Here is a 55,000-nt window from a genome sequence, read left to right on the forward strand (position 1 = left end):
TATGGTCAAAGTCAAAGGCAAGTCAAAGCGACCTTTGTTGTCAATCAGACTATGCAACAAGAAATTACACAGGACCGAAATTGCGTTTCCCCATACTCCAAATATGCAAGTAATATTTTTAACACACAACATATAACATAATATTGCACAAAGACAACAACAAATAAGCACAACATACAGACAGACAGTGGGCATATACATTATACAGAATAGAATATTCACAGTGTTTTGAGGTATGTTATTGAGGTGCAATAATCAGAGGTGCATATAGTAAAGTGCGAAGTGCAGAATAGCAGCATGGAGATACATATGTATGTTAACGTGTGTGCATATAAGAGCATGATACAGATGTTCATGGAATTTTCTTGAGTGAGTTGAGTAGTCTGATGGCCTATTGGAAAAAGCTGTTGCTGAGTCTGGTAGTCTTGCACCGGATGCTGCGGTAGCCCTTGCCAGATGGTATGAGGGTGTGTTGTGGGCTCTTTGATGGTGGCGGTAGCTCTCTTGCGGCAGCCAGACGGGTACAGGTCCTGGATGGATAGTTGGGCAGATCTGGTGATCTTCTCTGCTGTCCTCAACCACCCTTTGCAGAGACTTCTGGTCAGCAGCAGGGAAGCTTCCGTACCACACTGAGAGGCTGCTGGTGAGGAGGCTCCCAATAGCAACCCTGTGGAAGGTGGTGAGGGCAGAAGGGAGGAGGTCAGCTCTCCTCATCCACCGAAGGAAGTGAAAGCGTTGCTGTGCCTTCTTGACTAGGAAGGTGGTGCTGGTGGACCATGTCAGGCCATCTGTGATATGCACCCCCAGGAAATTGGCGCCTCTCACAGACTCCACTGCATTGCCATTGATGGTGAGGGAGGGTGTGTGGTTTGTGTTTCTTCCTGAAGTCCACAGTTTTTTATTTAGTTTTCTTGATGTTGAGTTGAAGATTATTGATGTCACACCCGTTGATAAGTTTAAGCGCCTCCTCTCTGTAGGCTGAGTTGTCATCGTCGCTGATGAGGCCAGTTGTGTCATCTGTGAATTTGATGATGTGGTTCGAATTTAGTCATGTGTCATCTGTGTGAACAACAGTGGGCTCAACACACATCCCTGGGGACCCCGGTGTTTATGATGGTGGTCTCTGAGAAGTTTTTTTTAACTCTTACTGTCTGTGCTCTGTCGCTAAGGAAATCCAGTAGTCAGTTGCATAACAGGGTGCTTTGGTGTTATAAAAGAAGAATGCCATTCAGGATTGGTGTCGGCAATACAAATCAGTGGTCGGGTAGGGTACTGATGTTTGCTTGAATCACGTGGTCTAAATAAACCATAGAAGAAATTAATCAATGCTAATGACGCCACAATATGGCCAAACATAAAATGTTCCAATGTTACAGCTATTTCTTTTCAATATTTACTGGATCGATTATGACTATATCTGGCTACAATGTAACACAATTTAACAAACAAAAAGGCCTCATCAAGGCTTTTACTGATTATTATGAATGCGTGACAAGGACAGAGAAGGACAACACAGGCTATAGCCAAATTTCTGTTACGTAGATAGATGTTGACCGGGACCTCGGAACAGCATCAAGGCAGTAAACTATTAGCATTTCATGATAAGGCAGGTAGCAAAACGCTTAACACTACAAGGCAAACATCAGTATCGTCGAAATGCTGACATGCTGGTAAAGTCTTTGGTGTCAGCTGACTGAGGCGAACCAGCCACATGTTATGGCATGTATTTGCAGGGGCAGTTCTGGGCACGGGCGAACCGGGCAGCTGCCCGGGGAGCCAACACTCGGGGGGTGCTACGAGCAGTTAAAAAGAAAAAATCATCTGCTCAACGAAGCGGTTTTCTACGATGTATCATAACAATGTGTGGGGAATTGGCATATTGGCGCTCCCCTTGGCTGCAGGCGGACTCGGTAGTTGAGAAGGTGCCGTGCACAGACGGACTGACACCCCCACTGAAGTCCGTAGGGTCGAGAGACATTTGGCTCAATGGAATCATGAATCATTATATTTTGCTTACACAAACATTATATCTAACAAACCATTGACTGAGTTTATTAACTATCAGGAATTTAAGTATAGGAAAAGGTTGCTTGGAGTCTGTTCTTCTTCATATTGTAATTATAATATTTTCTCAATTTAACAAAAATATAAATACAGCAAAATAGGCCGAATCCCAAATTGTAGAAATATGGGAAGAGAAAGCAGGAATTTTTTATTCAGAATTGGAGACCTTCGTTGGAGGGGTAGGGACTGTTTGGATGCTGGCTATTAAGGCCTTTGGGAAAGTTTAGAGCCATATACTGTGCATGCATGCTATGAGTCAGACTACCATAATGAGTATTACCCATTCAAATTGTATTGCTCGGAAGTCTTGTTTATACCATCTCATCATCACCATTTAGCATTTTACAAAAAGCAGTAGAAACCAGTGTGAAATTGGTGAACCTCTTGGGTTCAAGCCTGGTTGGACACTTTCCTCGGGTGTCTGCATCCATCACAGGTTGATGGATGCAGACACCCTTTTAGAAGACCCTGGGTCCCTGAGGGGTCTTTGGTGTCCTTTTCCTTCCAAATGAAATGCATGCTGGTGTACAAGCATGCAGAGAACAGCTGACCCTGGGGACTACTTTGCAGACCAGTGGAGCAGGCTTAACACAGAAATGCAAGTGTGATATACCTGTGTGGTTAAAGGCACTGCAACCCTCGCCTTGATTTCAGTTTTGATAGCCAGATGAATATGTCCTTAGAGGACGTTGGGGGGTTATCTATGGTTTCAGCTGAGCCAGTGGAAAACTGAACATGATTAAACAAATGAATGATATTGTGTGCAGATATGAAGTGGTGCCCAGGTGTATTTAAGACGGACCCTTTTCCTTGGAGAGTTGTACAGAGGCACCATGGGCAAACTACTCGTCTTCGTTGGTGAGTGACAAACTCAGCTAGAAATTCACCAATCAAGACTTTAAAGCATTTCACTTAATCTCTCTCTCTCTCTCTCTCTCTCTCTCTCTCTCTCTCTCTCTCTCTCTCTCTCTCTCTTCTCTCTCTCTCTCTCTCTCTCTCTCTCTCTCTCTCTCTCTCTCTCTCTCTCTCTCTCTCTCTCTCTCTCTCTCTCTCTCTCTCTCTCTCTCTCTCTCTCTCTCTCTCTCTCTCTCTCTCTCTCTCTCTCTCTCTCTCTCGCTGTGTACAGGTCTGGCTCTCCTGCTGCATGTGCAGCTAGGTAAGTTATTCAAACTCTTGGTCCACTCATGAATTGGTGAGGCAAAAAGTACAAGGATTAGTCTTAGAACAGATGAGCTCTGAACTAAAGTTTAACTGTGTGTCTTCTCTTGTAGGATCATCCTACATCCTCTCCTGTTATTTCACTAACTGGGGACAGTACCGTCCCGGAGCGGGTAAGTATTTCCCCACAAACGTGGACCCATGTCTCTGCGACCACCTGATCTACGCTTTCGCCGGCATGGACGGCAACATGATCAAGACCTACGAGTGGGACGATGAGAAGCTCTACGGACAGTTCCAGGCCCTCAAGAACGAGTGAGTAGACACATGTGAACATAGGGCCTTGGGTAAACTAAGCTTCTCACTGTGGCAATTATTTGGGATCATAGGATTGAAGTGTAGATCAGAGGCTGCATTCAGATGTTCTTATGGCCCATTATCAGAAAGGGTCAATGCACATTTCAGGAGAAAAAAAGATTACAATCAAGAAGTAGAATGAAGTGCATGATAATAATTTCAAAAATATTATAATAATATACTAGTTGAACGGCAAAAAGGAACAATGAAGAACATAACGTTGACAAAATAGAGTTTAATATCTGTGTGTGTGCCCAAAGATATGAGACCAGAAAGGCTAGACTAGATTGAAAACCTAGCATACATTAACACATTGTGAGATGCAAGTCAATCAAATGCTTCTTTCTTGTTTTCTTACAGTAACAGCAAACTGAAGACCCTGCTGGCCATTGGAGGATGGAACTTTGGCACTGCCAAGTGAGTATGATGCGTATTTCAGACTTCCTCATGTTCTTTATAAAACAAGTACAAGCTGGCTGATTCTGATGTGCCCTCTCCTCAGATTCACCGCCATGGTGTCCAGTCCTGCCAACCGCCAGACCTTCATCACCAGTGTGATCAAGTTCCTGCGTCAGTATGAGTTTGATGGTCTGGACATCGACTGGGAGTACCCTGGATCTCGTGGCTCCCCAACTGCCGATAAGGCCCGCTACACCGTTCTGTGCCAGGTGAGACATCACACCAACTCAGCTGTATAACACTGTGTATTCTACTGCCAGCTGGACATTTGCTCCATTTCATCAACAGAATCACTGCATGAAACAGCCAATAAGGCGTTTAAAGGAATTTGTTAGAACGGTGAATTTAACTGCAGTGAATGATCCATACAATCTTTGTGTTTCACTTTTAGATATGATTTAAAAATCATATCCATATGTTCCCCTCTGCCTTTCTCCACAGGAGCTGATGAGCGCCTTCGAGGCTGAGGGCAAGAAGACCAACCGTCCTCGTCTGATGCTGACTGCTGCTGTCTCTGCCGGAAAGGGAACCATCGACTCTGGATACCAGATTTCCGCGATCGGAGCGTAAGTATTGAGCTTTAATGTGGGGAGATGGGGGGTGGGGGATTGGGGTCACCTGAGAGATTTTTTTCTCAACTGTGGAAACGGTTCCTGACGTTTAGTTGATAATGTTTCATGCCAGTATCTTGGACTACTTCCACGTGATGACCTATGACTTCCATGGCTCCTGGGAGCACAATGTTGGAGAGAACAGCCCCCTGTACAAGGGCCCATCTGACCAGGGATCCATGGTCTACTTCAATGTGGTAAGTGAAGGATTCTCTCTGAATATTACATATATTACATATGCTAATATGGTTATTACATTACACACATAGCTGAGAACACCTTCGGCCCAATCGCAAGGTAAGAATCAGGATGTGACTTTGGTATGATTCCGTCTTCCGTAGGACTATGCCATGAACTACTGGAAGAGCAACGGTGTCCCCGCCGAGAAGCTGCTGGTTGGATTCCCCACCTATGGCCACACCTTCAAACTGGCCTCCTCCAACTCCGCCGTGGGAGCCCCCGCCAGTGGACCTGGACCTGCCGGACCCTTCACCCGCCAGGCTGGATTCTGGGCCTACTATGAGGTGTTTACTTTTGGTTGGCTTGAATATATGTTGTTTGCTTGAAAAGCGATGGAGCATTTAGATGGCATGACAGAGTAAGGAGGTAGGTAGAACCAGCCTATGAAATGTCATTCACATCACCACTTCCCTTCAGATCTGCACCTTCCTGAAGCAAGGAGCCACTCAGGCCTGGGACGCCGTCCAGGATGTGCCCTATGCCTTCAACAGCCAGAACATCTGGGTTGGATACGACAACGTCAAGAGCTTCCAGATCAAGGTATGCACATGGATGCATCAATGTACCATTGTACCTTTCATATTTGTCATTGTGAGCAAAGGTTTCTAACAATCATCCACCCATCTCTTGCAACATACAGCTCCAGTGGCTGAAGACAAGCGGTTTCGGAGGAGCTATGGTTTGGAGTTTGGACCTGGATGATTTCAGTGGCACTTTCTGTGGCCAGGGAAAATACCCTCTGATCAACACCATCAAGACTGCCCTTGGAACTTCCCCTGGTAACGCATGCGTTCACACACGCACGCACGCACACACACACACACACACACACACACACACACACACACACACACACACACACACACACACACACCACACACACACACACACACACACACACACACACACACACACACACACACACACACACGCTCAGGCAATATTTCGATTCAACAGCAGTTTGCCCTTTTGTGACCCTTTCTAAATAGGCTGCAGCCCTCGCACAGAGCCCCTGGCCCCAGTCACCCCCACCGCCCACGCCCAGCCTCAGCCCAAACCTGATGCCGGAGGCAGCGGAGGCAGCAGCAGTGGAGGTGGCACCAGCGGAGGCTCTGGATTCTGCGCCGGCAAGGGCAATGGACTCTTCCCAGACCCCACCAACAAGAACCACTTCTACGAGTGCAGCCAGGGAAGAACCTACGATCAGCACTGCGCTGCCGGCCTGGTGTTCGACACCAGCTGCAGTTGTTGTAACTGGGCTTAAACTGGGTTCTTGTACCACACAGTCATGAAACAAACAAGTTACACGTTTGTTTTTGGCAAGATATGTTGCATTACAAAATAAATTCAGCATTAAAAAAATTATTGTCCTTGGTGCTTTCTATTTGATATTGAAATAGTTGCTGATGCAAAGAAGAGCAGAAGATAGCGTTCATATTTGAAGTTGAATGTTGAGTAAAACAGTGAGGCAAACGGTAGATTCTAACCTTTCTTTCCCTGATATAAATTTAAGACATAATTGTGAAATACATTCAACAATATAATGGGAACTCTTAAGAACCAAAATATTTGTTTTGGGGTCACATATGGGACTATGCTAATGCTTGCCTTTCAGACCGTTTGATAAAGGTGGGATTAAATGGTATTGTTAAAAAAGGAAATCTGGTTTTGCTCTGGCCACATTACATTTACATTTAGGGCATTTAGCAGACGCTTTTATCCAAAACGACTTACAATAAGTACATTTGTCATAAGAAGTGCAACAATATATCGCTGTCGGTACAGAAAGGATGTTCATAGAACCAAGTGCAAGTGCAACAATCGCTAGGCTAACCAATTCCTCGTGTTACAGCAATGATAGCAGCTACTGCAGTTGCTACACAGTTAATAGAATACAATACAACACAATATAATACAGTGTACAATGGTGGCAAGAAGGGGGAGGGTGGCTATGCAGGGTCGAGGTGGACCCTGAACAGGTGAGTCTTTTTCGGAAGATAGTGAGCGACTCTGAGGTCCTGAGAACGGCAGGGAGCTCGTTCCACCACTGAGGTCCCAAAACCGAGAAAAGTTGTGACTTTGCTGAACGGCCTTTGCTAGCTCTTAGCGATGGCGGTACCAGACGTCCAGCTGAGGTAGTTGAGCTGAGGGATCGAGTTGGGGTGTGTGGCTTTAGCAATGCCTGGAGGTAGGCAGGGGCAGTTCCATCGACTGCCTTGTATGCCAGTACCATCGTCTTAAATTTGATGCGAGTTAACTACAGGGAGCCAGTGGAGGTCCCGGAAGAGGGGGGTCACATGGGAGAACTTCGGTAGGTTGAACACGAGGCGCTGCCGCATTCTGGATGCACTGCAAAGGTTTAATCACAGAGGCAGGAAGTCCAGCCAGGAGTGAGTTGCAGTAGTCGAGGCGGGAGATGACCAATGATTGGACTAGAAGCTGAGCTGCTTCCCTTGTGAGGAAGGGCCAGATTCTGCGGATGTTGTAAAGTGCAAATCTGCAGGATCGGGCCACCGCAGTGATGTTTGCGGTGCAGGATAACTGATTGTCCAATGCCACACCGAGGTTTCTGGCAGTTGGAGAAGGAGATACAGTGATGTTCTCAACGGTGACTGTTAAGTCCATGTGTGGGCCATCTTTCCCTGGGATTAGGAGGAGCTCGGTTGGGGTTAAGCCTCAGGTGATGGGCAGTTGTCCAGGTGCTGACGTCCGCCAGACATTCCGATATGCGTGTTGCAATCAGGGCTTTATCAGAAGAGGGGAAAGAGAGAAATAGCTGAGTGTCGTCAGCATAGCAGTGATAGGAAAAGCTGTGTGATGCAATTACAGAGCCCAGAGATCTGCTATAGAGGGAGAACAGAAGAGGCCCTAGTACAGAGCCTTGAGGGACACCAGTTTCAAGCATGCAAGGTTTGGACAAGGAGCCATTCCATGTCACTTGATAGGTGCAGTTCATCAGGTAGGATGTGAACCAGGAAAGAGCAGATTCAGCGATGCCAAGTTCTGCAAGAGTGGCAAGGAGGATCTGGTGGTTCACTGTGTCAAATGCTGCAGACAGGTCGAGGAGAGTGAGAACCGATGAGAGGGACGAGGCTCTGGCAGCACGGAGGGACTCAGTCACCGCGAGGAGAGCCGTCTCAGTGGAGTGTGCCTTCTTGAAGCCTGACTGGTGAGGGTCAAGCAGGTTGTTGGATGAGAGATAGGAGGACAGTTGGTTAGCAACAGTGTTTTAGAGAGGAATGAAAGAAGAGATACCGGTCTGTAGTTCTGGATGTCGGTGGCATTATTTTGGTTGAGTTGGTTTTTTGAGGAGAGGCTTTATCCTGGCAATCTTGAAAGACGCTGGAACAACGCCTGAAGTGAGGGAGGAGTTGATAAGTGAGGTGAGAAATGGCAGGATGTCGCTTGAGACATCCTGGAGGAGAGATCGGACAGCCAAGGAGGGGGGGGTGAGGATCGCGCTGGTCTGGAGTGGAAGGGACAGAGGGAATCCAAGGAGGAGGAGAGGGAGCATAGCAGAGTGTCTGAAGATTCATCTGTAGATAGTTGGGAGAATCGTTCGATAGAGGGTAGTGAAGACAGAAACGTAGAGGCAAACGTAGAGGGAGAGAGGGATTTGAGGTTACGGCGAGTGGTGACAATGTGGGGACTAGAGAGGAGGGGGGAGAGGATTTCAAGGAGAGAGAAAAATCAACAAAGTAATGGTCATCAGACACGGGGAGCGGGGTAACAGAGATAGCAGAGGTGCCGCAGGACCTAGTGAACATTAGGTCAAGCTGGTTCCCGGCCCTGTCTGTGGGAGGAGAAGGGGATAGTGTTAAGTCAAAGGTGGCGAAAAAGTTGGTTAGTTCAGGTGAGTGCAAATTCTCTGGCAGGATGTTGAAGTCGCCGAGGATAACAAGTGGTGTGCCATCCTCAGGAAAGCAGCTGAGGAGGGCATCCATCTCGTCGTAGAAGTCACGGAGGGGACCTGGAGGATAGATCACCACAATGGAGAGCTTGATAGGAATGGTGACAGTGACAGCGTGGAGTTCAAACGCAGATCTGGCCAAGTGTTCTAGTGGAAGGACCTGGTAGTACCACATGGGCGAGATGAGGAGTCCGGTCCCTCCTCCTCGCCTGGATGGTCTAGGGTTGGCGAGAATGAGTAGACGGTGGAGAGGGCAGCAGGAGTAGCAGAGTTCTCTGGAGTGATCCAGGTCTCTGTCAGGGCCAGGAAGTGAAGGGTCATGAGGGACGCGTAGGCTGGAATCTGATATGTTCATAAAGTTCATAAAGTTTAAGAAGTACCACATGTTCATAAAGTTCATAAAGTTTAAGAAATACATCTAGGATATTAATGAATGATTTTGCTTAGCTATTTTGTTTCAGGGGGATGGCTTTTTTGGGGTAATCTTGTATTACATATTTCCTACAATATATGTTAATATATTTCATTATAATAATATTTTAGATTGTATTTTGGATGAATAAACCATTACAAAAATAACAGTCCCCCACCTTCCACCTTTTGAGTATTAAAGTCCCACAAAGATAGTAACTTCTGAAACCTAGAACAACACAAAAAATTAAGGCTGGTTACTCCAAACCTTTCTTTTTTTGTACTTTTCCCTCAAATTTATCAAATTAAATGGTTTGTTCAGTCATTTGTGTCGTTTTGTTGCTTTTTCATAATAGTATAATACCATACATTTCATCACGTGATTACAAAGGATTTTATAAAACTACACATCAACTGATCTCATTTACAAATATGAAATCATTCTCAAAATGACGCACGCACGCACGCACGCACGCACGCACGCACGCACGCACGCACACACACACGTGGAAATGTCTATATTTATGTAAAGAAGAACAGAACATTCTGGCATCAGATGACAATGCAACATGGAATAAAACGCGGTAAGGCACTCAGGCACTCTATTCTGTATTGCTTTCAAATATTTATTCTATTCTTGATACACTTGTCTCATTCAATATTATCCCTGCTGAGTCAACAGACAGATAAGAAGGTTTAACCCTTATTTCCTCTTTTGTGTCTTTGGTTTCAGGAAATAACCTTTTAAAATGTGCATGTGGCCCCTACTCACATCCATGATTCAATCATTTATTCTAATTAATTCGTAAACCACCTTATTTCATTTGCTCATATACGGTTCAGCAATATTGTTGTTCCTTTTCAGAATTTCATTCACATTCAAAACATAACACACATATCTGTGTTTTGGGATGATTTGAAGGAACCATGCAATTCTCAACCTCAAAGATTGGGCAAAAATATTCTTGGTCAAAAGTAAAGAAAGAAAGAAAACATGCGTCCCCCTTGTCTCTTATTGGACAATTTCTGTCATGTTTTGATAATATCTCTGGTCAGGTTTATTCTATCTCCTCCAAATGTACAGCCAAGCTTTACCCTTGAGTTTAGTCAGGTTACATTTCAGTGAAGATTATAGGTAAGGTTATCGTTGGCCCAAGTAAAAAAATAAATAAGTGTCGGCCTACTCTCTTCCTTTACTCCATTATCGTCATGATTCTCCCATATCCCCTCTCAAGTTTTTTGCAATCTCTTTCAAACTTGCAACCCAGCTATGGACCACTAGAGGTTTGGCATGGGGAGATTTTTCGGAGGAGGGGAGAAGATCTTAAAAATATATATTTATAAATTAGGATGCCGCTTATCTTTTATTTTGTTACCTTTTTATTTGATCTCTGCCATCCTTGCAACCCATCTTTGATGCACGTGAACTCAGAGAAGGTGGATGTTTTGAGAAGACTGTAGGAAACTATATATATTTGTCTGAAAAAAATGAGGACAAATGGCTAAACATTTTGAGAACCCCATTTTGAAAACACACATCGATCATGATATCTTATGATTAACAAGTTTTCATGTCTTTCAGGTCATACTTGAGAAACAATTATCATTGATCATTTTTGTTTATTTTAACACTATGTCTATCTCCATATATTTTCAGCATGACTAGGACTGGTTTCCTGACATACGTCCGGACTTAAATATTGCTATGCTTTGTACTATCAACCGCATTCAGCATGTATCATCTTATGGACAGTTGAGAAAACAAGAACATCTTTGGTTCAAGCCTGGTTGAATACTTTCCTTGTGGAGTTATCAGTCCGTGTTCACCTTGGTCTACTTACACCCCTTGCCCATTGCATCACTCACCTTGACTTCACTTGTAATAACAAGATTAAAGGGTCTTTAGAGGACGTCGGGAGGTTATCTATGATTTTGGCTGAGCCAGTGGAATATGTCGACGTGACCAAACAAATGAACGATATTGTGTACAGATATGAAGTGGTTCCCAGGTGTATATAAGACGGACCCTTTTCCTTAGAAAGTTGTACAGAGGCACCATGGGCAAACTACTCGTCTTCGTTGGTAAGTGAGGAACACGGCTAGAAATGGGCTTCACCGCTCAAGACTTTAAGCATTTCACTTAATCTCCTTCTCTCTCGCTGTGTACAGGTCTGGCTCTCCTGCTGCATGTGCAGCTAGGTAAGTTATTCAAACTCTCGGTCCACTCATGATTTGTTGAGGCAAAAACTACAAGGATTAGTCTTAGAACAGCTGAGCTCTGAACTGAACTTAAACTGTGTGTCTTCTCTTGTAGGATCATCCTACATCCTCTCCTGTTATTTCACCAACTGGGGACAGTACCGTCCCGGAGCGGGTAAGTATTTCCCCACAAACGTGGACCCATGTCTCTGCGACCACCTGATCTACGCTTTCGCCGGCATGGACGGCAACATGATCAAGACCTACGAGTGGGACGATGTGAAGCTCTACGGACAGTTCCAGGCCCTCAAGAACGAGTGAGTAGACACATGTGATCATAGGGCCTTGGGTAAAGCTTCTCACTGTGGCAATTATTTGGGATTCTAGGATTGAAGTGTAGGTCAGAGGCTGGGGTCAGATGTTCTTATGGCCCATTATGAGAAAGGGTCAATGCACATTTCAGGAGAAAAAAGATTACTATCAAGAAGTAGAATCAAGTGCATGATAATAATTTCAAAAATATTATAATAATATACAATTTGAACGGCAAAAAGGAACAATGAAGAACACAATGTGGACAAAAATAGTTTATAGTTTAATATCTGCGTGTGTGCCCAAAGATATGAGACCAGAATAGGCTGGACTAGTGTGAGAACCTAGCAACATATTGTGAGATGCAAGTCAATCAAATGCTTCTTTCTTATTTTCTTACAGTAACAGCAAACTGAAGACCCTGCTGGCCATTGGAGGATGGAACTTTGGCACTGCCAAGTGAGTATAAAACATATTTCAGATTACATCATGTTCTTTATGAAACTAGTTCAAGCCGGCTGACTGTGATGTGACCTCTCCTCAGATTCACCGCCATGGTGTCCAGTCCTGCCAACCGCCAGACCTTCATCACCAGTGTGATCAAGTTCCTGCGTCAGTATCAGTTTGATGGTCTGGACATCGACTGGGAGTACCCTGGATCTCGTGGCTCCCCAGCTGCCGATAAGGCCCGCTACACCGTTCTGTGCCAGGTGAGACATCAAACCAGCTCAGCTGTGTAACACTGTATAACGCTGGACAGTTTGTTCCATTTCATCAACAGAATCACTGCATGAATCAGCCACTAATATGGCTTTCATAGGAATTTGTTGGTGAATTTAACTATAGTGAATGATCCATCGAATCTTTTTGTTTCACTAATAGATATTATTTAAAGATCATATTCATTTGTGACCCCTCTGCCTTTCTCCACAGGAGCTGATGAGCGCCTTCGAGGCTGAGGCCAAACAGACCAGCCGTCCTCGTCTGATGCTGACTGCTGCTGTCTCTGCCGGAAAGGGAACCATCGACTCTGGATACCAGATTTCCGCGATCGGAGCGTAAGTATTGAGTTTTAATGTGGGGAGATGGGGGAGGGATTGGGGTCACCTAAGAGAGCTTTTCCAAACTGTGGAAACGGTTCCTGACGTTTAGTTGATAATTTTTCATGCCAGTATCTTGGACTACTTCCACGTGATGACCTATGACTTCCATGGCTCCTGGGAGCACAATGTTGGAGAGAACAGCCCCCTGTACAAGGGCCCATCTGACCAGGGATCCATGGTCTACTTCAATGTGGTAAGTGAAGGGTTCTCTCTGAATACTAGTAATCACATATGGATTACACCCACACCTGGAAACACCTTTGGCCCAATCGCAAGGTAAGAATCAGGATGTGACTTTGGTATGATTCCGTCTTCCGTAGGACTATGCCATGAACTACTGGAAGAGCAACGGTGTCCCCGCCGAGAAGCTGCTGGTTGGATTCCCCACCTATGGCCACACCTTCAAACTGGCCTCCTCCAACTCCGCCGTGGGAGCCCCCGCCAGTGGACCTGGACCTGCCGGACCCTTCACCCGCCAGGCTGGATTCTGGGCCTACTATGAGGTGTTTACTTTTGGTTGGCTTGAATATATGTTGTTTGCTTGAAAAGCGATGGAGCATTTAGATGGCATGACAGAGTAAGGAGGTAGGTAGAACCAGCCTATGAAATGTCATTCACATCACCACTTCCCTTCAGATCTGCACCTTCCTGAAGCAAGGAGCCACTCAGGCCTGGGACGCCGTCCAGGATGTGCCCTATGCCTTCAACAGCCAGAACATCTGGGTTGGATACGACAACGTCAAGAGCTTCCAGATCAAGGTATGCACATGCATGCATCAATGTACCATTTTTGTTCATTGTGATCAAGGGTTTCTAACAATCATCCACCCATCTCTTACAACGTACAGCTCCAGTGGCTGAAGACAAGCGGTTTCGGAGGAGCTATGGTTTGGAGTTTGGACCTGGATGATTTCAGTGGCACTTTCTGTGGCCAGGGGAGATACCCTCTGATCAACACCATCAAGACCGCCCTTGGAACTGGAGCAGGTAACACACACAAACAGACACACACACTCAAGCAATATATTTATATTAAACTACATATTGCTATTCAATGACCAATCTAACAGTTTGATTCTGGTCTTTCTAAATAGGCTGCACCGCTCGCACGGAGCCTGTGATCCCAATCCACCCTACCGCCACCATTCCAATCCACCCTACCGCCCGCCCCAAACCTGGTGGCGGCGGCAGCAGCGGAGGCTCTGGATTCTGCGCCGGCAAGGCCAACGGACTCTTCCCCGATCCCACAAACAAGAACCACTTCTACGAGTGCAGCCAGGGAAGAACCTACGAGCAGCACTGTGCTGCAGGCCTGGTGTTCGACACCAGCTGCAAATGTTGCAACTGGGCATAAACTGGGTCCTTAAAACCTCGTACCACACACAATCATGATGTGAGAAACCAAGTTTAAACGGTTCTGTTTAGGAATGTAATGAGAAAATAAATACAGCATTTAAAAATATCTCTTGTCTTTGGTGTTTTTTGTCCCATACTGATATGTTGTCCAGAATGGCTCAACCAAATTTTACATTATGCTTTTTTACATTTAGGGCATTTAGCAGAAGCTTTTATCCAAAGCGATTTACAATAAGTACATTTGTCATAAGAAGTGCAACATTATGCTAATCCAAGAAGCTTCAACCACACCATACAAACCGTATCTGAAGCTAACCATGGATTGAAACGTTTGTGGATTTGAATGTTTGTTTCACTAGATATAAATCCAGGTAACATGACGCTAAATAAAAACATAATTGCGGTAGATATTCAACAATTTGGTCTGAACCCGGAAAGAAGGTTCTCTTTGCCTATTTTTGCATTTGCATTTTTACAAATTGCCTTTGCTCGCTTCCTCAATGTTTTCAATCTGATTTGAGGGAAATGTGTGGGTTGCCACTGCACGTTGAAAACATTTATTTATTCATTTCTAGTAAAGAACCATGACTATTTACAGCCATTTTACAAGTCGATGCATTCTAATCCTTACCCCTAAAATGTAAATATAATAAAACGTTTTTGGCCACCAGAGGGATCACTGACCACCAAGGCTGGGGCCCTTTGACCTAGACGGACCTTAATAGGCTGTGGTTCCAAAGAATAAACCACAGCTGAGTCTTGAATTGTATTACGGCTAGGCCCCACCGAACGTCGCCCGTAGCATCGCCCCCCACCGACTCTAGTTGCTGCTTGTGGGAGTTCACCACTTTGTCAATGAAAGTGCTTAAAACCAGTGTCCATATCCACCCCCGCCTCCACGCGAGCCTTCCCACAGTCCCAACATTATAACATGCCCAATACAAAGTGAGCTCACAAAGTCACACGTTTGTTGTGGCCGGCCCGTTTGAGCAATATTTTCCACTACTAAGTGAGGATGCAGGTGATACTTTTATTCTTGAAATAGTCTGATTTAAAATAATATAACTAACCATGTCGACTATTTTTTAGATACACATTATAAATATTGTAAACCAAGTATTATGGTTAATTATTATTTTTTTGCGTGTGTATTTATCCAGAGTAGAGCCTGGCCAATAAAACCAATGCAGTCTGATATAATAGCGCATTGCATGCTAAATAATTTAAATAATTAGCCAATATATATAATTTTCAGGGAAAACATAAGAACATAATTTGGTAGGCCTACAGTTGTATGTAGATAATACTAATATTTGTATATTTAAATTATTTAATATGTAGAAAGTGATACACACAATAACACTTAACAAAGTAGCTAATAAAATTGTGCCCAGGACCAGGTTGTTATCAAACTTGCTATATGAAGAGAATGTTGTGTCTCCCACAAATAAAAAGGCCAAAGGGAAGAAAGTCTGATATGCTGCATTTCTCCATCCATAAAACAGAAAGTGAATACAAATGGAAGGACTTTAAATGCTTAAGGAAACCAAACCCATCAGCAGTTGTAGCAGCTCGTCAAGTAGGGAAGATTAGAGCCCTTACCTCTAGCTTCGCCAATTTGGAGCAAACGTTAAACTCTCTAGTCTCTATGGCTTCTCTGGCGTCCTCTAGTGTCACCACCCTGATCAGCGGGATTGTCCACACAATCTGGCTGTGTAAAAATATCGAAAGATGTATTTTTAGTTAATTTGTACTATCATTACCAAGAACACACGTTTGACCCGATCCGCTTGAAGATTGCCTTAAAATAAGGAGATTTAGCGTGATTTTGACTGGAAAGGATCTCTGCCCAATCGGACGTTTATTCATTCAGGTGGGTGGTTAACCCGCACCAAGATGGCGGCGGCCTTGACGCATACGTTCCACTGAACAGTGCAGCACAGCGATATCTAGTCAGTTATAAATATCTACGCCTAACCGTACCTCAACGCTCGTTGAAAATGCGGCAATAGATACATTTGAATATCAGGGAAGACCGGCTTGAAAAAAAAAAAAAAATTGAACCTCCCCGTCGGGGAATTGAACCCCGGTCTCCCGCGTGACAGGCGGGGATACTGACCACTATACTAACGAGGAGTTCTGTACAATCACCCATTGCCATGAATTATATACTATAGGTTAAATAGGGTGACTTTCGGGCTTCTGAGTACTTTTGAGTGACAAATTAAATGCAATTCCGAATTCAGCATTTCGCTTTTCAATATAGGCCTACTGAAGAGTTTGATGAAACCTGTAAGAAATAAGTTCCGCTTCTATACTTTTTCAACAATAAATCCATAATATACGCTACCATTTAGTCATGCCGTTTGTTCATTTTATTGAGCTTTATTATTGTGCTGGTTTGAAATTATACACACAATGTGATTGGCATTTATCCGAAAAAATTTGTCATCTTTAACTCCCTTAACTTTTCCCATTCATTCTCTATGGTAGTTCTTATCACTACGGATGTAATATTTTTCCGGCCACAAGCGGGATTTTGGTGTCGCTGTTTCCCCCCTCGGCAGAAGTAAGGAGATGATTGCTTCTCTGACAGACAGCAGAGCGTCGACAGGAGACCACTAGTCCTCCTCAACTCCTCTTTTCTGAAATGAAATGATTAGTCCTGGATTAATCATTTCATAATATATGTTTACACTTTTTACTAAATATATTCTGCACATTTTGATTGTTCATTTGCTTCCATATTATCTTTATTTATCTTCAATGTCAGTTTTGATTTTGGGTGTTTAATTATTCAGCTTGTGTTTATGTACAATAAAATATGACACTTTCATTAAAGGGCAGCGACTTTATTTGGATTATTTGTTGTTTTTATTATCATTAAGTTAAATTCAAACTTTTCAAGAAACAGTAAGTAAAAGTAGAATTTTTATCTATCCTTTAATAACAAGGTCTTATTATCATATTATCCTCAAAGATTAATTATTTCGACATTTGTCAAGTTCACATAAAAGTTGAAAATAGTTGAAAAGGAATAGTTTCGGATCATCTACACATGCTGTAGGAAGAATATAAGAGTATTCTAAATCAAATAAGGGTTTGGTTTATTTGGTTAACTTGGGATTCGAACCACTTCCTCTGGGAGACGCTCCTACTCGACAAAGAGTTCTTCACCGATCCGCGGCATTTTCGTTCTCACTTCCGATTGGCTAGTCAGCGTTCTATGGCTATACGCGGCTGGCCATGCCTTGTCAAACTAATTTCAGGTTACTTAAAGTAGAAGAGCACTTTTCCTGATTACTTGATACCTTTGAAGATAGATGCAAAACAAGGATTGAGCAGAGCAGCCGTCTCACGGAAATACGTAACGCTGTCAAGTCATTTAATCGATTCATTCGTGATCTGGGACACGTAATTTATAAACTTCGTGCCAAAAACACAAATTTCCAACAATATGACAGCTTTTGGCCACCCCTTTCTACTTTCACCTTTGATATCTATTAGTGAATTCACAGATATATTTAATGCAGGTGCACTGCAAACCGCGACGGAAAGAAAGGTAGCTGCTTCATGTCTTCTTTTTAGAATGAGTTTGAGATTGCTTTTGGCACGAAAAAATTCAAATTACGTTTCCCAGATCACAAATGAATAGATTAAATGATGTGACACGAAAGTCACGTATTTCCGTGAGACTGGTTTGGAGCAGCAGACAGATGCAGAAGTGAAACTGTAATCATATCCATATGTGTGAAACTGTTAAACTGTATACATCTCAATAATTTAAAAAAGAGTGTTGCTCTGTGTATTTCCACCCTATATTTTCAATTTATGTTTTTTGTTAATCTGTGCGAAATAAACAAACTTGGAGCATTCTCTATCCACTGTTTCCCACGGGCCATAGCCTTCTTGGAGTTAGTTTTTACCGTTTGCAAATGAGGTGGACCTGAGTGATGTGGCTGCAGAAATCTGCTATTCAAAAGGGTACATGAAATAACAGCCAGACAGGAAACATTAAAATGTAATATTTGAAATATATATATATTGATACTGTATCTTTCAAATATGCACTTGTTAACCACAAAAAAAGACACAAACCTTTCCTGTGATCTCCTTACATATACTGTAGTCTCCAACATGGTTGCCTGTGCTGCATGGGGATGCTCCAATTGCCCTGAGAAAGGAATACATGCACGGTTTACCCACCAAAGCAGGGAGGAGAAACAAATACTGGGCTCAAATCAGCATGAGCAATAATCAAAGATGAAGATGACCAAAAATATGTGAGGTGATCATATTCAAACAATGCAATTGTATTTTTTCATGAACAAAAACCACACCAGTTGGGAGCTTAATGTGAGAGGTTTTTAAAAGAACAGGGAAATGTTTGAAAAACAAGAATAGACTGATGTGTATGTGGTAAGTAAACTCAGGACACACTTTTGTGTTCACGCAAGATTGCCTTTAAATACATTCAGCTGTACGAGGTCCAAAAATCCTGTCCCAATTCTGTAGCCAGCATCTGTGAAAATTGTTTCCAACAGAAATCAGCATTTGGTGTACTTAACAGATCAAGACTGAAAAGAATCATACAGCTGAGGTCAAAAATTGAGGCAAAGAAAATGCAAATTAAAGAAAAAACCAACGATTAATATATGCCTATCTTGGAAGCTAGAGCCAATAGATTAAAAGGAAGTAGCCAACCTTTAACATCAAGTAAGCCCCAAACAGATCAGGTGCTCTCTCAGACAGGCATCTAGAACTTGATTGGGATCCCTGAATTCGGCATATTTATATTTGATTTAGTAGTTCATTGTGATATTGATTATAACGAATGTAAATAAGGTTAGATATCATTAAAAATCATGGCTTTATAAGTCCAAGTATCATAATTTGCATTATTAGAAACATCGTGGGGGGCCTGGCTTTTATTTAAGGGGCACTGGCCCAACTCAGAACCGCCAGTGAGCTTTATGAAATAGATCGTTGTGCAAGAGTAATATATGTAGACTGTGCATTAATGGTGATTTTTTTTTTCTCAAAATAGGATACAATCACGGCTGTTTACATTGTCGATTTAATGATTAAAAAGTCAAAAATATAAATAAATCCAAAATATCCTAATTTTCGATTCAAGTCATGCAACTTGCCAATAATAGCTGCCAGGAGTGCAACAAGTGCAACAGAGATGCAAAAAGAAAGTCAAACCTTGTTAATGTAATTATTATTACTAATTATATTATTATTTATGATTATTATTCAATAAGAATGGAATGAAGTTATTGGCTCCGCAGTGCTGCTTGCCCAAGGCTTAGAGGGGATCATGAACTGTAGCGATGCCTGTGTACCGCAACACAATTTCCTGTCTCTTACTTCCTATCAGCTGTAGACGCTAGCTAACAGAGTAAGAACAATGAGAACATGACAAGAAAATCAATAGCAAAGGATACAAAATGTGGACTTTTAAAACAAAGTAATTGACAAAGCAATATCTGAAACATGTAAAGGATCTCTCAGTGACCTATTTTATGGGTCTTAAACGTATAGATGTAACATTTCTGAATTAAAATATCAAAAAACGACTAGACATTTGGTTGAGTTGTGTACCTATATTATGACAAATGTTTCCAGCAATGTCTCTTATTAACTCCTGGCTAGCTTGCCAAATGGAGAAGTTAGAATCGGATTTAGACCTCTTGATATAAGAGGTCTAGATCCTTCAGATCAGGGTGCAGTTCATTGTCCCAAATAGACATTAGAGTCAAGATGAAATATTCAGTATTTCGGCTTCTGCAGGAGCCAATCATTAATTAATAATCTCTCTAATCATTCATTAATAATAATATCTGAGTGTCTGGGCCCCAGGATCTACCCCTTGGCATGCTGCAGGAAAAAGCTACCAGAAAGGCTTGCCTGTCTGGCAGCCTTATTGGATACATTCACACATGTTTATGTATTCACACAAAAGGTTTTCACACATTCACATATGGAGCCCTATCTTGTATCCGGCGCATTTGACTTAATCACTGGCGCATGTGTCGTTGCTAGTTTGCAACTGGCGCAGAGCGTTCTTTTCCCTCCTGCGCCACGCATCGGCAAATTAGGGAATGATCTTGCGCCCCAAGGGGCGGTTCGGCGAAAGGAGGAGGCGTGTTCTGGCGCAAACGTTCCCTGGTGCTATTTTGCAGTTTCAGAAACCACTTGCGCCACAAACCAGGAAATACCTGGTTTAAAGTCAGTGGCGCGTTTGATCAGATGCTATTTTAAGGGTGCATGCATAATGTTGCTTGTGCATCTCGCGCATACACTTTGCTTCTCTCATCTACCTAGCCATACATTCTTGGTAAATTATTTGGGAATGAACAGCTGATACAGCGGTAATAAGTTGTACTTTTAAATCAATGCATCTGCAAACACGTACAGCAAACACATATTTTCTTGACACAGACAACGTGTATAGCAAACACATATTTTCTTGATACAGACATCGTGTACATGCCCATAACTATTAGAGTGATGAGTATTTGATCGTGAGAAAACATTATTTTACCGCGAGTGAGTGTTAAAAAGAACACTCACTCGGGAGGTAGCCCAGTTGTCTTGTAACCGAAAGGTTGCTAGTTTGATCCCCAGCTCCTCCTAGCTGAGTGTTGATGTGTCCCTGAGCAAGACACTTAAGCCTAACTGCTCCTGACGAGCTGGCTGTCGCCTTGCATGGTTGACTCTGCCGTCGGTGTGTCAAGATGTGTATTAACTGATGTAAGTCGCTTTCGATAAAAGCGTCTGCTAAATGCCCTAAATGTAAATGTGCATCTGTCTCATCAGAGACTGCAGACGTGTCAATATATCAATTCGTCAGATTCAAATGCTCTCATGGCCCTCTCAATGGTTTATTGCACGTAAGGCCCAAACCACAACTACAGGTAATTAGGCTACTTCAGACCAACCCTTTTAGATTTGCGCTGGGTGTAAGAGTAATTTTTTCCGCCTGTAATATAGCGACATCGCCGTAGAACCGCCCACAAAGCTACTTGTGCTTGGCGCTTCTCACTTGCGTTTCAGACCGTTGAAATAGGGCCCATGGTGTTACACAGCTACAATGCTTTTGACATAAACCGGTACCAAAAAGAGTCACAATTCCACGTTGCAATTCCTGCAGACATGTTGCTGCTCGCGGACTTCATGCTCGCATAGAACGACCACTGCTGATCATACCCGCAAAAGAGACTTTGCCCCCCTAATATATGTGGTGCCGCCCCTGCCCTCAACCCTGTGATGGTCTCTTCTCCCTCTCCCTCACTGCTTATTCAATATAACTGAACCTCCCTCTCTCGCCAATAACTCATATAATGAGTTATTATGGAGCTTTGACCTATTGGATATGCAGGCCTACGTTAGATAGGCGATACCTAAATCTAAATTAAAAAAGGGTACTTATTCATCACCATTATCCCATATGTTGCTGAGAAGATAAACCCTACAAATCGAAATATGTAGAAGTACAAGTTGATGAGCCAGTTGTGGCTCTATGCTCACAAGTGTAGTCATGCTAGTATGATTGGTTGAATCAAAACTATTACTGATAGGTCGAGAATAGTCAAGTAGGCCTAATAAGGTACTTGAGTAGCCTAATAAATGTACCCCTGTGCCAAAAAAAATAGAAAGCTTTAGATTTATGTAAACAGAACACACAAAAATAACCTGATAGCTGGATACGCTAGTCTAGTGAATTAGGCCAATTCATTACAGCAATACAGCGCAGGTGTTTTGCCTACCTGGTCCGCAACAGCATGATTTCTGAGAACTAAATCCCAAGAATACTAGAGTCCCTTTTCCCCCATTTATTTGAAACTTTTTTATATTTGGTTTGCGTTCATACCGACGGGGGCTATTTAAAGTTTCACACTCGACCAATGGTCACCCAGAATTGAGAGCGACCAATGGCTACGCTGTTCCATATTGGGGCGTAACACGGGAGGACGTCATACCGTTTCTGAAATTAGCATTTGCTTAACCGTCACCATGTTTTAAATTGATTGATATCAGCAACAATGATTGACCTGATTGGGTTAAAAAATATACATGAATTAGAGAAGGGGAGTTACGTTTACAAAAGAGCCTTAAAAAATAAATAATTTGCAAAAACAAAATAACAGAAGTCAGATATTAAAGAGCTCAGAAGCAATCTTATATAGGTTGTATTTAGGCTTGTTTGTCACTACAGCTAACTATTCAGATGATGTTATTAGAGGTAGGGTTGAGTCATCCCAGTAGCAGACTACAAAGGAGGGTAAACGTCTAAGGCCTTCTCTATGCATACAATTCTTGCTGTGTTGAATGAACTGGTTTGGACACAACGTGTGATGTTGACAACTCATGTCAATTTCAGTATATCCTGTTAGGGTAATAGGGTTAGGGATACAGTATATTGGTTAGGGTTAGGGTAATAGCGGTAAACGCAGAAATCGTTGGTATGGGAGGAGATCCAGACCTTATCTGCAGAGAAAATGAAACATGAGGTTGTGAGAATCGTCTTTTATTAGTCTACTAGCCCCACAACAGAACCGCCAGTAATCTTTATTAAATAGAGAATTATGCAAATGTGATATATGATGTAAACGGTTACAGTAAGAAAACGGTTGGTTACATTATCAATTTATTGATTAAAACGTGAAAATATAAACAAATCTTCGCATCTAAAGTGCTCATATTTTTAATGGAGGCAGCAAACCGAGTCATGCAACTTTTCACTAATAGCTGACAGGATATGCACAAACTAGCAAGCATAGACAAACAAATCAACAACAGTCATGAGAGGCAGCATGTGCGGCAGGATGGTTCGTCATCAACCACGTTTCCTGTGTGGAAGCGTTCTTGCGAATATCGTTCACCTCGGTGGACGTCCAGGTAGGGATGCCAATCCTCAGAGGGAGAGCACAACAACCTCAGTCTCTGTGGGCAGAAGCAGGATTCAAAGTGTGGACTGATCGTGCATGCACGCAAGTACACACTACATGTATTCAAGCAAGAACCGATAATTGCAAAAACATTCTGTGCATTCACACTGATACAAACAAATGAATGCCCGCATGCATGCACACACGGACACATACACAGGCAGACTCACAAAAAACAAACAGTGAAGAAGTGATAAACACACACACACCTTCCTGAAACTTCCCTGTGCTCCTGCCAGTTTGTACAGGGCAGTGGCAGGGATCAGGACAATGCAAAAGACAGCCATGCACCAGCCAAGGTCCAAACCCCAGGCAGGGTACTCTACTGTTCCATAGGTGGGAGGTATGGACATAGCCAGAGACAACACCAGGATTATCTAGACACAGAGGCAGCAAAGTCAGGGTCAGTGCATAAGGAATAAAACACGACAGGGTGGTTTATTCCATGTATACCATATTTACCAAAAATAATTAGATATTAGTTAATTTCACCTATAACATTAATGTTCTTTTTATTGACTAAATCAGCTGAATACATTTTAGTTCTGCAGCCCTTTGAGAATATTGTTTTGGAATTGTCAAAGGAAAATGTTAAAAGGTGTCAGGTTATGAAAAACAATGCACACCCTTGGAATGTTATTGGCCAATCAAAGTATTTAACAATGCTCTGGTATAGCTTTACTTTACTAGCCCTTTCACTTACCAACCAAGTATTAACCAGAATTATTCACTGCCTAACAATCATTTAGCTTGAACTGAATATGCTATGAATATACTGTATAATAACTATTGGCCATTTTTTATTCCATAAAGAACAGACATCTTACAAAAAGTATAACATATAAGCTGTCATGTGACACAGTGTAAACTGGAAAGTCTGGTGCTAGTTCATCTGCCTTACGATTGGCGGACAAAATATTCTTTGTTTCCAGGGTTTGGGGTCATTTTCAGAGCGTATTTAGGAGTGCACTTACAAGTGTGACGAAGGGTGTGATGAAGTACCAACATAGTCTCCAATACAGCCAGAACCACACACTCTTAGTCCCGATCATCATCTCAATGTCTTTAATGAAGCGACGGCCACCTGAAACAACATCATTAAAGACATGCAAATACAATCTTGTAAATGTGTGAATATCTCAAAGATTCCGAAAATATTTATATTATATTTCACATATTTACCATAAATGTAGAATATGCCAAAAACTTCTAAAAACCCAATAACTAGCACGACCCAGCCAGCAACAAAGTGGTCTATTAGCGTCACCCAGTATATTCCTGCCTGTAAACACACATAAATACACACACACACACACACACACACACACACACACACACACACACACACACACACACACACACACACACACACACACACACACACACACACACACACACACACACACACACACACACACACACACATTGTGGTTAAGAACCTAAAGCTCAAAATGCAAAACAACAGTAAAAGTGGTGAAATGTTTCAGAAGACGAACCTGTGTAACACATGGAAGTCCCAGCAGAAACATAAAGGCACATGTGACTATTGCGATTAATGCGCGTTTCTTTTCTATGTATTTAGGGAATGCATCATGCAGGCAGGTTGTTATCAGCTCTATAAATGGATATGGAGAGAATAGAGAGACATTGACAAAACAAAAGAGAAAACAAAACGATGTACACATGACGTACAAACCAATAAAATAAGTGCAAATTAATGCGGAAATATTTGGCTTATGATTATGCCTCGTGTAAAAATTTATGCTGGGATTCCAAGATGACAATGTCAATCTTAAACTCACCCATGCCAGCAAACTGACTGTCAAGACCCAAAGTGAAGAGCATTAAAAAGAACAAGATGGACCATAAAGGTGAAATTGGAAGGTTAGCCAGTGCAGCTGGATATACAATGAAGGCCAGACCAAATCCTGGGCAAAGATAGAGAAACCAATGAATGACGAGACTTGCAATGGCCAATGGTGATGACATTGTGTAACTGAGAGTGCATTGAACGGCTCACCTTCCTTGGTCACCTCTTCAATAGGAATCCCATAGATGTGAGCCATGTACCCCAATATAGAAAAGATGGCAAAGCCAGCAAAAATGCTTGTGGCTATATGAAATGAAGATGTTGAATGTAAGTTATGTAAGTTTTCATTCAAAGACACATTATTGCCCAATGGAGATTATCTGCTGACTATGTGCGGGAGTCATTCAGTAATTACCCCTGCTTTACTCCTGATCATGTTTTTTTGCACATTTTCATTCATATTTTTCATATCACTAGTTTGAATATACAACAGAATACTTTTCTCCTACCACAATTAATAATGCATATTAGAAAGGTGTCCACAACCAAGTTGTTCTGAAACTTGTTGTACGAGGACAATGCTGTGACTCCCCCGAATCCAACAGACAGTGAATAGAAGATCTGAGTGGCAGCATCCCTCCACACCTATAACATACACACAGGTAGAATCAGGTGAGCAAAAGTTACACTTCCCGCGATATATATATTGGTGTATTACCCAAGTGGCAGTTAAGAGGAGGAGGACCGGGTCTTACCTCTATCTCTGCTAATTTAGTCAGATTAGATTTCGAGCCAATGTAGAAATCGATTCCATCTTTGGCGCCCTCTAGTGTCAGACCCCTGATCAGCAGGATGGTAAGCACCACATAGGGGAATGTGGCTGTGAAGTACACAACCTAAGGGTAGCATGATATCAGAGCATGCAGAATACGAAACTACGCATTCAATGTAAATATTAAATATGAGTTAGACACCATATGCAAAGCCTACATAACACAAGTAGCAATATCAGAGAGCTTTTCCAATAATGAGGTATTTTGTGGGCTAGACCCTCTGGAAAAGTCTTCAGGCAACCGGTGCGTCTGGTTTGATGGTGAGTGTGGACAATACCTACATGAACATTTCTATACAAAATCAATGTTTCATGCCGAAACAATCAAATGGAAGTTTGCCTAGGGTATAGGTCATTTGAATGTGTCCGAGACTCGTGGTCATTTGAAGGTTATATGGTAATATCCAATATTGCTTTGGGTTCGAAATAATCTAGGATCCAGCATTCCTACTATGTTGCAGCAGTACTTCTGGGCGGAGACGGCACAGAGCTTGGGCCAGAAACCAAAAACCACAGGGGCTGGAGACACACCTTGTTCTTGTTTAAGTCCCTGCTCACAATGCAGATCTTTGCACCTGTGCTGAATTTGCGTTGAATCAAAACATACTCACTTTTCCAGAAGACTTGATTCCTTTCAGCAGGACTGCAGCAATGATGATGGAGCTCAACAGCAGACAGAGGGCCAACTGCCAGACTATCGACCCCGTCTCACCAAGCCCACTGGATCGTTGGAGGACCACCTGACTGAATGGAAGGAGTGAGAGACGTTTTTTCGATTAGATTTAGTTCTATAATGGAAATACGAAATCCGGATTCAGTATTAGTCCTTTGTAGTCGCATATATATGCTACACTCTTACTCCCAGTACTGCTCAGTGAGACTCGTGATGATGTTGGAGGTAGAGCAGGAACAGTTTTCCCTGGTCCAGTTAGACACTGACATGCTGGTTACATTGACAGCCACTAGAGGGGGAAGAGATGCCCGGCAAATGAGTGAGTCAGGCTTTCAGTTACAATTAAAATGCTGTTCACATCTTCAGAGCATACATAATAAGTACATGATTCATACATACAGATATATAAATAAAGGTGTTATTTGAAGAACAATTTAAGGAACACACAATCAATTTGCAGACACATCTTCATAAAAAAGAGCTCTATTTCACTATTTCTGAATGGTATCCGGGTAGAAACAAAGTCTAACATCATGGGTACCATGTTGTGGGCTGGTGCAGTTCACACCATCCAAGACGTTAGTCCATGGGAGGGGATACTGGAAGGATGCAAATAAGTAATATAAAGTGTAGGAGAGGATGACCCCATAGTATATGGAAACCATCACGTTCCCAATCAGCCCCGCCATGCCAACCCCTGGAGAAGAGGAGGGAGAATATGAACATCTGGCATGCTGAGACTTCAACAGACATTACAATGTGGCTTGTGTTGAAGGAGAAAGTCTTTCTAGCAAAGTAATTAACAAGGGGATGCTTTTTCTACATTTTATTCAGATACTGTTGTACCCTCATGAAGATAACAAAAGGTCTATAATGATCGATGTAATGATCTATTAATCTTAATTCTGCAGGTCATTCAGAGAAGGTAAGCATTGGGTTTACCCTGGAGCAGCGGCACTGCGCTCCATGTGTTAATGGGGCCCTGGCTGCAGAACTGCCCCAGAGCGGTCTCCAGAAAGTAGAGGGGAACCCCAAGACAGATCAACATGATAAAGTAGGGAATGAGGAAGGCCCCTACAATGAAAAACACAAAGAAGGGCCAACGATCACAGAGAAGAAAAAAACATACACAAAGCACAACAAAATACAACAAATACAACAAAATACATGTATTAATTTGTGCTATTCAGTTATTAGTCTAAAAGGAATTAGATAAAAAAATACCTCCTCCATTCTTATACGCCAAATATGGAAACCTCCAGATGTTGCCAAGGCCAACAGCCATACCGATCATGGAGAGAAGATACTCCCTCTTATTGGTCCAATTGCCTCGCACAGTATTTTCATCCTCCTCTCTCTCACTGTCATCACTGCCAGAGATATCCTGTGAAGTGCAACAGAGATGCATATGCAAGTCAAACCTTGTTAATGTAATTAGTATTACTTTCATCATTATTCGTAAGAATGAAATACTATCAATGTTATCCTAAGTTCTTGGCTCCGCAGTGCTGCTCGCCCGAGGCTAAGAGAGGATCATGAACTCTAGCAATGTCTGTGTATGTAACTCAATTTCCTGTCTCTTACTTCCTATCACTTCCCCTGTGCATGCAGCTAACAGAGCGAGAAGCATAAGAACATGACAAGAATAAAAATAACAAAGACAAGGAGAATAAATATTTTTTTCAAACAAAGTAATTGTCAAAGCAATATCCGAAAGATGTACATGTCTAGGGAACGGAAATCTCCCAGTGGCGTCTCTGGACCTATTCTAGGGGGCTTAAAGCAGTCTTTCTCAAGTTGTATCAAGTCGTCCGCAAGAGACCCCTAGTGGTTGACGAGTAGATTAAGATCCAGTTTTATACGTTTTTGGAGCTATACAGCTATTCAAATGAATAAAGGTTGAATAGTCCATCTGTCCATTGGGAAACGCCATATATTTGCGTCAAAGCTGATTTCCTTAGGGGTAAAAGTTGCTTAGGGCAGCAATAACATCCTCCTTTGCTGTGGTATTTTCTGCATAATTTCTTCAAGTTTAAGCCTCAACAAATCAGAGCAAACTGTAGCTGGGACATTGACCTTAAAAATGAAATTATTCCACTCTGAGTTTGTCCTGTCATTTTTGGGTTTTGGGAGAATGTGCAGATGGAGCTTCACCGTCCACACAGACACACTTGTTACACTTTATGTGTCCGGAAGGCCTAACCCTCAATCAGACGCGGGCATGAAATAAATCGCTGCTCCGGCGGAGCTGCCCCATGTGCCATAGAGTTATACTATGTGTCAGGGAAGCCTTACCCTCAGACAGGGTATTAAATGAATCACTGCTTAGACAGCGCTTCATTATCCACACACACTCGCGTTATAAGTGTCCGAAAAGCCACTTTCCCTTGCAAGCCTCATTTAACCGCTGCCCAGACGGAGCTCCACATCCTCCAGCAGAATATGTGCAGTGTTTGGACTGGTAGTGGGTGTTCACCTGAGTGGGGTGAATCATGCTCATCTACCTGACAACGACGCCGAGGCCGGGGGCTTTTCAAAACGGACTGTTCCATTAAAACTGTTCGAACAAAACTTCAGAACTAGGCGAAAAAAACAGGGGGACTATCCGATTGCAGATTCTATCCTCTACTAAAGTCGTAGTTAGTGAAAGGGCCAGGAATAAGACATTTTCCATACGTCAGTGACTATCAAACTGTTCACAGGCTTTGTGATTATTATAATTTAGTCATGCAAATCTGTTGCAAAGGAACAGCATAGGTATTAATAACCCCATTTAGCGTAACATACTGTTGAAGTAGGCCTATTTGTTCTTGGATATTTGGGTAGTAAGGTGGTCCGTGAGGTTCTTTTGTCTGAAAAAGTTGTCTTAAAAGTAGCAATTTATTATGTAGCAATTTACACATAAAATTATCTAAAAACGACCAGACTCAACTTTGTTGATTTGTGTACCTACATTATCATAATTGTTTCCAACAATGTTCAAAGCCAGAGAACCACAGAGATTTTGGCAGGCCAAAATCCTGAATATCATCAATCATGAGTTCAACGATCTGTATGAGGGATGTGCGAAATACCAAATGTACTTACCCTACTTGTTTTGAAATGTGAGACACCCCTGGTTTAATGTGTAGTAGTTAGGCTGCTTTTTAGGACAGGGTCCTTTGTAATTTGTGTAATTGTCTAGAGATATTGACCAAACAATTGCTCAATAGAGAGTGAAAGCTGCCAGACAGCTTCGACTGGAAGTACTGCTTCTCGGTTGAATATCCAATATCTTTCCAAAACAAAAAATGTAACATTTTCAACTCCCCCGTCAGCTACCCCCACAAGGAGAATCTAATTCTGGAACCCTGAAATGTGTACGGTAACATTATGAACTTATAACAATGTTTACCATGTTCATGAAGTTATTTTTAGTGTGATTGTCTTGAGCACAGTACTGGGCTACCCCACATTGGTTTATCTAAGGCTCTTTGGGTACTCGACTCATCTAATGGTTAGCAAACAGAGAAGTTATGATCTGGTGTGGTACACTGCTTAATTTGCCCGGTCGATCGCAAAGTCTGTTCTGGTAGTTTGTGTGACATTCCAAAAAAAAAAAAGAAGTTGTTTCAAGACCTTGATTTACTCAAGACATTCGATGCATTTATGTGCTATCCATTTAGGGAAAAGGTTGAGGTTTATTTACTGCAAATTTTCAGCGCTGTTTCACCTGAACCAGCTGCAGTGGAGGATGAGATTCCAGGGCTCAGCGACCATTTTGGAATTTAGGAATAAATTATTTGGCTTTACTTATTTATGCCAGTCAGCCTTTTCCCACATGAAGATTATTAAGTCTAAATACCGTTCCACCATGACTTATGGTAATTTGGAATCCTGCTTGAGACTAGATACCAGCAGCAACTCTCCGGACTATGCAACCTTGGATGACTCCATTCAGTGCAAATCATCAAAATACAGAAAAATAAATATTTGTTTTGCATCTTTTAATGTAGGTATATCTTTTTGACCTGGATATTTTGAAAGTAGCTTGGCACCCCTGTCCCATAGCCTCTCTTTGTTGAACAATTGGCAGTTTGTGATACCTGGGTGAGATAGGCCCTGTGAGGTCTGTTGTTGGACTGTAAGTCAAACAAAGGGCCATTTGGGGCTAGAACAAAACCCTTAGTTACTCCATTGATCAATTAATTTAAGAACAATACGGTACATAAGAGCCAGAGGTCTGGCAGAGAGGAGGATGAGATGAAGGACGGTGAATCCACATAGATGGTTCAATCAACTCCTCAAGAGTAATGGGGGAATAGAGACAGATTTTTGGCCGGAATCAACTAAAAGTGGGGGTCAGAGAGGGGGATCTAGCTGGGACAGGTGTGAGGGCAGGGAGAAGGTATTAAATTAACTGTTTGGCCAGGGAGAAGGTTTCATCAACTTACAGTGGGAGACAGAGGTCAGAGACAGAGGTCAGAGACAGGGGTCAGAGACAGAGGTCAGAGACAGGGGTCAGAGACAGAGGTCAGAGACAGGGGTCAGAGACAGGGGTCAGAGACAGAGGTCAGAGACACAGGTCAGAGACAGGGGTCAGAGACAGGGGTCAGAGACAGACGTCAGAGACAGGGGTCAGAGACAGAGGTCAGAGACAGGGGTCAGAGACAGGGGTCAGAGACAGAGGTCAGAGACAGGGGTCAGAGACAGAGGTCAGAGACACAGGTCAGAGACAGGGGTCAGAGACAGAGGTCAGAGACAGGGGTCAGAGACAGAGGTCAGAGACACAGGTCAGAGACAGGGGTCAGAGACAGGGGTCAGAGACAGAGGTCAGAGACAGGGGTCAGAGACAGGGGTCAGAGACAGAGGTCAGAGACAGGGGTCAGAGACAGAGGTCAGAGACAGGGGTCTGGCAGGGCGGGGGATGATGGGGCAGCCGTAGCTCAGCAGGTAGAGCAGGTAGACTCGGAAGGTTGCTAATTTGATCCCTGCATCCTCCTAGCTGACTGTAAATAAATATATGTATATATTTTTTAAGCAACTCACAAGAGCCATGCAATCCACAAGTGAGTGAAAGTGACTGTGGAATTCATTTTACCAGACAAAGGCGGAGCTATATCCATGGTGATATCATTTTACGAGGCAAAAATACTGAATATTTGTGTATTGCGCTACACAAAACGCAATTCGTCTACTGTGGGTTGCGCATAATAAAGTCCAATAAAAAACCCTATATCCTCCTCATTCATTGGTTGTCTTGCTTCCTATGGAATCAAATTAGGGTCAAAGTATTGTAACTGTGCCTTATTAAAGAGTCCAATATTATGTTCATCTGGCTATTCAGGTGTAAGCGTCCAATGTGGGACAAAAGTTTAGTACATGACCCGTAGGTTTGTACTAGTAGATTTGACCTGTAGCTTTAAACTTAACTTGGGTTAAGTGAGTTCTGTACGAACATGTTTTACAAACAACTTATGCACTTTAGCTGCAAACCTTTTTGTAGGTGCAAACCTTTGATGTGTAAATCTATTTGTTCCAAATATATTTCACACATTCAAACATTTGAATATATTCACATAATGTTTCCACACATTCTCACATACACAGTACTACTAGATCTAAAGTACTTTTTACCCTAATTTGATTACCTTCCTATTTTTGAGCGCCTACTTCATCGTAGGAGGAATTCTGGGCAGAATGAGTTCGGAAAAATCATTCATGAGTATTTTGACGTTTGAATATTGACCTTGTTCATACACCTGGTTCATCATTCGTTCACTTTCCCATCCCTAGTGCGTTGGAGAGGCTGCTTCTGCCCCAATACAACGCAACAGAGTGGAGTGTGGTGCATCCACTAAGACAAGATGGGTCTTCTGCAAAACCGGCTGAATTCAAATGAGCTACAGTTAAAAATGTGTATGGATTTGAGCCCTACTATTCATAAGTATAGCAATAATTGATCAGGAAGTCACACTATACGGTTTGGTGATGAGTTGTTGTAAAGGATCATCAGGTTTTCTTGTAGCCTGCTCCAAAACATGTATTTGCGCTAAAATTCCAGCAGAAGATGTTGCTGCTCGCGGACTTGTGGCTCGTACGGTTGATCCTACCCGCAAATCCCCCAGTAGAGGGTTTGCCCCCCGAACATATGACGACCCTGCCCTCAACCTTCTGATGGTCTCTGTCCTCCCTCTCTCTCGCGGCTAGAATAAATGTGCCAAAGTCGAACAAAGAGTTAGATTTATGGGAACAGAACACACAATAATAACGTAATAGCTGGATACACAGGACTACTGAATTATGCGAGCTATTCACAGCATTAAAGCGCAGGTGTTTTGTGGGCAGGTGTTTTTTTGCTTACCTGGTCCGCAATAGCTTGATTTCTGAGAACTATGTCCCCGGAAGAGTGGATTATTTTTTTCCCCATTTCTTTTAAGATTTGTTATATTTGTTAGTGTTCATACCGACGAGGTCAATGTCAAGTTTCGCACTTCAAAAATACGGACATGGTATTGGTATGTGGTCCCTCAGAATTGAGAGCGACCAATGGCTACGCTGTTCCATATTTGGGCGTAAGGCGGGAAGACGTCCTGTCGTTTCCTGACACGAGTATTTGCAAGCGCGTGCATTAATCTTGCTGCCATCTTTTGAACAGCAACACCGTTGACGTGGTTAATATATGTTATGGATAGTGAAAAAATGAATTAGACAAGTGGAGTTCAGTTTACAAAAGGGCTTAAAAAAATAAGAAAGTAGTATTATGTCAGTCAGATGTATATGCAACTATCTTATAGGCTGTATTTGGGCTTGTCACTACAGCAAACCATTCAGATGGTGTTATTAGAAGTAGGGTTGAGTCATCCCAGTAGCAGACTACAAAGGATGGTAAGGTAGCCCCTTCTCTAATCAACACTGTAGTTCTGTCTATTATGGCGATACATACAATTCTTGCTGCGTTGTCCTGGTGTGGACACAACGCGTGATGTTGGCAACTCATGTCGGATGTGCAATTTCAGTAGGTATCCTGTTAGGGTAGGGTTAAGGATAGTGGTAGGGTTAATGTTAGTATCTGGGTTAGGGTTATAGGGTTAAGGTAATAGGGTAAGTCATAGAATTAGCGTTAGTTATTGTGTTGACAGCCTAAAGGATACATTTAAATCAATCAACAGCAACAACAAGCTAGATTCCCCATCTGTGACGGTGACCAGGTAGTTGGTATTTGGGCGGTTTGGTTTTGGGAAAGTACAAAGTTAAGCAACCTCCTTCCTATTTTTATCTCTCAAACAGCTACTGCTGTTAATGACAATATGCGCTCATGTTATTTAAGTCAATTATGCACATCCCATTTGGTTATCTTTCTTGAATGACATCATTAGCTCATATTCACCGCAACCTCTTTGCAGGCACTTATTCCTGGCTCACCAAAAACCTGACACACAAGTCGGATCGCTCCACCCTCTAACTGCTCTGTCTCACAGAAAGACACACACGCGCCCGCGCACGGACGCAGGCACACACACACACACACACACACACACACACACACACACACACACACACACACACACACACACACACACACACACACACACACACACACACGCACACACACACACACACGTACACACACACACACACACACACACACACACACACACACACACACACACACACACACACACACACACACACACACACACACACACACACACACACACACACACACACACACACACACACACACACACACACACATTTTATGTACTTTATTTGATTCCACATTACAAGTTAATATCATTTTAGGAACCAAATGTGATGAATTATCCAACAACTATTTGACCAACAAACATCTTGTTATGGGAACATTAAGGGTACAGGAAACATTTCCTTTTCCAGATGAACATGCTCCCTATAACAGCTGATATTGAGCAGTACTTAGCTAGCTGTCTGGCCCTTCTTTTACTTAGTCCACTGATGTTAAGTCCACTGACCACCAGCCTATGCACATGGCCTAGACTGCCAAAGACAAGAACAATGAGGACACATTTATAGCCACAGCTTTCAATGGCAGATGTTAGAGGATGGTATTTCAGTTTCACACACACACACACACACACACACACACACACACACACACACACACACACACACACACACACACACACACACACACACACACACACACACACACACACACACACACACACACACACACACACACACACACACACACACAAACACACACAATTTATATTAGAAAGTGGACGTCTTTCTAGCGCACAGGATGATATGACTCTTGCAAAAGATAAAACCATTATTTAAATGATAGATCAATGACAGTCAGCCGCCTCCCTTGTAGGATATTTGTTCGCTGTTGTTTGCACTCCGATCCTTAAGGGTTTGTGTGTGTGTGTGTGTGTGTGTGTGTGTGTGTGTGTGTGTGTGTGTGTGTGTGTGTGTGTGTGTGTGTGTGTGTGTGTGTGTGTGTGTGTGTGTGTGTGCGAGAGAGAGAGAGGGAGACAGAGGGAGACAGAGAGAGAGAGAGAGAGAGAGAGAGAGAGAGAGAGAGAGAGAGAGAGAGAGAGGGGGAGAGAGAGAGGGAGAGAGCGAGAGAGAGCGAGAGAGAGAGAGAGAGAGAGAGAGAGAGATCCTGCGTAAGTGTCACTGGGGGTTAAGCCCCTCAATGACATACGTTCAGCAGTACAGTCACAGGCCACAGCAGCATGACAGGGGCTCCTCCATGGTGCTACTTATCTCCAATGGTCAGCATCCCACAAGAAGAGACAATGACAGCACATGATGACGATGTCAACAAGGCTGCTACTGAATCAGAAAATGTAAATACACACCTGGTGAGACAAGGGTCAATTCTCACTTGCATAAGGCCTTTTTGAAGGGATTTAGTCTTGGTCTCCAAATTAAGATTTATGTTTTGGGACAGATTTCAGATAATTATTGTCATTTTTTTTGTTTTGATTATAATGGCCCACTCTTCAATACAAGTGAAAGGAAATGAAAACCTTCAGAGTTCACCCATCTGGCGAAGGCTATGTAAAACACAGGTCATCGTTGGCGAAGCGAAGTATAGAAGAGGAGGCTTCAGCCTTGGAGAGAGCAAACCACCGTGGAACAAGGCAACTCCACCTCGGTCAACCAGAGCTTGTGGAGGATCTTTAATATCTTCAGTTAATACACTGCACTGTTATTGAATTATGTTTTTTATATTATGCCTAGAACACGTTTGTGTTTGTTCATGAACTGAAGCCAAACGTCTTCCTGGTTGCAGCAGGACAAAGGCCAACAGATGTAAGAATAAAACAACTAATTGGTTTGTAAAAAATGATCTTTATTTTCTCACTAGAAACGGTAATTTCAGTTATTATTTCAACATCATTGACCTTATAAACATCAACATGATTGCATCATAAATGAGGAAGTAAAACAATAAATGCCTCACTGATATCATCTTATAGGCCTGAAATACATTATTACCACTGCTCATTTACCCGTGTCATCTCAAAACAATGCGGTACAATGATTGTGAAATTCTATTTTTTTTTACCAAGATATCATTTTCTGACTCACCTTACATAGAAAACTGTTTTTTGTGCATTGACATAATTGTCAAGTGGGTGTGATGCGGAAAAGTAAGCATCAGCCACACAATTCCAGTACATGCATGGAAATATGTCATCACAGAGCGAAAGAGACACACAGAGAGCCTAATATAGAATACAGACTATCTATATTGAATGATAATGATTAAAGAAGGCATTATAATTACAAAAAAAGATGTGGCCAGAATTTCGATTATTTTAACGATCTGGACAAGTCGTAGCAAAGGAAGAAAAACATCAGTCATGAATAATCACAAAATATGTGTAAGATAAGTGGCAACCAAAGTCGGAATAATAACACGCTCAAATTAGATTAGTGGCCGCCACAGATAATACTGAGTCAACACATTCATATGCTACCGCCCCCTGCTGCTGGACGTGGGCGGTTACATGGAAACCGTGACACCCACATTTACGTCCCATTTTGGCTGGTCGACTCCACATGAAACGAAAAGTCCACTAAAAAATCAAACTTTCTCACATCCTGTCATGATAAAGTTGAATTTCAGACAACCAAAATAGTCCCTGCGTACTTTTTAATCTACATAAAGTAAGATTACGTTTCCGCCTCTTGACAACAATGTCCATATGTCACAGAAAATCATGATGTTGTGATAAATGTGACGTCCAGACAGACAGTTGGACAGACACGTTAGACTTCGATGTTGGCCGCCCGACGCAAGCACAGGGCGGACTCAGTGGGGATGTCCTGCCGGCTGATCTCATTCCCATCCAGACGCAACGTCTGCAGCTTGGAGAAGTTGGTCACATCCACAACATTGCAGAAGCTCCCGAGGGTGAACTCTGTAGGGGCAGAGAGAGGGAGAGAGAGAATAGGGGGGGGAGAGAGAGAGAGAGAGAGAGAGAGAGAGAGAGAGAGAGAGAGAGAGAGAGAGAGAGAGAGAGAGAGAGAGAGAGAGAGGGAGAGAGAGGGAGAGAGAGGGAGAGAGAGGGGGATAAATATAGTTGAGAGAGAGAGAGAGAGAGAGAGAGAGAGAGAGAGAGAGAGAGAGAGAGAGCGAGAGAGAGAGAGAGAGAGAGAGAGAGAGAGAGAGAGAGAGAGAGAGAGAGAGAGAGAGAGAGAGAGAGCGAGAGAGGGGGAGAAATATAGTTGAGAGAGAGAGAGTCCCATTTGGTAGAAATAATTTTATTTTATTATGATATCTGCATCAGTATTTACACAGGAGGTAGTGTTGGCCTGATATATATATGTTGAGCCATTTGAGAACACAAGTAGCAATGACTATGTGTCTTAAATATTGTTTGCTAGCTTCAGGCATGAACAATAACATGAACCAGAAGTAGGTCGTTTCCCAAATTACCTTGAACTTAAACTTCTTTGTTTAAATCCACATTACCCTCAGACACACACGCGCACGCACACACACACACACACACACACACACACACACACACACACACACACACACACACACACACACACACACACACACACACACACATGCACACACACACACGCACAAAGACACACACACACACACACACACACACACACACACACACACACACACACACACACACACACACACACACACACACACACACACACACACACACACACACACACACACACACACACACACGTCCTTCTACCCAGATGTATTGTAAAGTGAAAGCTGGTATCACCTTTGATCTGATTGGCCTGCAGATAGAGGTGCTCCAAGGTGGTGCTGACCAGGGGAATCCTCTCCAGCTTGTTGAAGCTGAGGTCGAGCTCCACCAGGCCGCTCACGTTGAAGGTGTTGCGCGGGATGCCCTTGTCTGTGAGCTGGTTGTGGGCCATGCGGACGTACTGCAGCTGGGGGACGTGAGCCAAGAAGTCCTCGGGCACGGTGTCGATGGCGTTGGACTCCAAGTACAGCTGGTGGAGTTCCCCCGGGAGAGCCTTGGGAACCTGCCATCCGGCGACACAGGACAGGGGTTTAGGGGGGGTTACGCTTTTTCTCTCCAAACTCAACTCATCACGAGCAGCCGTGGTTTGAGCAGCCGCACGTTTCCGATCAGACAAACACCGTACCGTCTTCAGGTGATTCCCGCTGACGTCCAGCAGCACGAGGGACTTCAGTGCCTTCAACGACGTGCCCATGTCGGTCACCGCGTTGTCATGGAGATACAGGATGGTCAGGTTTTCCATTTGGTCGAGCTCTGCGGGGACCACCTGTGGGACAGCGATCAACAAGCAAAAACATTGGCCTACCGTCAAACCAGTTTAGATGTGGTCCATGGCTCCGCAGCCAGAGGGGACCCTGGCTCAGTGTTGGGCCCTGTTGGGCCCTGCGCTGGGCACAGGAACCCTACCTTCTCGATCTTGTTGTGGTTGAGCCGCAGGTCTCGCAGAGAGCCAGGGAGGTTGGCAGGGATTCGGGTCAGGTTGTTGTGGTGCAAATAAAGACGGTCCAGTCCTTGCATTTTGGCAAAGGCCTACAGACAACACAAACACAGACACAGACACAGACACACACACACACACACACACACACACACACACACACACACACACACACACACACACACACACACACACACACACACACACACACACACACACACACACACACACACACACACACACACACACACACACACACACACACAGACCAACACACATACACACACACACACACACACACACAGTCACACACCAACAGACACACAAGGCGCATGAGACAGGCTTACTAGGATGAGTGAACAGTTAAAAACGGTAATGTTAAGGTCAATCTGTACCGCTCCTGTGCTACGTGTAACGTGGTCAGCATTATTCATCGCTGCGTTTATCCCTCACATACACTTCCAACCACAGATGCAAGCAGTCTCCTGACAACCAGAGCCGATGACCCTCACCAACACAGACGCGGCATCATTACACACAGCGCTCCCTAAGCCCCCACCCCCCCACCACCCCCACCACCACCACCCAGAGGAGACCAGATCTGAGGCCGACCTGCTCTCCGACGGCGTCAGACGCCAGCTGGTTGTGTTGCATCAGGAGCCACACCAGGTTGGTGGCGTTGACCATGGCCGAGTCGGGCACGGCTCTGATGGCGTTGTTCTGCAGGTACAGGTACTTCATGCGGGCGGGGATGCTGGGCATGGCCGTGAGGCCCCGCCCGTCGCAGTACATGGCGACGGGGAACGTCGGGGGGCAGTCGCACTCCTCGGGACACTCCCCTCCGGCGCTGTCGGCCTGGAGGAAGCCGTGGCCGCGGGGGTTGTACAGCCAGGCGAAGGGGTCCCGTTTCTGGGAGAGGCAGGGAGGCACCAGGGCCACGAGCAGCAACACGGCAGCGGCGCCACGCATGGTCAGGGACGCTTACAGACACTTTCACTGGAACCTCCGTAACCTACAGGGGGCGAAGGGACCCTGTTGTCACAGTTGACTATGAGGTGTTGGTGTAACGCCGACACTTTTATACAAAATGTAATCATTTCAGGTAAATGTCGTGTGGATCGAACTCAGGGCCTTTTGGCTCGGAGGACAACCGTAGCTTATTCACTAACTTTCCCCCAAAGGTAACAAAACATGGAAACACCTATCTGGTGTTATATTGATCGCCATGAACAAAGAGCAAGCTTTGCATAAGTAACAAGTTATGTAAGGATTGTTCAAATAAGGTAAGTAAAAATATGATTGTATGAATTAAACTTATACATATGGTTGGGAAAATAATCATGCGGTACACAACATACAACAAATTATCTGCACACATTTTTTTGTGTCATGGGTTTCCATTAAAGAACATATTGTTCTCATCTTGTCAGGGTTGTAAAACCATTAATAAGTATGTTACTCGGGAGAGGGAAAACCCTTATTAACATAGTATTTCACTCAGTGACCCGCTAACAAAGCAAATGCAAACAAAAGATTATGTATAATAAAAAGTTTTATGCACAAACATTAGGAAGTCTCTTTATGCACAATAAACAGCTAACACCCAACATGTACACAGATGCATCCGACACACCCAAACCCCCAACCCCCCCCCCCCCCCAGACACACACACACACACACAAACCCTACCTGTTCGAACAGACTGTCCCGTACTCCACTTCCCCAGCCGCTCCTACAGCTTGTCCGCGAATGAAAGGGACCAAGCCATACACTTTGTAAAAATTGCCCCCCAGCCCCCCTCCCCTTTTTTGCCTGTATCCCCCCCCCCTTCCCCAACACCACATCCCCTCTGGAAACCCACTGCATGGTTTAGTTTACGGCCTCCCCCACCTAGCTGGTCCCTTCCTTCAACGAGGCATGGACACCCGCCCCCACCCACGAAACATCAGCCCCCACCGCAGCCAGAGTCCATTTCGGAGGTTCCTTCATCACCAGAGACGGTGCTGTGAGATGGAGCGAGGGGGCTGTATAGGATTGTTTCCATCTGTGTGCAGCAGACACTCCCAGACGAATCCCCCTAAACCCGGTCCATCCAACTCACTAACACTGACCCTTAGGAAAGTACTTACGGAAGAAGTAATTACACATAACAGTCACGACAAGCAATTAAAGGTGAGGTGGTATTGCACTTTGCATGTGTGTGTGTGTGTGTGTGTGTGTGTGTGTGTGTGTGTGTGTGTGTGTGTGTGTGTGTGTGTGTGTGTGTGTGTGTGTATGAGTGGGAGCATGTGTGTGTGTGTGTGTGTGTGTGTGTGTGTGTGTGTGTGTGTGTGTGTGTGTGTGTGTGTGTGTGTATTTGTGTGTGTATGTATGAGTGTGAGCATGTGTGTGTGTGTGTGTGTGTCTGTGCATTTGTGTGTCTCACATTCTTGTGACTGTGTGTGTGTCTGTATGTGTGTGTGTCCTATTTTGTAATATGGGAATAAATGAGTGGAAAATTGCTCCTACATATGTGTTGGGAAAATCCATAGACACTTATGGTTTGGACGATTCCTCGAGCCATTGCCTGTGAGTGGAAACTGTGTTCTTAGTGTGACTAGAAGAAACCTTCCCTCCCCACGTGTCGTAAAGGGTTAAATGAAAACACATGCCAGGCCCCTGGAGCCTTCTATACTGTCTGGTCACAACGTGGGCCCCTTGTTTACCTAGTTCTCCATCTCCAGTACCCTTCTTCAACCAAACCATCCACATGGCAACTAATCTCCCTCATCTTTGATCCTGATCTTCTCCTCATAACTTAACACCTTATAACACTGTATTATCTTTGCGTTGCTTCAGCAGATATTCAGACTATTGGCGTCTGCAGGGCAGTGTTCAACCGCGGACCTCGAGATTGTCTGGCAGTGGAACTGAAGGCACCAAACAATGTTCACCACCGTAGGCACACATCTGTGTGGATCTGCTGTATTCTGACCCAATCAAACAGGAATGGAGCAACAGGAGGAACTGATAAACAAAGGCACTGCATCCAATCAAGGGGGATTCTGCTGTCTCTTATTGTTGTCTCCCTTTTTTGTGTCTCCAAACGGGACACGTGAGGTACAATATGCTGTCGCAACCTCACTTTTGTTCCAATTCACCACCACACTCGGGTTCCTCCAGTCGTCCCGCCGTATGATTACCGAGTTGCTGACCGGCTCTTTTCGTGCAGTAGCGCCGCTAAGCCCCGACGGTCTGCTATTATGACACATGGCGGGTCCTTAGGGGTTTTCTGGTGGTGGGAACCTCAGCCGTTTGAACTATTAAGAGGTTAACGACGCAGCCCAACCCGGGGCGCTGGACCTGAGGACCTGACCCCCTCCACGGGGTGACATCATGAAAGGTCTGCTGGCGCAGATGATGGCTCCTTTTTAATGTATGTGTGTGTGTACGTGTGTCTGTGTTTGTGTGTTTGTATAAGTGTGTATTGGTTGTTTGACATAGAAACAGATACACAGATTGATGGAGAGCAGGGATAGTGCAGCAGAGGAAGGAAACAGCAATCAAAGAGTTTTGATTTAAAATGGCATATCTGCAGTTCAAAGACAAGAAGCCCATGGGACAGCTGTCGTTCCCCCTCCCCCCCACCCCATCTGGGTCAGGATGGCAGGGATCAGAGGATCAGGCTGTGAACTATGCATCACAGGAATGTCAAGCGTATCACCCCAAAGAGCTGCTTCTCTGCAGGCCCATCCACAATTTCATCAGAGAAAGTGACATAAACTATTTAAATTACAGCACTTAGGATCACAAAATGGGCCTACAGTTCTATTCATGGGGGTGACCCAAGATGGGGTTGATGGTGGGGGGCAGCAGACTGATGCAGGACAGGGGTTGGGGTAGAGGGGGGGGGGGGGGGGGGGCTATAGGTTTAGAAGACAATTTCTCTAGTGAGAGCCTGAAGATTTCCTATGGGCTCAGATGTTCATCAAGGCAAAGAGCTTTGATACGAGAAACAGACAACCATGAAGATTACAAGAGAGAAAAGAGGTTGAATCCTTTCTAGTTCTGTAGTGCCAGATGTTTTACATCGTTAAAACACATTTCTGTAATGAAATACAACCAACATACGCTTTACTTGTAAATTCTAACATTTATGCACTTTGATGTCTGATTGCACACATTGAGTATGTTGAACCAGGAAACATGAACCTAGACGTGCATTATCAACAAGTGCTTGACTGCATTAACATTTTCAACAAGAAACAAACTTATTATGTAAGGCAGCAATTGCATATTGGAAGCCAGAAAACAATGAAGACACAATAAGATTTGAGATCACTGAAAACTGTCTCTGCAGTGAAACCTGACACAGAGAACCTTAGGGCACAGAGGGTAAACCATGCAATAGGAAACACATGTTCCCCATCCACGCACACACACATGAACGAGCATCATGCACACGCATCATGCACACGCATCATGCACGCGCAGCTTGCATACGCTTGCACACACACTCAAACACGCACACGCCTACACAGACACTATCCAATCACATAGCACACACACAAACACACCCACACACGCACACACGCACACACAGTCCAACCACATGCACACACACACACACACACACACACACACACACACACACACACACACACACACACACACACACACACACACACACACACACACACACACACACACACACACACACACACACACACATGCCCATAAACACACACACACACACACACACACACACACACACACACACACACACACACACACACACACACACACACACACACACACACACACACACACACACACACACACACACACACACCATCGATCCCCACATACATACAACACCCAGTAGGGGTTAACAGCTTGCAGGTATTCATATCCCCAGTGCACTTCTTAACACTCACAAATGCAGGCATGAGCATACTCACAGACAAACCCTCAAACACACTCGTACAAAGAGACATACATGACACACAAACGGTCACAAACACACATACATACACAAACGATCACAAACACACATACATACACAAACACACACTCACACACACACACACACACACACACACATACACACAGACAGAGCCCCCCCCCCCCACACACACACACACACACAAATACACAGACATATACACGCTGGCCTCTCGTAGTCTCCTGAGGTTGTATGGCTCAAAATGGGTTTTCCAGAATCCCCTGCTGTGTTGGATTGTCTGCAGTGGAAAATATATACCGATACTCATACACTCATACTGCTTATGTCATCATTCTGGCCTAGAGCCGGTTTCCCTGATGTAATTAGGAGCCATTCTAAATTTATTAGAGATACTGCCAGAAATGTTCTGTAAACCCGGCAAACATTATTCAAACCGTGAAAAAATGCAGGAAGTTCAACCCTTCCGGTATACTTAACATCTTAAAGCTATTTACAGCATGGCTCGGGAAGTGAATACCGTTTTTTTCAATTGCTTGAACACTAGAGACACATGCTTAGACCAAAGTAACACAACTTTAAGTTTTTGTTACTATACCTTATACATGTAATCATACCTTAAGCAAAAGCGCTACTTTGCACTTTAGTTGCAATTGTGCAACACACTTGCTCCTTTCTGCAACACACTTGCTCCTGCACACTATTTCATGCATATGACACATAGTTCAAAAATGAAATCTCAGTGTACCATTGGGAATACACATCTATTCAAAATGCAAAACACATTGAAAATACTTAAATATACACCTGAAAACAATTACTTAAAAAACTGAACACCTATCAGCCAGCTACAAAAAGGCCAAAGGGCAATTGTGCACGTCCCGGGGCAGCGCGGGGGAAATATATCATTGCGTGACGCCATAAGCCTTCGAGGGTAACTGCACCATCATGCAAAAATACCCAGCATATCATCACATTTCTAGATGCACTTCATGGTACAGCTGAACAGGACTGATCAGAGCAGCCCAGGTTTGTTGTTGTCTGGGATAATATTTGTTTCCATCGGGCTGTTTTGGTCCGGAACTGGTACGCCAACCATAAACAATTTGAAGTTGTATACTCGCCCCCTTACTCGCCATATCTAAACCCCATAGAAGTTTTTTTTTTCGGCTGGAGGATGGCGCTCTTCTGCAGGCAATGGAACAGGGGACATTGAGGTAAGGTCAATCCATGGATGAATTTGGCACACAAGGCGAGGATCCATAAGCCCACCCATGTACAATTGCCGTGTTTTTCTGTGTTTACAGTAAAGTTGTGTATTTCTGGTTTATTTTTGGTTTATTTTTGCTTAAACTGAATTTACTGCACTGTAAAGTATCTTACTGCAATGTACAGTATTGAGTATACGACTTTTTGGTTGTTGTGAAAACATGCCTTCTGTGGAACTGAATAAAAACAGTGAATATGGAAAACAGCAGTGTTTTATATAAAGTAGACTGGTGTGTTGCCGATCTGAATCATCATTATTATGATACAAATGTGTATCATTTTGTCATAAGAGTGACATTTTGACAAAGGATTGTTAGGTTTCGATAGCAGAGTTTCAATCTGACATAGATGTGAATGGTATATTTCTCAGTTTTGTGTCTTATTTGCTTGTGTGTTGAGTTTTGACACAATGAGACAAGTTTTACAAAACGTGTACAAGCAACGGGTAAAATCTGAATTATCTCGGTATTTGGTTTACCAGAGTCCTCTAGTGTCCGTGAAAGAAATTACAATGTTGTATGAAAGAAATCGAGTGTCAACGTCTTGACATCAGTCCAAGACCACTCATGCCAGGAAAATAATATTCTTTGACACATCTAAGGAATATAGATATAGATATAGATATATATATTATATCACATATGATCCATGTATACACACATACAACTTTTAGTTTGTTCAATATTGAATACAAATTCCTTTTCCGCTCCCAGGGAAAGGAATCATTGTGGAACAGAGGGCTGTTTCCTTGGCTGTCTATGGCTAAACCAGCAGGCACGTCTGCACTATAAGATTGGAGATTGTTATCACAGTCCTATCTTGGCCAGTGAATCCATCATCTCTATTATTAGTTGTATTATTATGAGAATCATACTTTTTTTGTGAAAAAACATTTCTATATATATATATATATATATATATATATATATATATATATATAGATATGAACATACTTGAGAAGCTAAGTTAAACGCTATATCCTAATTAACCTCGCCAGATTGGTGCATAATACGATAAACTGGGTGTCATTCCGTACAGATGTACCAGAGGGCACTGTTTGCATGATGTGGTGAGGGGGGGGCTCTCGTCCTTTTTGTCCTCCTCCTCCTTCTCCTCTCTGAAGGCTGGGCAGTATCCATGAGAGAAAAAACAGTGCTATACTCCCATTCGCCAGCTACAGATTCTTTCAGGAAATATCTTATTTTAAAGACACACACACACACACACACACACACACACACACACACACACACACACACACACACACACACACACACACACACACACACACACACACACACACACACACAAACACACACACACACACACACACACACACACACACACACACACACACACACACACACACACACACACACACACACACACACACACACACAAACACACACACACACACACACACAGACCAACACACACACAAACACACCTACAGACACGCATACAAACATACACATGCACATGTCTGCATGGGCGCAGGTACGCATGGACACACAGCCTCACACTCGAGTGGTCTGTTTGGCTCCCCAGGTACTTTCTCACTTTATTTCCTACTGCAAGTGTGTGAACACATAAAAAACATGAACTTCACTCACTCACATTTACCCTCTCTCTCTCTCTCTCTCTCTCTCTCTCTCTCTCTCTCTCTCTCTCTCTCTCTCTCTCGCTTTCTCTCTCTCTCTCTCGCTCTCTCTCTATGGTTCTGTTATTTTTCCACTGTGAAAGCAAACATGTTTCCACCAAATGTTAGAGAGAACCCAGGCAGTTGACTGGTGAATATGCAGTAGGTCTTGGTTTTTGCATGTGGGCAGCATATAAAGTTGCATCAGAAAGTGGGAAATACGGTATTGCAGCTTCATAACTCACACGCACACACTAACAGATAGACAAACATCCACAGATGCGCACACACACACACACACACACACACACACACACACACACACACACACACACACACACACACACACACACACACACACACACACACACACACACACACACACACACACACACACACACACACACACACACACACACACACACACACATGCACACATAGGCCATAGCATGCAGCCCCACTGCTGAGGCGCACAGTATTTCATTGGGAAGCAGGACGACCTCTGTCTCTATTCTCTACCAGCAGCTCAACAGGTATGGCTTTAATCTTCTCATCTCCTTACAGATTGCACCGTTGGAAAGTTGCATTGTCTTGGATAGACAGAGAGACAGACATAGAGACATTTATGTCTAGAGTCATCTGAGCTTATTTCGATCTATCTTAGCATTGTGTGAACCATAACGAGGAGCACAGGTTCAACTGTGTGGCCTCTGACGTCATGAGCCGTTTTCAGCCATGTCCCCCGCATGGTAAACAAAGTGCTGACTGGGGAAACATTGTGCAAATGAAGTCATCTCGTTTATCCCCATCTCTCTCTCTCTCTAAAACAGATGTGGAGGCTTCTTTAGTTATAACAGTAGCAACTAGTCATTTGAGTTAGTCATTTAAAGAATTTGCTTATACCTCACTCAGAAGGTTTTTTATGCTTGTTGTCTAGTTAGCTAATGACTCAGTACCTGTGATGACTAGCCTGGCTATTGCCAGACCAAGCTCAATCGTAGATTTCACGTTGGTCTGGGGAGGCTGCTGTCATTTTCTTCAGCACGAGAGGCGTGATCAGCAGGCGTAGTTCAAACGACTCTGTACGCAATTGGCTGCTTGCCGTCGCTTCCCATGTCATCAGTGTGTTAAACGAGCCAATAGCGCGATTGGGGATTGGCCCCCACAAATGCATATCGGAAGCGGAAAGAAATGTATTGCTCCTCTCCAGACCCTTCTGCATGGCGAATTCAAATCGCAGACAGAACGGACTATGTGATCATCACATTCATGACGTTTGCATCATGTGGAAATATTACACCTTGTTATTTATGTGGATATTCTAAGTTACCATATGCATGCCACCTTTCAATCATAAATTGATATATATAAAACACCCCAAAGTACCCAAACATCCTCTCTGCATTATCAGGGTTTTGTGAACCCCTATTGCCCCTCCCCCAGCACCCCCCATGGCTCCACTCTGCGCTGGGGTGTTGCTCTGTGTCCTCTGTGTGTGGGAGTGTGTCGGCGCGTCCAACCCCTCCCACGTGGACCACGGAGGTGTTTCGCTGTGGAGCGACCGCCTGCTGGGGGAGCCCAGCGTCATGAGCCTGAACGACAGGCTGGATCCACAGTGGTACCAGGCGAACAACCCGGAGTCCTGCCCCGAGGGCTGCTTCTGCCCCATCCAGTGGCCCACCGCGCTGTACTGTGACCAGAGAGCCCTGACCAGCGTCCCAGCAGATCTGCCTGGGGACACCCAGTATCTCTTCCTACAGGTGGGGGGCTAGGACTTTCACGGTGTCATACGAGGACCTGTATACCAGCCTATAGTCCCTACCTCATGGGCTTCCTTTTCTGATTGCATTTCTTACAGCACACGCTTTTCTCTGTGCCCAGCAGGCTGTATAAGTATAAGCACACAAATATGTATTGACCAAGATGCGCCACATATTTGTTTCGTTAACATGGGCGGCTAACTCTTACACAGCTACTCCTTCACCAAATCCCATCACACACTCGATTTTTTCAACTAATTACTTGAATTTGCACTGTAGGTCATTACCTTGTTCATTGCGTAGATTGTCGACCCAAACGGGGGTCCTAACCGAAGCTCCCCATGTTGACCTCAATCCTCTTGCACCACGTCCACGTCACGCCCTTCCCCTCCTCAAACCCCCCAGAGGAACAACATCAGCAGCCTGCCCTCCTCGGTCCTGGCCGAGGCCCCGGCCCTCCGCTGGCTCATCGTGGACCAGAACCAGCTGGAGGGGGAGCTGCTTGAGGGCCCGGCGCTGCAGAACCACACGGAGCTGCGCTACCTCTTCGCAAACCACAACCGTCTGACGGCCGTGCCGCAGGGCCTGCCGGAGGGGCTCCGGCAGCTCAGGCTGGCCTACAACCGGATCTCCAGCCTCGGCGCCGACGCATTCCAGCATCTGCAGAATCTGACCGTTCTGCTGCTGCAGGGGAACCGTCTGCAGACCGTCCCGTCCGACAGCTTCACCGGTACGCTGCTTGTTTGCTTGTTTAGCTCCGTTTCGTTTGTTTACGTGTTATTCGGGTTTCCTTACTTTCTCTCCGTCTATTGTGACTCAAACTTGACTGACTACTCGCTTCACTCCGACGGTTCTCTTTCTTCTCCTCCAGGTCTTCTCGCCCTGGACCTGTTGGACCTGGGTGAGAACCGCTTCAAGGCGGTGCCCGCGCACCTGCCCCCGTCCCTCCAGCAGCTCTACCTCTCGGGGAACAACTTCTCGGAGCTGGGCGAGGGCAGCTTCGCGGGGCTGGACAGGCTCAAGTACCTGCGCCTGAGCCGCTGCGGCCTGCGGAGCCCCGGCGTCCCCCGGACGGCCTTCAACGTGTCCACGCTAGTGGAGCTGGACCTGTCGTACAACCGGCTGGCCGTCACGCCCACGGTGCCCAACAGCCTGCAGTACCTCTATCTGGAGGCCAACGAGATACAAGGTGAGGCAATGGAGGATACTTTAATAAATACACATACAGTATATACACACACACAAACACACACACAAACACACCGAACACGCACGCACAAAAAGATTAAACTACGTGCATTCACACACACACACACACACACACACACACACACACACACACACACACACACACACACACACACACACACACACACACACACACACACACACACACACACACACACACACACACACACACACACAAACAAACATTCACTTTCCTAAGTGCCACTTCAATCAGTCACATTCACACCCACAAACACGTGTGTGAGTGCACACACACTTCTGCACTACGCATTGATCCGACAATTTCCATGGCATCAATACAGTGTGATGATGAAATGTTATGTAGGAGAGCAACAGGGCTGTTCTAACAAATCCCACCCTGCCTGGCCCGGCCAAGAAGAAGTTTGGAATAAGTGACAGGAAAGTAAAGGCCCGCCCTGTAACACAAATAAAGGCTGCCTCCGGTCTCTCCCTACACACAGGGTCTCTAGAGTACCTCTTATATGGCCTGTCCAGGGATGAGAAGAGAGAGAGCTAAAGTTTGAGAGAGACAGAGAGACAAAGGAGAGAGAGAAGTTGAAGCTCAAAGGACAGAGAACAATAAAGACATAGAAGAAGAGACAAGGAATAATAAAAAACTGGTTAGATGTGCAGATTAACAGTAGATTCACCATGGAGAAAGAAAAAGAGAGCAAGAGAGAGAGAGAGAGAGAGAGAGAGAGAGAGAGAGAGAGAGAGAGAGAGAGAGAGAGAGAGAGAGAGAGAGAGAGAGAGAGAGAGAGACAGAGAGAGAGAGAGAGAGAGAGAGAGAGAGAGAGAGAGAGAGAGAGAGAGAGAGAGAGTGAGGCCAAGATAACATCTGTGATGGATTCAGAAGGCGAGTGTGGCAGATGAGCCAAGAGCACACTCTGTTCCTCTCTTCACTTCCCCTTCTCCTCATCTCAGCCTTCCCCTTTATTATCCTCTTTCATGGCCTAGATATATACAATCCAACTGCTCGGTAGCCAGGACCAACTAAACAGCACCAGACCAACAAAAACCAACTTCCCAACCCCGTCCAAGCACAGGCCACCATGCCATCTCGGTGTACACTTCTCTCCCGATGAGGGAATGTCTTGGCAGGAAAGAGGAGCGAGTGTGTTCTTGTTTCACGATTGATGGTGGAGCAGACAGGATCGCAGTCATGTGCCTTCCGGAGCCAACCAGACAGACTAAGAAAAACACCAACCTGAGTAGCGTGGCTGCAGTGAGCAGGCTAAGCAGCTACTGTGGTCTAGTCGGTGAACCTGCCAAACTCAACCAATGAGGTTGAGTTTGGTCAGTCAGAACGGTGCTCCACATCAGGAGAAGCTGTTGTGGTATTATTGATTTTTTTTAGATCCTACCCATGGCAAGTGGAGCCCAGTTTAGCAGAAAATACAAGGGCCTTCTGTTCCATGCCTGCCAGGGTACAAACGATAATATAATTCTCTGAAATATTGACGCATTGAAAACACATGTTAGTAAGTGGTTGGAGGGGTGGAGGGGACTTTGTAAGCCCCTGTATGATTGTCGTTTTCTCATTAATTCTTGCTGTGTTTTTTGACAGAGTTCAAAGTGAGTAGTTTCTGTCAAGATAAGGGGCCTCTGTCCTACTCCAGAATGAGGATTCTGCGGCTGGACGGGAACAAGATGTCTTACAGTCAGCTGCCAGTTGACTGGGTGTACTGTCTCAGAGTGCTGCACAATATCTTCATCTGACCACACTCGTTATATGGATTTATTTTCATGAAACAAAAACTGTAATATGCAAAAAAAAATGATCCCCAATACATCCATGAATAGCCCCTTGGAAATGTTTGTGTATTTTTCATTATAACTTGAGATCTTTATCTTCAGTTCAATCGTCCATAATGTTGTTTGATCTCGTACTAAATATAACCGATGGTATGCTGTGCAAAAGTTTTAGAATGCCTCGTCAAAATAACCGATTTAGGATAAGGATTATTACTATTGTAATGACGATAAACCAAGCTATTGCTACATATTATAGTCAGTATATGTTGTTTTTTGTTTTTTATCTCTAGGCTCTTAAGGCTCACTTAATGCAACCAATTTTCACATGTATTTACTCCTGCTTACTTAGAATCTTATCATTACTTACTGTGAAATATAACACTATAGATAGGTTTGTGTATGTTTATGTGTTTATAGTGCTTAAAATAGTAATAGAATAAAACATGCTTGGAAATAAGGATCTAACCATCAAAATACCCACAATTCTTTGCGTTCACACGCTGGGCGGGATATTTAAAAATGGTGTAATACAATTATTTAGTTATTTGAAAGTTATTTGAACGTTTTCAGAAATATTTTGTTCCGTATTGCTTTTTATAGATTAATCATGTAAATGCAAAAAATGTACCTGTGCGAGGATTGATTTGTTTTTATATGTAAGTAGGTGGTGTTTAAAAAAACTACTGTCGCCAATAACAATTTCAACAATTCAAATATTTAAATATTTAACACTGGAGCAATATTAAAAAGCGGAGGTGGAAGCGCTTCCACACTAGCAAGTTGTTCCATACTCTGAACGCTACAAACAATAGGCAGCCCTCTAGCCTCACCTCAATAGGACGCGTCTAGCAAGGAAGTGTTCTACCAAGGCTGAAGCCTTCACTTTGGGATACAGCCAGGGATAGGGAGAGGGAGATGGAAAGAGCAAGAATGTGAGCGAGTGAGAGAGAGAGAGAGAGAGAGAGAGAGAGAGAGAGAGAGAGAGAGAGAGAGAGAGAGAGAGAGAGAGAGAGAGAGAGAGAGAGAGAGAGAGAGAGGGACAAATAAGGCCTCTGTTTTTGCAGCATTGAAGAGCAGGACCAGCCACCTGAGATGAGCTCATGGTGGAGAGAGTGAAGTACCGTCTGGAGGAGAGAGGGATCACTAGGTCCCTGGAGGGGGGTGGGGAGTGGGGGTGGGGGGGGGGACAACATCAGGAAAATGACAACATTACAAACTGAAAGTATAAGACTTAAAACACTAAGTGAACATTACAGTAAGTCAGTTATGACAATTACCTGACCATCTACTATCACTCCTTGCTGCCAATGCCCTCACCGCATCTACATATAGTGTCTTGTTCGATATAAGGATGAAACAGACACCACGGAGGCCAGGTCAGTACCCTTCGAAGCTATAAAAGAGCACTCTCATTCTTCAAATCTGAAGGAAATCGCTTTGGGAAGAAAAGGTCCCAAAGAGTCCCAACAGTCTGCTACGATGCTACCTACGGTATCAGCAACTATACAAGGCTGTTCTCTGCAGCCCCGGCCCTCACAGACAGTCTTCTGCTTTATGACTTCACACACCAGATTCACGCTGAAGAGCGCCTCCATTAATTTCCTCTCCCGACAGCTTGCCTCATGCAGCCCATAGCCTTGAATGACGACATCATGTCTAAATCATTTGAACAACAGTCCGCGATTTAATTCTAGTGGGTTTCTGCACTGAGACGTTAGCACAGAAACACGTCCAGATGTTAAAAGCATGTGGCAGGTTGGCAGGTTGATTGTTAGACATTTGACGTGGTGTGTTATTTATCTGCTGTTTATGGGCTCCCCGAGACTTTCATTCAAAATACGTCAGGGTTTTACAGTTCATTGTCCGAGGTTTAATTGCCCCAGGATTAGCAGGCAGTGAGTCACGCTGCCAGGCTTGGTGGGGATCCAAAATGCCTGATGAGTCTGTCGTTTTCTCCAAGGGGTGGGGACTGTCGGGATTAGACTACACTCACGGACCTCCATGGTGCGGTGGTTTGGGCCAGATGTTGAGCACGAGAAGAGAGGCCTTTAAAGCCTGTTGACAAGCAAGACCTCAACCTCTGAAGTATAATTATTCTACCACACACAAGGGCCCCCCGCATCCATCAGCGCACACACACACACACACGCACGCACGCACGCACGCACGCACGCACGCACGCACGCACGCACGCACGCACGCACACACACACACACACACACACACACACACACACACACACACACACTTACACACACACAAAGAAAACTCACGTGGAAGGAAATTTAAAGGCTAGAAATTAGAACTATTACGTGCATTTGATGAAAATAGGTTTGTTGGTATTGAATCATGATTGCTTGCAAAAAGCATTGAATGATATCCAGGAAGTCTGTTTACTTTATCAATGTTGGAGCAGCTGGTAACTTGGCAAATTGCTAAAGATAACTGCACTTTTCTTGTTACACCCACAGCTGTGTTTAGCTATTGTTGGAACGATGGGGGGGGGGGGGGTACGGGGGAGCTGGGTAGAGTAGAGTACTACCTTTACATTACAACATTACAACGATACCCTCATGCAGGGTGTCATATCGGGAACATATGCAGGCAATGTGGCAGAACATCTCAAAATTCACAAGCACTCTTTTGGTTCCCTTCAGTTAGGGCATTTAATATGTTAGATACTGACTGCAGTTTAATTTATCTTTATGTATACCCGTCATCATGTGAGAAAAACATTTTTCCATTGTCTATTTATTACACTGCAATTCAGACTATACCATGCTGGCAAATAGTTACCTTGGCCAGCACTGGACACATTAGTGTTCAGAACACATTGGTGTATATCCAGTGACTGCATCACCTGGTCTTTTGGCCCAGGTCTGCCTTAGTCAATAACTTGAGTATAACAGCTACTTTGTGCTCATTATAGACGGGACTGGAGAGCTTAAAGCAGCTTCTGCTGTATTAGCATACCTATACAACTCAATGAAGATTAGTTAAAAAATAAGTGAGAGAAAAATAAGTGAGTGATGAGTGAATAGTCTTGTTCTCTCTGATGACTACTCGATACTCAAACTGCAAAAGAAAAGAAGACACAGGCAGAAGGAGGGCTGAGAAATGAAAAAATATGCTAACGAGAAAGAAGCAGAGTTCTTGTTTTTAGGTTTCGCAGAGCGCTGTGAAACTAGTTTCTGGATTACAAGTGGGGGAAGTTTTTGGAATTTACACCTAATTACTTGATTTTGGTATCGAGCGTACAGATTTAATTTAGTCGTTTGAGAGACTCATTTTTAACTACAGTTTGTTAATCAAATCTCCAACCCAAAATTTCCCGGCCCAAATATTTATGTTCATTTCTAATTTCCTTCATTAACCATGACCTCATTCACAGGAATCCACTCTAGCATACTGAGTAATTGATGCAAAAAATAATAATCGTATCGCTTTTTCTTTTCTTTTTTTCTTCATTGGCTAAAAGTGTGGTTATGACCAGATGTGTTAACCCAATCCATGGCTCTGGGCTGAGGAATGGATGAAGATGTGGGGGAAGGGGGAAAGAGGGGAGGGGCGTCTGGGCAAATATTCTCCTGAGGGAAAGGACTTCATGGGGAAACACGGGGAAAGTAGGAGAGCGAAGGTAGACTTAAGGAAAGGAATGGTTCTACATGTGTGAGTCCCATTATCCCTCAGAAGGAGGAGCACACGCTGCGGACACGCACAGTGCCATACACAGACACAACCACAGAAACACACACAAACACACACACACACACACACACACACACACACACACACACACACACACACACACACACACACACACACACACACACACACACACACACACACACACACACACTACCATATACAGACAGACACACACACACACACCGTACACACACACACACCCTGCCATACACAGACACAAACACACAAACACCCACATCCCCCCCCCCCCCACACACACACACACACACACACACACA

General features: G+C 44.0%; 5 protein-coding genes, 1 long non-coding RNA gene and 1 other non-coding gene across 10 annotated transcripts; 3 read left to right on the forward strand and 4 right to left on the reverse strand.

Annotated features, from left to right (window-relative positions):
* Positions 1-2,843: 2,843 nt before the first annotated feature.
* Positions 2,844-6,236, forward strand: LOC130402573 (acidic mammalian chitinase-like). The gene is made up of 11 exons (XM_056606793.1): positions 2,844-2,922; positions 3,191-3,220; positions 3,336-3,537; positions 3,940-3,996; positions 4,082-4,247; positions 4,480-4,604; positions 4,723-4,846; positions 4,991-5,173; positions 5,307-5,429; positions 5,530-5,668; positions 5,879-6,236. Exons 1-11 carry the CDS (start codon positions 2,898-2,900, stop codon positions 6,151-6,153), a joined length of 1,449 nt encoding a protein of 482 aa, XP_056462768.1. The 5' UTR covers positions 2,844-2,897; the 3' UTR covers positions 6,154-6,236.
* A 2,643-nt stretch (positions 6,237-8,879) lies between these two features.
* LOC130402411 (acidic mammalian chitinase-like) lies at positions 8,880-14,254 on the forward strand. The gene is made up of 12 exons (XM_056606563.1): positions 8,880-8,962; positions 11,210-11,292; positions 11,380-11,409; positions 11,525-11,726; positions 12,124-12,180; positions 12,266-12,431; positions 12,655-12,779; positions 12,894-13,017; positions 13,145-13,327; positions 13,461-13,583; positions 13,673-13,811; positions 13,919-14,254. Exons 1-12 carry the CDS (start codon positions 8,880-8,882, stop codon positions 14,176-14,178), a joined length of 1,575 nt encoding a protein of 524 aa, XP_056462538.1. The 3' UTR covers positions 14,179-14,254.
* A 1,534-nt stretch (positions 14,255-15,788) lies between these two features.
* On the reverse strand, positions 15,789-22,090 carry LOC130402614 (uncharacterized). Of its 3 annotated transcripts, XR_008903948.1 has the most exons (4): positions 21,956-22,090; positions 18,279-18,354; positions 18,107-18,149; positions 16,483-16,825 (listed from the first exon to the last, which is right to left on the reverse strand). It is a non-coding gene; the product is annotated as an uncharacterized LOC130402614 (long non-coding RNA). The 3 variants fall into 3 exon arrangements; XR_008903947.1 differs by lacking the exons at positions 16,483-16,825; positions 18,107-18,149 and adding an exon at positions 15,789-15,891; XR_008903949.1 differs by lacking the exon at positions 18,107-18,149.
* On the reverse strand, positions 16,245-16,316 carry trnad-guc (transfer RNA aspartic acid (anticodon GUC)). The gene has a single exon. It is a non-coding gene; the product is annotated as a tRNA-Asp (tRNA).
* A 627-nt stretch (positions 22,091-22,717) lies between the features above and the next one.
* On the reverse strand, positions 22,718-32,897 carry slc6a14 (solute carrier family 6 member 14). Its single transcript, XM_056606154.1, has 15 exons — positions 32,796-32,897; positions 27,677-27,836; positions 27,395-27,526; positions 26,994-27,149; positions 26,639-26,741; positions 26,391-26,523; positions 25,703-25,843; positions 25,457-25,592; positions 25,158-25,250; positions 24,940-25,065; positions 24,634-24,752; positions 24,320-24,419; positions 24,112-24,221; positions 23,347-23,514; positions 22,718-23,132 (listed from the first exon to the last, which is right to left on the reverse strand). The coding sequence occupies exons 1-15, from the start codon at positions 32,859-32,861 to the stop codon at positions 22,989-22,991; spliced, it is 1,887 nt and encodes a 628-aa protein (XP_056462129.1). The 5' UTR covers positions 32,862-32,897; the 3' UTR covers positions 22,718-22,988.
* Positions 32,898-35,767: 2,870 nt separating this feature from the next.
* On the reverse strand, positions 35,768-40,167 carry fmoda (fibromodulin a). The gene is made up of 6 exons (XM_056606134.1): positions 40,091-40,167; positions 39,014-39,413; positions 38,371-38,493; positions 38,090-38,230; positions 37,699-37,966; positions 35,768-36,855 (listed from the first exon to the last, which is right to left on the reverse strand). The coding sequence occupies exons 2-6, from the start codon at positions 39,368-39,370 to the stop codon at positions 36,704-36,706; spliced, it is 1,041 nt and encodes a 346-aa protein (XP_056462109.1). The 5' UTR covers positions 39,371-39,413; positions 40,091-40,167; the 3' UTR covers positions 35,768-36,703.
* A 6,457-nt stretch (positions 40,168-46,624) lies between these two features.
* zgc:113307 (uncharacterized protein LOC553753 homolog) lies at positions 46,625-51,799 on the forward strand. Of its 2 annotated transcripts, none has more exons than XM_056606219.1 (5): positions 46,625-46,784; positions 47,663-48,011; positions 48,417-48,741; positions 48,883-49,200; positions 50,827-51,799. In XM_056606219.1, the coding sequence occupies exons 2-5, from the start codon at positions 47,703-47,705 to the stop codon at positions 50,976-50,978; spliced, it is 1,104 nt and encodes a 367-aa protein (XP_056462194.1). In that variant the 5' UTR covers positions 46,625-46,784; positions 47,663-47,702; the 3' UTR covers positions 50,979-51,799. The 2 variants fall into 2 exon arrangements, with proteins under 2 accessions (XP_056462194.1, XP_056462195.1); XM_056606220.1 differs by having other exon boundaries at positions 47,695-48,011.
* The last annotated feature ends 3,201 nt before the right edge of the window (positions 51,800-55,000 follow it).

Source organism: Gadus chalcogrammus, chromosome 13 (assembly GCF_026213295.1).
Source record: "Gadus chalcogrammus isolate NIFS_2021 chromosome 13, NIFS_Gcha_1.0, whole genome shotgun sequence".
In the NCBI taxonomy this organism is placed as follows: Eukaryota; Metazoa; Chordata; class Actinopteri; order Gadiformes; family Gadidae; genus Gadus; species Gadus chalcogrammus.

Coding starts and splice junctions, on each gene's coding strand:
- LOC130402573 (XM_056606793.1), top strand. CDS start 2,898: ATGGGCAAACTACTCGTCTTCGTTG. Junction 3,538..3,939: donor TTCCAGGCCCTCAAGAACGA/GTGAGTAGACAC, acceptor GTTTTCTTACAG/TAACAGCAAACTGAAGACCC. Junction 4,847..4,990: donor CCATGGTCTACTTCAATGTG/GTAAGTGAAGGA, acceptor CGTCTTCCGTAG/GACTATGCCATGAACTACTG.
- LOC130402411 (XM_056606563.1), top strand. CDS start 8,880: ATGGAGAGCTTGATAGGAATGGTGACAGTGACAGCGTGGAGTTCAAAC. Junction 11,410..11,524: donor CCTGCTGCATGTGCAGCTAG/GTAAGTTATTCA, acceptor CTTCTCTTGTAG/GATCATCCTACATCCTCTCC. Junction 11,727..12,123: donor TTCCAGGCCCTCAAGAACGA/GTGAGTAGACAC, acceptor ATTTTCTTACAG/TAACAGCAAACTGAAGACCC.
- slc6a14 (XM_056606154.1), bottom strand. CDS start 32,861: ATGGGGAAAAAAATAATCCACTCTTCCGGGGACATAGTTCTCAGAAAT. Junction 27,150..27,394: donor CGCAGTGCCGCTGCTCCAGG/GTAAACCCAATG, acceptor CCTCTTCTCCAG/GGGTTGGCATGGCGGGGCTG. Junction 23,133..23,346: donor CACAGGGAAGTTTCAGGAAG/GTGTGTGTGTGT, acceptor TTCTGCCCACAG/AGACTGAGGTTGTTGTGCTC.
- fmoda (XM_056606134.1), bottom strand. CDS start 39,370: ATGCGTGGCGCCGCTGCCGTGTTGCTGCTCGTGGCCCTGGTGCCTCCC. Junction 38,494..39,013: donor CTGACGCCGTCGGAGAGCAG/GTCGGCCTCAGA, acceptor TGTTGTCTGTAG/GCCTTTGCCAAAATGCAAGG. Junction 38,231..38,370: donor ACCACAACAAGATCGAGAAG/GTAGGGTTCCTG, acceptor GCTGTCCCACAG/GTGGTCCCCGCAGAGCTCGA.
- zgc:113307 (XM_056606219.1), top strand. CDS start 47,703: ATGGCTCCACTCTGCGCTGGGGTGTTGCTCTGTGTCCTCTGTGTGTGG. Junction 48,742..48,882: donor CCCGTCCGACAGCTTCACCG/GTACGCTGCTTG, acceptor CTTCTCCTCCAG/GTCTTCTCGCCCTGGACCTG. Junction 49,201..50,826: donor GGAGGCCAACGAGATACAAG/GTGAGGCAATGG, acceptor GTTTTTTGACAG/AGTTCAAAGTGAGTAGTTTC.